Source organism: Catharus ustulatus, chromosome 1 (genome assembly GCF_009819885.2).
Source record: "Catharus ustulatus isolate bCatUst1 chromosome 1, bCatUst1.pri.v2, whole genome shotgun sequence".
Classification (NCBI taxonomy): domain Eukaryota; kingdom Metazoa; phylum Chordata; class Aves; order Passeriformes; family Turdidae; genus Catharus; species Catharus ustulatus.
In genome coordinates, this window is record NC_046221.1 from 162729822 (window position 1) to 162800765 (window position 70944).

General features: G+C 45.9%; 3 protein-coding genes across 3 annotated transcripts in view; 2 read left to right on the top strand and 1 right to left on the bottom strand.

Annotated features, from left to right (window-relative positions):
- The first annotated feature begins 28094 nt into the window (after window positions 1-28094).
- On the top strand, window positions 28095-32649 carry LOC117003992 (prostate stem cell antigen-like). Its single transcript, XM_033074402.1, has 3 exons — window positions 28095-28294; window positions 30933-31037; window positions 32207-32649. The coding sequence occupies exons 1-3, from the start codon at window positions 28243-28245 to the stop codon at window positions 32416-32418; spliced, it is 369 nt and encodes a 122-aa protein (XP_032930293.1). The 5' UTR covers window positions 28095-28242; the 3' UTR covers window positions 32419-32649.
- Window positions 32650-50876: 18227 nt separating this feature from the next.
- LOC116992813 (ly6/PLAUR domain-containing protein 2-like) lies at window positions 50877-54969 on the top strand. Its single transcript, XM_033052812.1, has 3 exons — window positions 50877-50928; window positions 53673-53792; window positions 54758-54969. The coding sequence occupies exons 1-3, from the start codon at window positions 50877-50879 to the stop codon at window positions 54967-54969; spliced, it is 384 nt and encodes a 127-aa protein (XP_032908703.1).
- Window positions 54970-69079: 14110 nt separating this feature from the next.
- Window positions 69080-70944, bottom strand: part of LOC117008817 (ly6/PLAUR domain-containing protein 2-like) — a 4376-nt gene continuing 2511 nt past the window's right edge. Inside the window, exons 2-3 of the mRNA XM_033082896.1 lie at window positions 69852-69971; window positions 69080-69291 (exon numbers count right to left, since the gene is read on the bottom strand). Coding sequence (XP_032938787.1) covers window positions 69080-69291; window positions 69852-69971 — 332 coding nt within the window. The remainder of the gene's footprint in view (window positions 69292-69851; window positions 69972-70944) is intronic.

The following is a 70944-nucleotide window of genomic DNA, read 5'->3' on the forward strand; positions in this document are numbered from 1 at the left end:
TTCAAGACTATGGCTGAAAGGAGTCATGGAATATCCTGAGTTGGAAGGGATCCACACAGGTCATCCAATCCAACTCCTGGCCTTGCACAGGACACCCCATGAATTCCACCATGTGCCTCAGAGGACCTTGAATCAAAATTATTCCAAAGTCTTGTGGTGTGATGGTTGGGATTTTCTAAGGAGGAATGGCTCTCCTGAGCCATCCAGGTAGCCAGTGGGAATTTCCTTCTTGTAATCCTGTTTTCCACATCAGAAATTTCAGTGATCCTGGTCCCCATGTGGATTTGATCCAAGTGAAAGTGTTGGCATTGTGTTCCTGTGAGTTGAGGTCCCTCTCATGGCACCCCATCCTGAAAAGGATGTTTTTTAGGCTCAAACCTATGCGAAAATTCCAACTCTGGTGCAGGAATGGTGTTTTTGAGTTCCCTTTTAAGCCCTAGTGGCCAGTCCTTAAGGTCTGCCCATGGAATGGGATGGTGGGTAGGGTTTGGTGCCATCCAACCCCATGCTGAGCATGGAATGCCATTGGATTCTTTCTCCTCCAGCACAGCTGAAGCCGTGGTCTTTGGGGAGGTGGGAGAAGTGGATGAGCACCAAACCCATCCAGCTGGGTCACTCAAATGGGCAATCCAAGGAAATCAACCACATGCCCTGATGCTTGTGCACAGCTTAGGCTGTGAAATTCTTTATTTATAGGAACTTAACGGATCCTGTAATGGCTTCAAGCAGATGAACACATTTCTTTAAAGCAACAGCAATGTTCTTCCTCCTCGAGGGAGAAAGTTTTAACTGAAAGAGGGAAGATTTAGAGCAGAAATAAGGAAGAAATTCTTCCCTTTGAGGGTGATGAGGCCCTGGCACAGATTGCCCAGAGAAGTTTTGGCTGTGCCCCATCCCTGGAAGTGTTCAAGGCCAGGATGGATGGGGCTTGGAACAACCTGGGATAGTGGAAGGTGTCCCTGCCCATGGTAAGAGGTGGAGTGAGATGATCTTTAAGGTCCCTTCCAACCCAAACCATTCTGTGATTCTCTGACATTCTTCAATAATGTGATGAGTCTGGCAACGGGAATCCACTGACTGACAGCTTTCCAAGCAAACCTGCAAGCAGCAGGCTCATGGAAAGGTAGCAGGGAAGCACGAGTGCCTTTCCTTCTCCTTCCCTCTGACCCAAGTTCTGAGCTGTGGGACCTAATTGCCATCTACTTTGCTGCCCATCCTTTTTTCCAGACCTCTTCCAGTGTGAATTGCTTCTTAGGCTCTTTAACATTACATTGACACATTTGAATTTATTCCTCTGTATCTCCTCGCACCCAGCACCATTTCAGTCTTTTCTGCCCCCAGTTCTCAATTACGAGCCACCCCATCTACTTTTCTTCCTTTGCTCCTTGGTTCAACCCTTAATGCTTCAGGCACCTTTAAAAAAGAAGTCATGAATATGTTAAGAACTGACTTTATAACTAAGATAATTAAAACCTCTATGGGTCCTATTTCTATTCCATCCTCTGTGCTATGCCTGACCTTCCACTTGCAGTTTTTTACCTGGTTTCCAGTCCACCTATTAAATAAATACAAACTTCCCTAAATCAATATTTTGAGCAAGTTTGCTGAGACACACAGGCTTTTTGACATTTTCTGGGTCTGTATTAACCCTTAATGCAGCAGAAAAATGCTCCTTTGAATAATTTGCTGGATAGCTTGATCTTTGTTGATAGGTGGATCTTGAGGTGGTTGTTTTTTTGGTTTTTTTTCTGCTGGTTTTTCAGCTGGTTCCAGAGGAAGCCCAGGGTAGGAATGAAGTGTCAGTCAGATTCCCCACCAGCTGGCCTGTGAATAATCAAAGTTTTAGCCATGCATAACTAACATTTTATAAGGATGTCCTGGATGAGCACAGGGACAAAAAATCCTCCAAGCCTCTCCCTTCCCACCCCTCTCATCAAGAAGTCAATAAATCCTTTTAGCCACCACAGCAGCAGCTCCCAAACCCTACAGAGGGATGCAAGGAGCTGACCTTGCCTCTGCTGGTGTCAGAATCAGTGCAAGAAGTTCCTCTCCCACACACAGCACTCGACTCTCCACTTCTTATCCCACTGGGAATGCAGGCACAGCACATGCCCCCACATCCACTGCAGGCAGTCAAACACAGGCAAGATGCTGTTACCTAGGCAATGGAGATCACAAGTCTCTGGGAAGGGAGTTGGAGAGAGGTGCAGGACAATGCAGGACTGGGGAAGGAGAAAATAAAGCCAACAAAACAGATCAAAGCTGAGATATGAGGCACGAAATGCTGTGATAGGGGCAGCAGCTGGTAGTGGGAGATTGAGTTTTGGAATTATTTTGTTTGGTTTTTTTTTGGTTTTTTTTTTGGTTTTTTTTTTTTTGTTTTGTTTTGTTTTGTTTTTTTATTTGAAACACAGTTTTAAGATGGACAGAAATGCTTTGACTCTGATTTCTTCCCAGCCTGAGAAATGCTGTGAACCTGTAAGTTTGGGATGTAGCTTTTATGGAAGGGCAGGGTGCTGGTCAGACCCTCTGTGATGTCATGGCTGGTCAAGATTTTGGAGCAAGGCTTGTTCCTTCATACAACTGGGCCTGAGGAAAATCCATAAGGAAGTGTTGCCTGAACCTGTTTTTATTTTTTTTTTCAGGTTTCCCCATAACAAAAATGGCTTTTCTCTTGCTGGACTTCACCCCAGACTGTCTTTTTAAGCCAGCCCCAAAGAGAACAACAATGACTTCACGGCACAACCCTCCCTAAAGAGAAATCCTTGTTAGAAGAGTTGATCCCAGGCATCAATACATGGATCACACAGGGATAACACAGGAGTGCAACTGCACTGCTAATGAGCTCATCTGGGAAGCCTCAAAGCCTTTCAGAGGCAACATCTGAACTGTTTTATGGTGTGTTTAAGAACAAATTGTTCCCTGTGAGGGTGGGGAGGCCCTGGCATGGGCTGTGGCTGTCCCATCCCTGGAAGTGTTAAAAGCCAGGTTGGAGCAACCTGGTCTAGTGGAAGGAGTTAGATGGTCTCGAAGGTCTCTTCCAAACCATTCCATGATTCTATGATCCTTGGGGTGGAATGCTTGTACTGAAACCCTTTCTCTACCGAGAAATAAGTTTTGGTTCATCACCAAAAAAGTTTGCAGAAATTTCTCCTGTCCCCTCTACCCAACAAGTCAAATAAAGTGAAAGTTTTGGGGTTTGTGCACTTGAAAATGCATGATTTGGTCTGATACAAAGGAAAACACTTTCCTGGGGGATGTTTGCTTGAAACAGGCAACAAAAAAAACAGGAAAAGAAACAATGAGAGTGATGACTGAGTTTGTTCAGTTCCTTGTTGTGGTTCCAAACTCTGCCTTGGAGTTGCAACAGACCCTGGATTTTCCTTCAGGTCTTTGAACTGGTGGCAGAGTGCCCAGCCCATGTTGGAGTTCTTTCTGATCTTATCACTGAAGTTTCTCCTTTTCTTCTGATCTATTTACAGCAAGTGGAGACAGAGACAGGATTTTGCAGGTGTGAGAAGTACCCAGCACATCATGAAGCCGATTCATCCCCATATTCCCACATTTCCATGCACAGCACAACAACACCAACAGACAGAAACTTCAGTGTGTCCTGCCTGGAACACTTTTCTTCTGCAGACATGGATTTGCTTTATCCAGAGAAAGAAGCTGAATCCACCCCATGGTTCACTGAGCAGTTGTTGGCCCTGAGGTTTTACTGTGGATTTTAAAAAGCAATTAAATGCAACTGCATTAAAATATTCAGCTGCCATCATGAGAGAAACAGGTAATGAATTTATTCCCGTGGCAACCTGGGGAGATTCTGTACCACAGGCAGCTGGAAGGACAAACTCAGGCAGCCTTTTTTTTCCTTCTTCAAATAGATGGGAAGGAAATAAAAACCTTCACAGCATCAAAAGGTGGCTTTTGCTCCTTGTTGGCCATGTCACTGCTAAGCTGAGCCCTCTGTACAAGGAGAATTGCCAGAAACCCCAGGAATGGCACAGGGTATTTTATCTGTGCTTGGAAAGCAGCAGAATTCCTTTCTTGACTTGAATGGGCTTTGAAAAAATAATGAGTGGACAGATGGATAAAGAGAGCACACGTGAATGGATGTTTCCATCTGCAGATTAATTATCTCTGGGTACAGTCCATTATTATCCTGCAACACTTTGTTTTCAGTGCATCCTTTAGGCAAAAATATTTTTGTGGACCTAATGGCTGCTTATTCCAGCATGAAAAAAGAGAAAAGCTGCTGTTCACTCCTTCACTCCCCTGGCATCTCCCCCCCACTCTGCTGGGTTGTGCCTGTGCTTGACCCAGGGCTCAAATGAAGTTCTCAAATCTCAAAAGCTCCTGGGGGACTAAACAAGCAGACAAAACCATTTTAATAAATCTCAGTCTTTGGCTGCCAGGCCTGAATGTTGCAAAGACAGAAGGAAAAAATCAGTGAAGGTAATGAAGTGAAAAGCATCCAGTGTTGAGACTGGTCACATTTTATATGTAGGAACACAAACTTTTCATTTCTAAACTAGAATTGGGGTGTGTAAGGAGAAAATCAGCATCCAGAAAAACTGCCTCTGAAAGGGGCAATTTGTTGGTGATGGGAATGGTTTTAAACTACAAGAAGGGGAGGTTTAGATGGGATGTTGGAAGAAATTCTTTATGTGGGGGGTAGCAAGGCACTGGCACAGAGAAGCTGTGGCTACCCCATCCCTGGCAGCGTCCAAGGTCAGGTTGGATGGGATTGGAACAACCTGGGACAGTGGAAGGTGTCCCTGCCCATGGCAGGGGGTGGATGAGATGATCTTTTAGGTCTCTTCCTACCCAAACCATTCCATGATTCTATAATTCCATGATCTCAGAAACAGCTGCTTCATTACCAGGACTTTTCTCATCCTCAACAAGATTTTTCTTCCCACTTATGTTTTATGAGATGTGGGCACGTTGCACCATCAGGCTGATTTGGGAGCTAAAATTCCAGGAATAGCCATGAAGAATGTTCAGCTGCATGAGCCTCTGGATAGACTCACAAAAACAAGATCATTTTCCATATTCAGTGAAACTTCAATTTCTAAATTAGGATCAGCTGAAAAAGCCCCAACCTGTCTTTTCTTGCTTTAATCAAAATGAGACTGAACTAAAAAATGATTAATCATTAATAACCTCAGTTTCTAACAAAACTACTTCAGTGACAACCTAAGTAAAGTGATAAAAGTTTTAGAATTTGCTCCAAAAAATGGGCTGTGATGACAACCCTCCAGTTTGTTTCTTCATCCACAGTTTCCAGACTTTTGAATGACTTCTTTTATTAAGATAAAGGAATCTGCTGCCTCCAAAACTAAAGTGGGAAGGACACAGAACACACCAAGGAGGGAAGTACTGAAATGATCCCAGGCAACAAATGGCTGGCAAGTGGGAAAAATTACTTCATCCTTCATTTGTGCACATTCCCTGCCTACAAAAATAACTTCAGGCTAAGCAAGCCACCTCTTGTCATGGAACCATGACTCAGCTCCCTGAGCATCTTCTAGATGCAGAAACTCTGCTCTGGGAAATGAACTTTGGAGATTCCTGGACCAGAATCTTTTAGGAGAGCTAAGGTATTGAGGGAAAAGCAGCAGTGGTGGATCTGTGATGTGGGATGGACATGAGGAGTTGTGTTGAACCCCTGGCACATTCCCAGGAGTGGAAAATGTACATATAAATATTCAAAATGTATAGAAAAATATACAAAATGTATAGATAATTGTGTATATATATGTAAAGGATTGTGTAAGGAGATGGAGAATGGAAGGAGGTGCACAAGGGGGAAAACTGGTAAAGTCTGATGAGATTTAAATTAAAACAATAAATACATTTCGTCCTCACTGTGTCTCCTTCAGCTGCTGCTTCAGGGATGGTGCTGATTTCCTGCATATTTTGGAGGCTCCACAGAGGTTTCTGAGACATCCAGAATATTGGAGAAAGATCCTCAGAAGTCCTTGAGGGTTGGATATGTCCAGATTTCCATTAACCAGGAGGAAAATTGAAAATTAAAACCTCAGCAGTCGCTTTTTAATCTCCAAAAGTGATAATTTGGGGTTGAAATCAGGGATATTAATGAAGGAATTTCATCTCCCTGAGGTACCCCTCAAAATGAAAAGACTTCTGTGTGGGACAAAAGGAAATTCAGGACAAGGGAGGAAAGAATATCTGATAGAGCTTGGAGGGTGGTGAGGCTGGAATTCCCAGAGAATTCCATGGCTGCCCCATCCCTGGAAGTGTCCAGGGCTTGGATGGGGCTTGGAGCAACTTGGGATAGGGGAAGGTGTCCCTGCCCATGGCAGGGGATGGAATTAGATGACCTTGAAGATCTCTTCCAACCCAAACCATTCTATAATTCCATGCTAGAAATCCCATAGGATAAAAAAAAATATAAAAAAAAGTAGCAATTAACAACATTCCCTGACATTTTTTAATTTACTGTTGCAGACAAAGCCAGTGTGGATCAGGTCATGGATTAACAGCAGCTCTGTTGCTCTGTTTATGAAGGAGAGGGGATATCACTGGCATGGAAGTGCTGATCCTGCCTCACAAACACCTCAAAATGAGATTTCTCAGCCTGCTTAGACCTGCTGATTTGCATATTCATTACCAATTTATTCACCTGCCAGCAGTGAGACATGAAATATTTAAAAGCATTAAAGGAGACAGTGGAATTCCTTCTTTGCTTTGCTGAACAGCCTGCAGAGGGTCCAATACAGGATCTGCTGTGACTGGAACACCTTTATTAGAGTGGATTTGCACAAATCATCCATGGGAAGGCCAAGAGCCCATCCCATTAAGCCAAGTCCCCAGTTCAGAGCATCCTAGAAAACTTTCAGAGGTTTGTCTAACACACCAGAAGAAACTGGGATCATCACATATTTGGGTATTTTTCATGGGGGTGTTGCTGCTCTTCCCTCAGTGAAGGTGCATGGAGCCAGATTTTGGAGAGACAAAAGGGAGGAGATTGTGCAAGGCCTTGGATTCAGGGAGGACAGATAAAGAAACCAAGTTGGAATTTGAATGAAGCCTGGGAATGTTAACAAGACATTGAAATATGATGCAGCGAGATGGGGACAGCACAGGAGAGTTTCACTTCAGAGGTGTCCATAATTATCACCATGCAGAAAGGGAAGAACAGAGTGAAAATAGGAATGGGACATGAGAGTTCCAGGCTGTATCTGCCACCAAACTGGCACAGTTGTGTCTCCTGGTCCAATGTCCAGCTGGCAGTCTCCAAATTGTCCATGGCGCTTTTTGGTTTGTCCATTGGCAAGGAAACTTTGTGCCCCTCCATGCAGCCAACAGACATGAAAATGCTACTAACAAAGTCTCCCAGGGCTGAAGAAATTATTGAAAACCACTTCAGGCACATGGTGGGATTCTCTGGGCTGTCCTGTGCAGGAGTTGGACTCAACAATCCTTGTGGGTCCCTTCCAGCTGAGGATATTTTGGGATTCTATGAACCCATCAGCAAACTCAGGGTAGGGGTGTCAGATTTTGGATGTGGACTTGTGTCTCCTTGTGGTAAGAAAGCAGGGATAAAATTAGAAATGGCTTGTTTTGGTTCATTAGCTGTGCCTGGGGATCTCTCTGGTGGGGATCAGCCTTCCCTACTGAGTGAAGGGAGGGGAAGAGACACAAGTAGAGCGTTTTTTCCCCCATATTCTGCCTTCAGCACATTCACCAAAGTGGCACCTGAGTGCCTTGCAAGTATTCATGAGTCTCCTCACGTCTCCTGGCTGTATTTACTGTGCATGACTTATTGAACACAATCCAGGCCATGGGAATGTAAGAGGAATTCAAAGACCCATTTGTACTGAGGCACAGTCACTTCTGTTCCACTCAGCCCTCCTGGGCACAGTTGGGGACAGGAGAATTACCCAGTTAAGTGCAATAAAATCAAAGCCATGTCAGCTATTACTCGCTATTAAAGCTTTATGCAATGTGCAGGAAGAAAGCAAGGCTCCTGTTCTTTCCTTTTCCACTTGTATGGAATTCTTTGACTGGTTCTAGTGAAAATCACAAGGAAATTAGGTCATAAGGAGGGAAAAGGTCTCTTATGCAAGGTGGAAGTTCCCACTTGCTCCTCAGTAAAAAGGGAGTTATTTTCCTTGAGGTTGGCACTTGGTGTGGGATGGTTCCAGCTGCATCACCAGCCTGAGCTGTAAACAGCAGAACAGGGGGACTTCCAGAAGCTGAAGAAATCCCATTCTCAGGGAATTCAGGATCTCATTGAGGGACAAGTGGCAGCACAAGGTCTCTACAATTTCCTGGAAGAAGGCTGTAGCCAGGTGGGGGCTGGTCTGTTCTTCCAGGTAACAAGCTATGGAACAAGAGGAAATTACCTCAAAATCACTGAAAGATTTATCAATCATTGGAACAGGGCAGAGGTGGAGTCATCATCCCTGGAACTGTTCAAAAAACCTTCGAATGTGGTGCTTGAAGACAGAGTTTAGTGGTGAATTTTGGAGTGTTGTGGATTCAATGTTCTTGGGGGTTTTTTATAATCACAACGATTCTGTCATCCTGGGTGAGGTCATGTGAACCTTTGAAACCTCCTCCCAGGCACAGATGGGATCTTCCAGATCCTCTCATTCTACTCTCCTGATATGGCCAAGGACATCTCCCACTATCCCAGGATGATCCAAGCCCTGTCCAGCCTGGCCTTGGACACTTCCAGGGATGGAGCAGCCACAGCTTCTCTGGGAAACCTGTGCCAGAGCTTCCCCACCCTCCCTGGGAAGAATTCCTTCCTAATGTCCAATCCAAACCTGCTGTCCACCATTCTGAAGCCTTGTCCTGTCACTCCAGTTCCTTGTTAATAGTCTGTCTTTTTTTGTCAGCCCCTTTAGCTCCTGGAAGGCCACAGTTAGGTCACCCCAAAGCTTCTCTTCTCCAGGCTGAACATTCCCTACTCTCCCAACATTTCCTCATGGCATTGCTCTTCCATTCCTCTGATCATCCTGGTGTCTCCTCTGGGTTCACTCCAGCAGCTCCAGGACCTTCCTGAGCTGGGATCCAGAGCTGGAGCAGCTCTACAGGTGGGGTCTCACCTGAGAGGGACAGAACAACCCCTTCACCTGCTGCCAACAGTGCTTGGGATGAGCCCAGGACACGTTTGGATTTCTGGGCTCCAAGTGCCCATGGCTGGGTCATGTCCAGCCTCTCACCCACCACCCCAAGGGTGCTCCATCTGCTCATCCCCAGCCTGGACTGATCCTGGGGTTTGCCCCAAATGAGGTGCAGCACCAGCACCTGCTCTTGTCACAACATTCCCACTTGTCATGGTCCCTCTGGTTCTGGTCCCTCTGGTCCTTCAGGTGTGTCACAGTCCCCTCAACTTTCTGTCATGTATAAATTTTCTGAGAGTGCCCTTGATCCCTCTCTGTCCTGTGCATCTCAACATTCATTTAAAACCCTAAAACTTCTTCTCAAGTACACTAAAAAATGAAATAAAAATTAACTTTCAACTGGATTAAAGTGTTATAAACAAAACATTTCCACTTTCTGCTTTTTTTTTTTAAATGCAGCTTTCTCTGAGCAGTTCAACTTTTCTCTGAGGAGGGAAGAGCTTTTCAAGGCCTTTTTACATAACTGAGAAGTCCATTGTTGTCCTACCTCGTGCTGAACTTTCCTCACAATGAAGTTAATTATAAATATATGAACTGTTATAAATAAATCTATAAGGCTCTGTATTTTTCTAAATCTGTGTATATGTTCCTTACATTATATCCTGGATAAAGCTGGGGTGGTGGCGTAATGCACATAATGGGATGAGTTAAATGTCAGCACAGAGTGGGCAAATCTGGTGTTATTCCAAACATTTTCGCAGGGGAGAACATTTCAAGAATTCACTGATGAATAAAGGCAAAAAGTTTCAAGCAATGTTTTCTCCTCTTTAGAAACTTCTGTTCCCAAGACTTTGATGTTGGAAAGGAAATTCACAGGTAACCTCCACTTCCCAAATCCACTTCTGCCAAGGAGTTGCCATTTTTTGGGGTGATTTTCCCATTCTTTTCTGGAGGTTTCCCAGTGGTATTCCATGTCTGTTCTTGCCAAGAAGAATTTCTGCTGGAATATTCCTGTTGAATAAGCCTTGTATTTTTTCAGTTCTGCGTCAAAAATTCCCAACAGAGTTTCAACGACCTCTAAAGAGAGAAAACCTACAGCAAATCAACTCAGGAATAACAATTTTAGCTCTTCAGTCTTCCCAATCTTTGAGGGTTTTTGCTCAAATTTCGGTATCTTAATTTGTCATACTTTTTGTTCCTTCTGCAGTTTTAAGTGGTGACTTTGTGCTTTTCAGCTCTTTCTAAGTCACAAAGACCTTTTTCAAGAAGAAGAGGAACTTTTTATTTGGCACAACCTGTGGGATTAAGGGAGGATAGAGCGTGGCCTGAGCTCAAACAACCCTTCCACCAGGAGACATCGCCTCCTCCTGCTGCTGGCAGCACAGAGATCAAACTGTGCCTGACACCCAGGAAAGAGCAGGAAGAAAGGTCAAGGAGGCTAATTTGTAATTAAAGGGATGCAATTAAAGGGATGAGTCATTCCACAAGTGAGCTGTGAGCCTCGGCTCATCTCTTATCTCTATCACACACTGGTGGCTGCTGGGAGTAGCCGGATGGGGATTGGGTTTGTTTGAATGTTAAACATCTGGCAGGGAATGCTGGAAAAACCCAGCCCCTTTAGAGACCTCACAGACAGTCCCTGCAAACCAATTTCCACCTCTACACCTTCCTCCTTCCCTGTATAACCCCTTCCTCATGTCACATTTCCTCTGGGAGTCACCAGAAAAAAAATTAAAAATAAAGGAGTTTTCCTGACAGGGATGCAGGTGGGAGAGCTGCACTGGAAGATTCTTTGTGCACAAAAGTTCTCATAAAGAGGAGAAAGACAAAAAGCAGCAGTGAGGACTTGGGAGGAGGAGCACAAACCTTGGGATGTCCAATATTCCTGATGGAATTGTGATGGTTTGGGTTGGAAGGGACCTTCAAAGTCACCTGCTTCCAAGCTCTCTGGACCTTCCACTATCCCAGGTTCCTCCAAGCCTTGTCCAACCTGGCCTTGGACACTCCCAAGGATGGGGCAGCCACAGCTTCTCTGGATAACCTCACCATCCTCACAGGGAAGAATTTTTTCCTGATATCCAATCTCAACCTACTCCCTTTGAGCTGACAGCCACTCCCTGCTCTCCAGTCACTCCATGCCCTCTCCAGCTTTCAAGGAGACCATTGGCTGATGATTCCAGCAAGGAAAATAACTCCTGGAAGTCAGGTGACATCTTCCCCTCAGTCTGTCACTCTCTTGAAGTCCATTCCAAAAGAGAAGTTTATTGGGTGTCCCATATCCCTTGGGCTGTGTTTTCCTAAGCCAGTCCTAGAGCTCAGGAAGAACAAAGGCAAATCCCCATGGATGAGCAAGTTCTCCAGAGTTAATACCATCCAACAAAAATTTTGGCTGGCTCATTTAATTAGAAAAAAAGAGATACATCCACTAATGGCAATACAAAGGCTATATATAAACATATAGAAATGTCTGTGAAAGGAAGCAGCTCTCATTCCTAATTAACTGCTGGCTCTCCTGGCTGGGCTCCAGCTTCCACTGACAGATGGTGATGAGCCACTCTCCTCTACCCTCCTGTTATTAATGAGCTATCCAGGAGAAAATTCTTCTCACGGAGGTGTGAGATCCAGAACTGCCTGGAGCCCATGGCCAGCCTTTCCTTGGTTTTCATTAAGTCAGGAATATCTCAACTCTGGCTCATTAGTGCCCACGTTGCTGAAGGTCTCTGGTGCAATTAAGTCTTCAACGGGCAGCAGATTTCTCTGTAACAGCTAAATCAGGGCTGACTCGTGATGGAAGATCACAAAAAGTGGGATAAAAGGATGGGTGCAAAGCCAAGTTCTCCAGGGAGAATCTCCACAGCTCCACCCTAACCTCCTTATTAGAGGAAAAGAAGAAAGTTTTTTCTCCTTCTGTTGGTTTTTTTGTCTAAAATACTGGTGCTGGCAAGGAAGTGCTCCCTCATTTCCAGGGGATGTTCTGCCTGAAATACCTTGCAGAAGAGGAAGGCAGACATTGCCCTGGGATAACAAGTTATTCCCAAAACAATCTTTTAGATAAGTTTGGAAGGGTTGGGGAGGCACATTTCACCCTAGAACTGGAACCAGCATGGCCCTGCCTTTTATTTCCTCCAGAGATATTGGAGGGAGCAGTAATCACCTCCAGAACAACATATCCTGGTGTTTGATGTTTTCCTGCCCACAGCATGGTTGGATCTGCCCTCCAGCCTTGGTGGATTCTGCACTCCCCTGCCCATGGTGCAGAGACTGGAATGGGATGATCCCTCAAGCCCTTTCCAACACAAACTATTCCACAATTCCATGTTCTCGTGCGCCCAGGAAGGAAGGTGCAGCAGGATTTGTTGTGAAGGAGATGTTGGTCACTGTCTTGGGTTATAATACAGGGTGTGATAAAAGATCTATTCTGTCACCATCTGTTGAGGGTGGGGGCAGTGATCCTTATCTCCATGGGAGATATTCTGCTAATGGGCCATCCATTGAAACCAGGCAGGGCATTGTTCTTTATCTTTTCACAACCCATCCTTCCTCCAGCCAGTCATTTTCTGCTAATGGCCATTGAGTCCCACTGTGGGACTGATAAAATTACTGCATCCCATTGGGAGTTGCTCCAGCCAGGGGGAAGAGCCCAACATTTCTTACCAAGATAAAAACAGAGATTTTGGGACACTAAGGGAGCCCCTTTCTCCACTGGACTCCAGAGGAAAACCGGATTTCTCCACATCACCACTGGACCTCTGGAGGGAAACTGCACCTTGTACAGGAGCACTGCTCCAACTGACCACATGTGTCACTGCAGGAGGATGCAGCCACCATGGAATGGGACTGCTGCCAACACCCTGCCTGACAGGGTGTCAGGTTGTACTCTGACTGTGTCAGGGTTTGGGTTTGTTTCTTTGTAGTACTGCATTTCTATTTTAATTTCCCTAGTAAAGAACTGTTATTCCTAATTCCCATATCTTTGCCTGAGAGCCCCTTGATTTCAAAAGTATAATAATTTAGAGGGAGGGAGTTTACATTCTCCATTTTCAAAAAGAAGCTCCTGCCTTTTTAGCAGACACCTGTCCTCCAAAGTAGGAAAGTCACACAAGGAGATGAGGGCAGAATCCTGGATGTGGCAGAGTGAATTTTGATTTGAACAACAAAGAGAAAAGCAAGCCTCAAGTTCAGATCTTCATCCTGAGCTCAGGAATGTCCAACCACACCACATCCCACTCCAGATCCAAAGCTCAATTAGGAACAACATCCCTGCTGAAATCCTGAAGTCCTTTCCTGTATCCCTGCCAGCACCTCTTTCTCTTCCCTTACTCCCACGATGGTGACAGTGCTGCAGTTATTGAGGGAAACCCCAGGATCCATGGATTTGCTTCCAGACCCTCAGTTTTACTCTCAGCTTTGTCACTGCCAGTGGGGTGACCTTTGGCAAATATTTGCTGCTCTGATCCTCGATGTCCCAAAGAATCTAAAGGGACTATTAACACTGAATTTGTTTTCCTTGTGCCTCTCTGTCCCACAGGGCAGTGACCTTATCATTTACCAGCCCTCCCAACACCTGCTCCCTCCTCAAGTGCAAGATGTCCTCCCCCTCAAATTATCTCTTTCCTCTCAAATTATCTCCCCAATTAACACCACGAAGATAACTCAAAGCAGTTTTACTTTCATCTCTCCTCATGTCCAAGCCTCCTGCTTCCATTTCACACCCAGTTTGGGAGAGCTCAGTGGTGTTTTCCAGCTGCATCTGCTGGCTCCATGAACAATATTCCTTCCCCTTGTGAGCTAAAATCCTGAAAATTTTTGGGATGAGTTATTGAGGAATTTAAATCAGACCAGCTATGGTTTCATTATCAGCTGATAATATTATGACCTGTAATTATGACCCTGAATAGCTGACCCATAATTAATATTCCTATCAGGACATTTTCCAGATGGATTGGTTCAGGAGCTGAGGTCACAAAGAGTGAGAGGATCCAAACCCACATAACTCCTCCCTTTAGAATTATTTATCCTTTTCTCACTATATTGTATATTCTGGCTCTGTTGAAGGTATTCCAGAATGGTTCCCACATTTATGTCTCCAGTGGCCATTTTCCTCTTTTTTTGCTCTCTCACTTTTTCTCCAGTGGGTTTGGGATGACTCCCATCATGTATTTCATTCAAATTCCAGGAGAATTCAAGGAGAATTGCACTTTTAATTTGCCTATCAAATGTGATCTTACTGTACAATGCCATCTAATTCGTGCCTTTTTATATTTGGGAATTCCAGAAGTATTTTATCTCGAGATGAAAGGATTTGTTCAGTTTTGATCAGACATGAGGCAGATATTGAGCAGGATGAGTTTCCCACCTGTCCATTCTTAGAGGTTAAACAATTAACATAAAAGAGCAAAGCACAAATAGTGGTGAAAAACCCACCTGGATAATTTCCAAATATTCCTGGTTTTACACTTTTTGACAGAAACATCACAGAAGGGTTTGGTTGGGAAGAACCTTAAAGATCATCCAGTTCCAACCCCCTGCCATGGGCAGGGACACCTCCCACTATCCCAGGGTGCTTCAAGCCCCATCCAAACCTGGCCTGGAATATTTCCAGGATGAGGCATCCACAATTTCTCTGAGGAATCTGTTCCAGGATCACAGCACCTTTTCAGGGAAGAATTCCTTCTAATACCAATCCAAACCTACTCTTTTAAGCCAATTTTGAACACTTCTATTGAGTTCCTTAATTTCCAGGAGCATTGGCAGGAGACAGCTCTGCTAAAATATTCATAGGAGAACTCTCTCCCACAAGGGAATTGCCTGGATTTACCCTGGGGACTCCCTAGGATGAGTTATGTTTATCCAGCCTATAAGAAGCAGCAGGCTGGGATTTTCCAACCAATTTTTTTTTAGCTACACTCAATGCCCAGTCTCTCTTCTCTCCAGGGAGGCTCGTGGATTTTTTTCTGTTTGATTCCATCAGGGCAAAATGAAATTATTCATTAAATCGTGGAATTGTTAAAGTTGGAAAAGACTTTGAGATCATCAAATCCAAACATCAGCTCAGCACGATGTCACCATCAACCATGTCCTCAGTGCTATATCCAGGTTTTTTGAGCATTCCCAGGGATGGTGATGGGATGAATTCCACAGTGTTTGTGATAATTTGCTTTCCAGCTCTCCTCCCCTCTTGGACACCACCATTTCCAGTGTGACCCTGCATCACAAATATTGCCCCAGACTGGCAATAATTGGAATGAAAAGGGAGGGAGAAGAGGTTAAATCCATCCAAAAGGAAAGGGAGAAGGTGATTTAGCAAAAATCATAGAATCAAAAATCATTAAGGTTGGAAAAGACCTCTGAGATCATTGGTCACCTCAGTGTCCCAGCTCCTGCCTTTTGTGTTTCCTGGGATCTCCTCCCTGGTGAGATCCCTGCTGCTCCTGCTGACTTCAGGGGCTGGATGAAAATAAAATCAGGTCTTGTCACCTGGAAAGTGCTTTCCAAATATTGTTCTGCCCTGTTGGAGGGCGAGAAAGCTCCCACCCCGTGGGAGCAATCACTGTGCACGCTCACAAAAACCTGTGCTGAGAACAGCAATCCCCAAGGAGATTCCAAGGGAAAACAGGATCTGTGGGAGAGCAATCAGCTCCTGCAAAGTGCTTTTCCTGCAGGACTCAGGCAATTCCTACCAATTCCTGTGTGAAATCAGTGCAGGGGAGCAGGGCAGTGTCCTGGCACAGCATCCATGGGGTAGGCAGCACCTGCAGGACTTTCCCACTCTTTCCCATCATCACCTGCTCAGCATCCCAAATCCCTATGGTCTCTCAACCAGAAACAAAAGCAAGGTGATTTTCCAGCTCCACCAGCTCCTCTGCATGAACCAGGGGTGAGGAATAGCTCAGGGGTTCTGCCATCTGAGAAGATACATATTTGTCCTAAAGTCAGTGATTTTACATCTCTCAGGGCAGGCACAGGGGATTTGTGCGCTGCATTTATTGTCTGTTAATTTTGTGAGCCCTAAAATTGAGATGAGAAATAAAATCATGATTATTTTATATAAATGCATCCATATATGAGGCAAAATGACACCATCATGGACCAGATGACTCCAGTAATCCTTTCCAACCTCACCCATCCATGATTCTGTGATTCTGTGATTTCATGATCCTGTGATCACTCCCCTTTAATTAATACCTCCTTTAATTGACACCTTCTGCCCAAAAAGCACAGCACTGCCTCCATCTCCAAAGCAAAACATTTTGGCTTGCACCAATGATTTAAGGGGGACATTCCCAGCTGCAGCTTTAAAAGCTTGGGGACCACAAGAAAAGCAACACAAATTATCTGGGACAAGTTCTGGACCCAAATTCCCAACAGAGCCTGAACTGTTTCTACTCCATTTCCTTCCAACAGCAGGCATTCCCTTAAGCAAAATCCCCAAAGAGTCCTGGGAAGAAAAGGGACCTGGGAACTCAGGATAAGGTGGGAGAAATTCAAACTTTTTTCCCTCTTTGAGCCACACTCTAATTCTGACCCAAAGGGGATCTACTCTTGAAGCATTTAAAAGCAGTGGGAATCAGAATTCCAGTCATTCCCATGCACTTCAGGAGGAAGCCTCCAGTCCTGCTCTTCAGACCTTTTCACCTGTGGGAGTTGAGAAGATAAATATTTTATAGGTTTTGGGCTGATCTTTTTACTCAGGGATTTAAGAATTATTTGCCACAAAAATGCAAGCAAAATTTTCAGTGAAACTAATCCTCTCTGGCCTTCTCCAGGTGGAAAAAAGACAATTAAAAAAATCCTGGTTGGAGAGACATCCACAATCATTAGTTACAAAAAATACCATTCAGACTTTATTGTGTTTTGTAACTTTCTTCTAAATACTTCAGCAAATTTGCTGCTTTCCACACATGGAAAAATGTCCATCTGAACAGCTCAATGTGAACTTTCCAGCTAACTAAACCTGGCTTGAGAAAAATGCTGGTGACGAGTGAAAAATGCCACATGCTTTGCCAGAAGTAATAATTAAATCCATGGATGCAACCAAGATGAGAAGGTAAAGGGAAAAAAAAAAACAAAAAAAACCAAAAATACTTTGAAACTTTGGTGGCTGGGGGAAAATAGAGGCAGAATTTCATAAAGGCTGAACCTTCAAATATTCCCTTGGTCTGATCCTTCCATGATGTCACATTAATGAGTTGTTTCTTCAGACAAAAGGTCCAAACTAGAAGAAAAACCAGTGGAGGAGCTGTTCCACTTTGTTCTGGAAAAGAAAAAAGACCCCCAAAACTTTGGGTTTTCTTAAATTTATCAAGGCTACCAACAACTCCATTCAGAAGATGGTTGAAATAAAGATCAGGCATCTTTCATTTAAACATGAGCATCCAGGAGAGATAAAGAAAAATTTTCCACAGTTCTGAGCATCTCCTCACGGGGCACCACTATTTTTTTTTTTTTTTTTTTGTTAGTGTTGGGATTAAATGGGATTAAAGTGAGAGGTATTTTTTTTTGTTCAGGCTTAGACGTTTATTAGCTTTTATTTATATATAGTTTAACAAATCATGAGTTTTACAGCACTTTAATTTAACAAGTCAGAAATGGAGATTTTTTTTTCTTTATCAGGCCTTTTAAGAGTGAATTTTTTAATTAAGAAAAGCCACTTAAATTATTTCTACATTAAATTTAATAACTAATTACTTATGGTTCGTAATGTGGATTTTTTTATCTAATTACAAAATAGTATTTAGATCCATGAAGAAGAAGGTGAAGAAGAGGGAAACTTTCATTTTTAATTTTTTATTTTGCTTTATATATATATCATTATATTTAAAACTTTAAATTTTAAGTTTTCTACCATGTGATATTACACACTTTTATTCAAATTACACATTCGTGATCTTAGGTTTATTATTCAATTTTGGAAGGCTTTTTTATGGGTTCAGGTTAAAAGAGTGGTTTTGGGGGGTCAGTGCCTGGCAGCACAGAAAATCTAAAATTCTCAGTTTCCAGGGTTGCACCCAAAGAAGTCTCTGATTCCTTCATGGGAAAAAAACAAAACAAACAAATCAAAATAATTTCCACTAGGGATAAAATATAACAAATAAAGGAATATATAAACCAGGAGTTAAGATTTATAATCCTGGAGAAGGAGGTTTAAAGAATCATATTATTTTAAAAAAATAAATCTATGAATACAAGTCCCTTTCTTAATTCCTTGCTGAAAATAACAGTGAATTTACCTCTTGTTTCAATTTTTTCCACACAAAGAGGGAAAGCTTCCTGAGTCTTTATGATGAATTGAATTCAGTTAGAGCAGGCAAGGTATTTACAGGTTGTGCTTAATAGAAAGGTTTATCAAAGGCAGGGTAATTACCAGACAGTTTGAGGGTCTGAAAACAGAGTGTTATTAAAAAAAAGAAAAAAAAGATGTAGACAAAAAAGTAGAGGAGGAAATAAAACAATTCGCAGGGAAATATGTAAAAGCAAGAGGATTTCAAACTGAACTGGTGCCTCAGCTCACTTTACACAGAGCAAAAAGCAAATTATGACAGGGCAGAGTGGACAAGGAAAACAAGAAATAACTGCAATAAAAGGTCAGAATGTGTGGAGGATGCCCCTGTCCATTGTTCAAGGGGGTTATTTCATCAGGGATGCCAGGTGCAGGTGAGATCATGTATCTTGGGTTACAATACAGAGTGTGATAAAAGGTATCTATCTATCACCATCTGTTGAGGGTGGGGGCAGTGATCTTTATCTCTGTGGAGATATTCTGCTAATGGGCCATCCATTGAAACCAGGCAGGGCATTGTTCTTTATCTTTTCACAACCCATCCTTCCTCCATGAGTCATTTTCTGCTCATGGCCATTGAGTCCCACTGTGGCACTGATAAAATTACTGCATCCCATTGGAAGTTGCTCCAGCCGGGGGAAGAGCCCAACATTTCTTACCAAGATAAAAACAGAGGTTTTGGGAAACACTAAGGGAGCCCCTTTCTCCACTGGACTCCAGAGGAAAACCGGATTTCTCCACATCCCCACTGGAGCTCCGGAGGGAAACTGCACCTTGTACAGGAGCACTGCTCCAGCTGAGCCACATCTGTCACTGCAGGAGGATGCAGCCACCATGGAATGGGGACTGCTGCCAACACCCTGCCTGACAGGGTGTCAGGTTGTACTCTGACTGTGTCAGGGTTTGGAGTTTGTTTCTTTGTAGTGCTGTATTTCTATTTTAATTTCCCTAGTAAAGAACTGTTATTCCTAATTCCCATATCTTTGCCTGAAAGCCCCTTGATTTCAAAATTATAATAATTTGGAGGGAGGGGGGTTTACATTCTCCATTTCAAAGAGAGGCTCCTGCCTTTCTCAGCAGACACCTGCTCTCCAAACCAAGACATCATGGAATAATGAAATGGTTTTTTGTTGGAAGGGCCCTTAAAAACCCAATCTCATTTTAAAAAATGTTGCTCTGACCCTGCTATGGGCAGGGAACTTCCCGCTGGACCAGGTTGCTCCAAGCCCCACCCAGCCTGTCCTTGAGCACTTCCAGGGGTGGAAATCTGTCAGCCTGGGAGCCAAGAAAGCAGCCAGGATTTTTCTCAGGCTGCTTGAGCCTTGCTCTCAGGCTTCTCAAGGACAGAATCCCAAAACAAAGATTTTAACACCTGCAGTGTACGTGACTCAAGTCACAGAGTTTTTCTAAAGGGTGTCTTCTGCTCTGCCCAATGAACTGTCTGTAAATTGTTTTCCACAATGTACACTATTTAAATCCATGATTTCCTTTAACAAATGCTCTTTCTTGCTTCTGTAAGAAAGTCGCCACATTACTGTGACCATCACTGCTCGGAACCACATACAGTAACAGAAATTGGATAAAATCCTTTCCCAAAATCCTTTACTTTCCCCATGAAACCACTAAGGAGCAGTGTCAGAAGGGGCTCACGACCCAGGGGGACACTTTGATCCAACTGGGAATGGCTGTTCTCCCCTTCCCAAGCAGCAGGAGCCCCACAACTTCCCCAGGTTCTCTCCAAAGTCTAATCAGTCTGACTGCTAAAAATAACTGCTGCTTATCCAGGCTCAAATCATTCCAGCAATTAATAGAAAATTAATTCAAGGCAGGCAGCGATGCCCCTGAGAGCAAACGACCTTGCTTTGTGCAGGGAAGACAAATTAGCCAAGGTCCATCCAATGTGAGCCATCAAAATGGGAGGAACAGGACGTTCCCAGTCTCCTGACTGTTTTTATCCACACAGGATTTGTGGATCACAAGGGAGGAAGAGCTCCCATTATCATTCTTATTATTCCCTGACCAGCATATTATCATTCTTGATTTTTTTTGGCATCCTTGATATTTATTTTGATTTTTTTTTCTATTTCCTTTCTTTTTTTCTTCATCTCTGATGCTGCTCCTACAGTTCCTTAAGTCTTAACCTGGTCTATGGAAATACAGTAAATGCAGCTCCCTGTCCATCCCTCTGTCCATCCACCAGTCTGGATATGACTGGGCACCATCCTGCCCAGATTCAAGCAAATCAAATGAGGAGAAAGCTCTCAAAGCTCTAGAAATAATCTCACATTTTGTGAGAAAAGGAACCTTAAAATGAAGGGTCTCAAAAGCTCCTCAAAACACTCCTCGAAGCAGCAGCCAGGTGGACAACAGGAAAATCCATCCCTGATGATGCCTTGCTCAGCAAAAGAGGAAGGAGTCCAGGAAGGAGAACAAAGGCAGGGACAAAAACAAGAACTGGGAGCATTGAGGGGACAAGCAATGGGAAATTCAGCTGCATTCACCCAAAAATTTCAGGTTGGGGAACATATTCTCTCCCTTTACTCTGCTCAGGTGAGACCCCACCTGGAATTCTGCATCCAGCTCTGGGGTCCAGCTGCAGAAGGATGTGGAGATGCTGGGGCAGGCCAGAGGAGGCTGCAGAGATGTTCCAAGGGCTGGAGCCTCTCTGCTCTGGAGCCAGGCTGGGAGAGCTGGGAATGTCCAGCCTGGAGAAGGAAAGGAGCCAGGGAGACCTCAGAGCCCTTTCAGTGCCTAAAGGGGCTCCAGGAGAGCTGGAGAGGGACTGGGGACAAAGGATGGAGTGACAGGACACAGGGAATGGCTTCCCATTGCCAGAGGGTGGGGTTAGATGGGATTTTAGGAAGGAATTCTTCCCTGTGAGGTTGGGGATGCCTGGAATGGAATTCCCAGAGAAGTTGTGGCTGTCCCTGAATCCTGGAAGTGTCAAATGCCAGGTGGACAGGGCTTGAAGCAACTTCTTCTACTGGAAGGTGTCCCTGCCCATGGAGAAGGGCTGGAATTAGATTATTTTTATGTCCCTTCCAACCCAGACCATTCTGGCATTCAGTGAAAATTGCACCCTTTTGGCTGTGCCCAGGCTGCAGGGACTGTAAATCCATCTCCTCCATTTCTTTTCCTACCAGATCTGTTTAATCCCAGACACATTCCTGGCCATCCTTTGGCATCCCACATTTAGCTAGAGGCTGACGGGCAGCTGTTAATTCCATGCTCAGTGCTGGCTGTGCTATCGATTCCAAAACCTCTGGGCTCAGGATCTGTGGCACCTTGGAAAAGGTCACAGCCCAGCAGGATTTGCAATTTGTAAAGGTCAGACAGGGGAAGGGATCCTTGACTCCTGCCTGGGGAGCTGAGAGGGATAATTTCATTCCAGCGACAGAATCAAAAGTAGAATTGCTGGGAGCAGCTTTGAGTCACACAATAGGATTTGGTTTTTTCCCTTTATGTTTCCATTTATTGTTAAGAATCTGAAAACACAAACATCTAAAAGGTGGTGCCTATTCAGAAGGGGGTAAAGCTCCTGTAAACCATTAAAGATTTAGCCAAAAAATTGAGCTGAGAATCCAATTTGATTAATCAAATTCAGGTTTGGCTTTAGGGACACGTTGGACAATGCCCAAGCTCGTCTGACCTGGCTTCCCCTGGGCACATTGTGGAATCTTGGAATGGTTTGGGTTGGAAGGGATCTCCAAAATCATTCCATTCCAACCCCTTTCCATGGGCAGGGACACCTTCCATGATCCCAGGTTGCTCCAAGACTCATCCAGCCTGGCTTGGACACTTCCAGGGATGGAGCATCCACAATACGTCTCTGGGATTTCATTCCCCACACTCACAGGGAAGAATTCTTCCCAACATCCCATCTAAATCTGCCCTTTGAACCATTCCCCCTTGCACTTTCAAATTAGCAAATTCCTAACGACTTCAAGCAACTGAGGGTTGATTTTTCCAATCGATTTTCCAGCTAAACAGTTAAACCAGGAGGAAATGACAGATATTAATCAGAATTCCCATTATCTCTCCTGGTTTGTGCAACTCATCTTCTGCTGTCCTAAGCATCAGAGCATTTGATAAAGCAGTCAGGGGGGGAAAAAATCAACTTTTTTTAATGAAATAGTTTTTGTAAGAAATTGCCAATTCATCAAAATCAAATTGCTTCACGCCACTGCATCTCTCCGGCCCAATTAGTTTGTAATTACTTAACACAAAGCGGAGCACTTCTAAGCAGGGACAAAGACAAGTGTTACCAGAATTCCTGCCTCTGTAAATAGAGGAGCATCTGCTCCAGGGAAAGGAAACCTGACTTTCAAAGGACTGACCCTGCATTAATTGTGTGTCCGAGTGGAGACTCCCTGGTTTAGATGGATCTCACTCTCCATAGCTGGGTTTGATCCCAAAATCCATCCTGGACTTCAAATAACTATTATTCTTGCAGAGCACTTCTTTTCCACAGAATCCTATCTTCCAACACTTTGTCAGCAACTTCAGAACCTGACAAGAACGATCCCTCAAGAAAATATTTTCCCAATGCATAAATCCATGAGATGAGCTCCCTCTGTGCAGAAAATTTTTCCCAAAACCTTGCTGATGTTGGAAAGCACCACCACTTCTGGGGACTGACCACAAACTAAGGGTAGGATGGACAAAAAAGGGATTTTATGACCTTTGCATGAAGGGGAGACAACTCAGAAGACTTCAAGGATGCATGAAAATGGAGGAAAAATTAGAAGGACCAAAACTCTCCTGAGGTGGGGATTGAGTCTTCTCCTAAAAACAGGATAAGAGGAAACAAGCCTCAAGTTATCAGGGAAGGTTTAGATTGGATATTAGGGAAAATTTCTTCACCTGGAGGTTTGGAACAGGTTTGGACTCCAAGATCTCAGAGGTCTTCTCCAACCTGAAGGACTCCGTGATTCTCTGGGAAGGAGAGACCAAGAGGCCATGGATTGAGTGTGGCCACATGAGGGGTCATGTCTGGCCCCAGGACGACCCTTTTCTACCCTCCAGACTCAAATTCAGGGTTGGACGGGACTTGGGGCAACCTGGTTTGGTGGAATGTGTCCCTGCCCATGGCAGATATTGGAACTGGATGACCTTGAAAGTCCCATCCACCTAAAATTTTTCTGTGATTCTGTGTTTCCTCCTGCAGAGCTGGACTGCAAATCTCAGGTTCCTCCCCATCCATATTCTGTGGTTTCTTGTGGGGCCAGGAAAAATTAATTTTCCTGGAAGGAAAAGTTCATAAACTGGGAAGCACCAAGTGGTTGATGGTCCTGGTTTGAGATCTGTTGTGTCATCCCAGGAAATTCACATTTCCTGCCTGTGTTTCCAATATTTTCCCGCATTTCTACACAGGAAGGTGCAACGCCTGGTAAGGGAAAAGTCAGAAAGTTTTTTATGAGGGCAGAACAAGCACAGAACCTCTTTGTGGTCCCAGCCCCACCCTTCACCCCAGCTCCAAAGCGTGGGTGGCACAGGAAAATGCTCTCCATTCTCCCTGCAAACAGCTCCAGGATGCGCCAGGCACCGAGCTGGCAGCGATCCCACACTCCGAGTCTTTCGCGAGCAGAAGAGCTCAGCAATTAGCAAAATAAAAAAAATGTTTAAAAAAAATATATATATATATAAAAGAGAGAGTCAAATGCATTTTTGATGCTCTGAAGTTGCTGAAATTTTTAAACAAACGATCTTGGGCTGCTCCCACATGCCAGGAGAGGTTTGGGCTCCAGCCATGTGGCAACAGCACCATCGTATGGGAATCTCCAATCCCTGCAGCCCCTGGAATTTTCTCCATCGTCTCCTTGCTCCACAGACAAGATCAGCACCGTGGTGGGATTTATTTGCAGGCCTGCATTGATTTCATGGTTGTCAGCAGGAATGTGTGGGATGTGAAGGTGAACTTTATCTCCAGGGCTGGTCAGGCTGGCTTCAGAAATCAGAAATCCTGAACTGGAATCGCTGGATGTTTCACGCTGTGCCCAGACCCTTGGAGAAATACTCAAGGTCAAACAGACTCCTTGCTCATTAAACTTTTGAATTGCACCCTGGTTGTACCTGTGTGCCCCACAGATCCCAAAAACTTTGCTTGGGATGCAGGAATTCCAAACCCTGTATGGTGTTGGAGGGAAAAAGGCACAAAGGAAGGAAGGCTGGAGCCTAAAGGTCCCTGAGAATCCCAGAGGACAGAGACCCAAACACCTTCCTGCATCCTCCCAACGTCCTGCTCCTAATGCAGCTCCAGTCTCATTGCTGGGCTCTGGAATTCCAGCAGGAATCCCAGCCTTGCATCCAGTCTCTGAAGCTCCTTTGAACAGCAAACCTGGATATAAATCCTTGGAGGGGAGGTGGACCACGACATGGAACAGTGTTAAATATCCACAGATGTGGGAGCTGGAGCCTCTCTCTGCTGCCAGCCAAGGGCACCTCTGGAACAACTGGGATCATTTTTCCTGCTGCTGGATCAGCATCATCCATGTCCATCCCCAGAGAGAGAAAAGTGGAAAACATCTGGGAGCTGGGGAAGAAATACTTGGGGCTGAGATAGGGGATATTCTGTGTGTTTTCCATAGAATCATGGAATGGTTTGGGTGGGAAGTGACCTTCAAGGTCATCTTCTCCAGCCCCCTGCCATATACAGGGACATCTTCCACCAGACCAGGTTGATTCTGTTGTCCTGTTGTGGCCTTGGACAGCTCCAGGGATGGAGCAGCCGCAGCTTCTGTGTGCCAGAGCCTCACCACCATCAAAGGAAGAATTCCTTCCCAATATCCAATCCATCCATCCATCATCATCCATTCATCCATCATCCATCCATCCATCCATCCATCCATCCATCCATCTATCCATCCATCCATCCATCATCCATTCATCCATCATCCATCATCCATCCATCCATCATCCATCCATCCATCCACCCATCCTCCATCCATCCATCCATCCATCCATCCATCCATCCATCCATCCATCCATCCATCCATCCATCTCTGAGAGCATCTCTACATCTCCTCCTTTTGAAATCTTTCTCTCCCCTTACCAATCCATCTGTTATCCTGCCTATCCAGCCTCATTTGGGATCCACTCTCCCTCCTTGTAGAAAAGTCTGTAAAGGGATTTGCCTCACTCCACCTCGTGACTCAATCTCATTCATTCCCCACCCCATTCTGATTTGGGACAGCTGAAATATTCCTCAGGCTGTGCTCCCAACAGCAGTTGTTAGAAATTACCCATTTGGATGCCTAAAAATCCCTAAGATCCCTTCTCCAGCATCCCACAGCCTGAGTAGATTTGCAGACAGCACTTCAGGCAACATCAGCTCTCTGTTAACACCACCCAGGAGTGGAATAGCCAATACAATTCCCTCTGGAGCCCATTTTAAACCACACACAAGGGATTTCAGAACATCCTGGAAAGGAGCTGCAGGCACGACCATGCTGAGAAAACAACTCAAAAACAACTCAGTGCTCACAGCATCTGTGGCTGCCTCATCCCTGGAAGTGTCCAAGGCCAGGCTGGGTGGGGCTTGGACCCCCATGGCAGGGGTATGGAACGAGATCATCTTGAAGATCTTTCCAACCTAAATAATTCCATGATTCTGTGACTCTAAGATCTCTCATCCTACAAGCTTTCCCTACAGGAAATTGGAGAAACTTCCTTTTGATGCCTCTCTGTCCAGATTTTCCAGGAATCCTTGCACCTTTTTTTTCCTCAAATTTCCAGTTCATGGCTGCTCCTCAATGTGATCTATTGTCTGTACCATGATCCATCACAATTTTCCCAGTCTGATACCAGGCAGAAGCAAATAATCCAGAGCCAGGATAGAGCAAAAAATCAAACAGAGAGCTCCAGATCTGCCTCCATCAGGAATCTGCAGTGACAGCAAAAATAGTGTTAAAAAATTTTAAAATTCCAAGAGATTTGCAGGCATTGTGAGATTTCCAGAGGGAATTGATGCTCTTTTCACACAGGCAGATGATTTGGTAATTTTATAACCTCAGGAAAAGAAAACAACACCTCGTACACCCAGCCCTATGGATAATTGTGTGTTAATGCACGTGGAATTGTAACGGGGTATGCTTGCCATCTTCAGGAGCTGGGCAGGAATTGCACTTCAGTGTCCCAAAAAACAGTGAGAATCAACAATTTATGTAAGAATACAGGAATTCCTGGGATCTCACACAGCCCCAGGCAAGCAGGACTGGGGGATGGAGAAGGTCTCAGCTGTCAGATTCTCTCAGAGCACCACAAGTTTTGAGTTTTTCTGTCTGATGTTAGAAAAAGAATAAAAATAATGGTAGTGGGAAAGAAGAAAGGGTTTTTCTTCCTTATCAATGCTTTTTTAATGAAATATTTAATTCCAGGCCTTGGTGGATTTGATAGGGAGTGGTTTTTTTCCCCCTTGGCCCTGTTCTTCCTTACCACAAAAAGCCAAGCCCTACAGGGACAGTCCCAAGGGATTAAAAAAAAAAACAAACAAAATAAAAGCAAAGCTTAAATACCTCTGAATGAGGAACTCCAGAGTCTGAAAAAATATATTGTTTCCTTTAACCCATAAAATATAAATTATATGATCTGTAAAAACATTATGAGGCAGGAGCCAATAGACACAGAAAGAAGGTGTTAGGATGGTTTTTAGGTATTTTTTCACAGAAGAGTGAAAATCAAAGTGGTTAAGGATCCCCATGGAGGAATTAGGATTTGTCAAATCATCTTCTGCAACAGATTCTCCTCTGGCATAAGTCAGGGCAGGAGTTTTAGTCTCTCCCCTTCATCCCACTGATAAATGATCCACCTGCACATCTTCCTTTCAATCTGGAAAAGTTCCTGGGAGCTAAACTGCATGGGAATAAATCCCCGAAGGAAAGAAACCCATAGCACTAATCCAAACATCCCAGAAGGGGAAAAAAAAAAAAAAATTAAAAGTTGAATTTAACAAAAACGCCCTGTTTTCTTTTGCCCTGGCATTTCCTGAGAAGTGGTCACAGGGTGTGAGGAATGGGAGAGGTCTCTGCTCAACCCACGAGAGCAAACATTCGCACTTGAGGCTGGAATGTGGCTGAACTCACCCTGGCCCAGAGGAGAAGTGGCATTTTTTGGGCAAGCCTGGCTTGTGACATTGCATCTGCTGTGAGTCAAGTGTCCAGGCTTGTACCCAGACAAGAGCACACAAAAGAGAACCAAGCCCCAGCTGAAACATCTCAAACACCAAATAAATCCAGCGGAAAGTCCCTTGGGTTTTAAACATCAAAAATAAGAGCTGGACGTTGCTTTTTAACAGTAAATAAATGCAAATGAGGGCGAATGAACTCCTCAATACCTGGAAAAGGCCAATGCACTTTTAATTTGCTCACATACCTCCCTGCCTCATACCTTGTTATCACGAGTATCACTCACACAGGCAGATAAATACCCGGAGCTGTTGATGCAGAGAACATTTTGTCCTCGATTTAAACACAATGGCTCCACTCAGGGTGGCACTGGGGGTGGAGAGCCTCGCTCACAGGGTGCCACCAAACCTCAGTGGCCCTGAAGAAATGCATAAGGCCAGCCTTGTTGGGAAGAATCCGGGGCTTTTTCCACTCCTGTGAGCACTTTGCCCAAGGGTAGGAGGGAAGGAGGGGGTGGCAGCGATGGAGAGGAGCCCAGAGAGTGGCAGAGAAAGAGGAGAGGCACCAAACACAAATAACCCAACACACAAAGCAGCAACCCCTCCCTTGGTGCTGCCAGCAGCTCCCTCAGGTGCCTTCTCAGGGATGACCTTGTGGGCACGCCCGGCATCCCAGGATATATAACCTGGCCCAGGAGGGAACCAGCCCAGAGAGGCAGCCCCAGAGAGGTCATTCCAAGATGAAAGCTCTCCCTGTGCTCCTGCTGGGAGCACTCCTGTGCCTGGACTCAGGTAAGACCCCACCAGGCACCCACCCTGTGAAAAATCGTTTTATTGTTTTGTTAAATTTAAAAAGGTTCAATTAAAAGATAATAGGAGACATATATAAAGGGTTAAAATGGCTGGGTGCTTGGCGAGTTGCCAAGAGCACAGAATATTTTTAAATACCTTTTATAATATATTAATTTATTGTGCATTTATACTTTTTTATGTATAGTTTAATTAGTTTAACTTTTTTTGATAATTATTTAGCATGGTTATTTTTTGAGTTTGCTTTTTTAGAGTATGTGCGTTTTTTGGCTTGTGGTTTTAAATTTTTTTAAATTATTTTTTAATTTGGGTGGTGGTTTTGGCTTTTTGTAGCTGGTGAGCGTTGATAATTGTTGTGTTAGCTGTAGAGTTTTTATTATACATTTACGGGCTGTTATTTTAACTAAGCAGGTTGTTTAAGGTTGTTTTAAAAAAAATATGTTTGACTTTTGTTATTAGAAAAAATCTTGCATTTATACAAAAAAGCTATTTTAACGTTATACATATAACATTTATCCCAATAATTGCTAAAAGCCAACAATGTCATGCACTTATAACAACCCCTCATCCCTCCCTCTGGATTTTCAAGGAAGGAGGGTTGTTGATGGGGCTTGGCAAGGAGGGAAGGGATGTTGGCAGGTTGTCATTTCCCTTCAGATGGGTGTTGAGTGGGAAAAATTCACAGGGTCACCCTGGGGGTGGTGGGATCTGAGTGCTGGGGAGAGCAGCTCCCAGGAAAGGTGAATCCTGAATTAATCAAAATCCAAGTTTTTTTAAGCCAGACCATACAGTTAAGGGGGGAAGGGGAGGGGCTGAGTGGGGTGGGAGGATTATTTTTCTTCTTCCCAGGCTATCAAAATTGCAACATTTCTGCAAAGTTTCCCTCCAACTTTTTTTCTGACTCTTCCTTTCAAAAGCGGACCCTGATGCTGCCCAGATTTATAGAATTTCAGCAGCACAGTAAAAATGACAATGCCATGAGGCATTATTTTATAGACTGAATGGGTGGGGTTTACACAATGTCAGGTTTTTATAGCCCCACTGAGAAAAAAAAATGGGTTTAAAGCAGTTTTTCCCTATTACCAGAGAAGAGAAGAATCAAATTTGAGCAGTTTCTCAATCAGCAGAGGATGCTTAAGTAATAACTGTGAAGGGTCTTGCACAGCCCTCAGACCTTTCTCCCTGCCAGCTTCCATCAGAACAGTCAAAATTTGACTTTTATTGCTTCAAAAGTCAGATCAATGTGAGAACAGGGTGCAGCACTCAGACAAATTGAGGGTTGGCTCCTCACCTCTGTGACTGCACCAGTCATGTACACCAGAGAGGCTTGGACAGAGGGAGACCAAGTGCCTCAGATTAATTCCTTCAACCCCTAATTTCTAAACAGGGCTTTTCAGTGTCCTAAAAGAGCATTTCAGGCATCAGGATATTGAGTTGGGGGATTTGTGATGCAAGTTTGGTGGTCATGGGGCTCAAGGAAAACAATAATTTTATGCATACACATATATATATACTTATATAAACTGACACTTGCAAGGCTCCAGTGACACCCTGAGGCACAAGTAGGTGACAGGAACAGATAATTACACCACAATCTCACTCCTCTAGGGACAATTTTTCACCAGGGCTGGACGCTTGGGAGCTGCCAGGTTTTTCCTGCCTTTGCTGGATGCACAGAGCAGCCCCAGCACTGATTTCCATCCCCAAGGAGTGGCATTTCCATGTGGGGTGGGAACAGGAGACAACCTGGTGGTCAGAGAGGGGTGAAATTTGCGTTTTGATTTCTAGAAAGGGCAAGTCAAAAGTTAAGAACTGAGACAAGGGGCTGGGAGGGACTTGGAAAATTCCTGCTCCATCCTCACTCAAGGCCAGGTCAAAGGGGCTTGGAGAAACCTGGTCTGGAGGGAAGTGTCCCTGATGAAATGGTCCTTCCAACCCAAACCATTCCATGATCCTCTTCAAGCCCAGCTATCCATCTGCTCTCTTTTTGCTCCCTCATCCAAAATCTCTTCAGCACCTGCCTAATCCGTCTCCCTCCTCAACCAGGTATATTATTATCCATAAAAAAAAATTGAAAAAAATAAAAATTTTCCCACAGCAGAGGAAATATCTTGCTTTGAGGATCCCCAGGATTGGTCCTGTTTCCCAGTGCAAGCACTTGGTTGAATTCTCTGGAGAGTTTTGGATAGACTGAAGATACATGAAAGGTGTAGAATTGTAGAATTGTTCTCCACCTGCAGGGCTGGGTCTGGTTCCGGGATCCAGAATTTCAGAGCCTAAAGAGGCTCCAGGAGAGCTGGAGATAAAGTTTTAGGAGGTCCTGTTGGGATAGGATGAAGGATAATTTTTTAAAACTAAAATATATAGGTTAACTATAATTAAGGCATTTTTTATAATGAGATGGTAAAAATATTGATTGGGTTGCCCAGGGAAGCTGTGGTTTACTCATCCCTGGAAGAATCCAAGGGCAGGTTGGGTTGGGTTTGGAGCAACCTGGTCAACTGGAAGTTGTCCCATTCCACAGCAGAGGGGTGGAACTTCATTATTTTAAATTCCCTTCCAACCCAACCTATTCCATTATTCCCTAATTTCTCTCCTAACCTCTCCTGGTCTCCTGCAGGTTCATCTTTGCAATGCTACAGCTGCTCATCCCAGCTCAGCAACTCCAAGTGCATGACGAAGAAGGACTGTGGCGAGAAGGATACGTGCAGGACAGAAGTGATCCGTAAGGAAAAGCAGGGGTGGGGAATGTCCTGGTTGGGATGTTGGAGCCAAACATCTTTCCAGCCCCAGGGGTCCCATCCAGGCTCACCCAGACTGGATACACCAGGTGGTTTGGGCCAGCAAACCTCACCGTGAAAATGTCCTTACCTGCACAAAATTAAGGTTTTTTTTCTTTTTCATAGCAACAAAAATAATTTGCTTGCAAGGGCAATGGTTAATTTTTTGCAATATTTGAAAACATGAATTAAAATAGGAGGGGCAGAGCCTGGTCCAAGCTGGTTGTGAATTTAGGGGATGCTGATTGGAGGTGAAATCAAAGAAAATGACAAAATTCCATCTCTGTGTCAGTGGGGAAATGTGAAAAAACAATTTTTTTATCCTCTTGTTCTAGATTTGGTTTGGCCTGTCCAGATCTGTGCTGACAGCTGAGTTGTTCTTAGCCCTGGGGCCCAAAACCCATCAGTGCCACATTTAAACTCCTCTCTGTCAAGCTGTAGATGTGATACCTCCAGTAGGAATTATCCCAGTTGGGAATGTGAAAATCCATGACGTTCACATGCAGGAGAGCCACGATGTTGTAGAACTCTTTGTTATTTATTGCACGTGGCAAAGATTTGGTGCCCAGAATGGATTTTAGGTCTCCTGGAGGAGAATGGATCAAATCCTGGAGGTCAAAATCTGCTTTTTGATCAAAATCTGACAAAAATCAAAAAACCAGAAGTTGCCAAAAACAGCCCAAAAAATGGGCTGTGCCTCTCAGAAACAAATCAAACTGACTGTACCATCTGAAATGGGAACAGCCGTGTTTCCATAATTTCCCAGATATTGAAAGGCTCTGTGCTGCAAAGATGTTTGGGATTGGGCTTCACATGAGCGAGGGCAGGGTTAGATGGGATATTAAGAGGAAATTCCTTGCTTTAAAGGTGGTGAGGCCCAAAAAAGCTGCGGCTGTCCCATGCCTGGAATTGTCCAAGGCCAGATTGGATGTGGCTTGGAGCAGCCTGGGATAGTGGAAGGTGTCCCTGTCCATAAGATGATTTTGAATGTCTCTTCCAACCCAAACCATTCTGTGATTCTGATTTTTGAACGAGCTCAGACAGGAACAGCATCCCGTTATTCAGTCTTGCCTTGCACTGAATCCTTGCAATAACACTCCTGCTTTCCTCCCAGGGATCGTGGGGCTCTTCAGCATCATCAGCAAGGGATGTGACTCCTCGTGTGAGGCAACCTACCAGGACTTCAACGTGGGCAACAGGAACATCTCCTGCTGCAGCAGCGACCTCTGCAACATCAACGCCGCGGGCAGCGTCAGGTCCAGCTACGGGCTGGCCGGAGGGGTAGCGGCCGGAGTGCTCTGGACCGTCCTCAACAGCAAATTTTGAGGAGCAAAGATGCCTCCCATGACCACAGAAATCCTTGGAGCACCCCTCTAATAAATAACAGGAATAGTAACCAGGAGCAGTGGGGTGTGTTGGGCACCCAGCAGCCTGGGAGCTGATGGCAGCTCTTTGCCGTATGATGGCTTCTGCTTTAATCTTATTGCAAAGCTCGAGTGCTACCAGATAAGGAAATGTGTGCTGATGTTAACTGCAGAACACCTAAAATAAAGTTATTGCTCCACCAACTGCGAGTGTGTGACGTGTTCTATCACTCAGTCAGCTATTTCTGCACACAGCAGAGATGCTGGTGGGTGTTTTATGTCCGGACAACATCCAGCCCAGGTCACTGCTGAACCCTTTTGTGACCAGGTAACCTCCCCACAGGATGAGGGAAAGGCTGCAGATGTATCTCCATGGAGTTCACCTTTGCTGCTGCTTCCCATGACGTTCTCCCGGAAAAATTGGCAGCCCAGGGCTTGGGAATGTGAACTCTTAGCTGGGTGAAAAACTGGCTGGATGCCAGGCACAGAGTGGTGGGGAATGGTGCCACATCCAGTTGGGATCCATACTGGGGCCAGTCCAATAAATTTATTGATGATCTGGATGAGGAGATCAAAACCACCCTTGGGAAGTTCACAGATGACACCAAATGGGGCAGGATGGTGATCTGCTGGAGGGCAGGAAGGCTCTGCAGAGGGATCTGGACTGGCTGGATCAGTGTTCCAAGGCCAGTGGTTTGAGATTCAACAGCACCAGTGAAGTGTCTAAATGCAAGGTAGGCTCTATAACTTGAACATCTCTCATATACAGTTATAGCCCCTCTCTACAGCTATAGATCCAAAGTTATGTCCTGCCTTCTCCTGCTGTTTTGTTTTATGGATATAATCTTGGGTGTTCCCACTTTGCATTGGGAGATCCTTTGGCAAAAAAGCATCGTACAAACAGGCCTGAGAGAAACTCCCAGGTGGGTTTTCCAAGCTACACCCACATGAAGAGATCTGGTAAAAATGCAGGAAGAAAACATAGAGAGTGAATTTGGGAGAGCCCTAGGTGGGAGAACAGGATTTAAGGAGTTGTGAAGTCAGGGCAGCAGTGGGTGAGGATTTAAAGGGAAGGGAGGTTGGACAAGAGCCCCAAATTCCTCTCTTCCACCTGAAAACTGTTGGAGTTGCCAAGGATGTGAAGATCCACAGGTGGGGATGAGTCCCCTGGAGGATCCACAGCCATGGGACAAGAGTCAAAATCCCATTTGGGGTGAAGTCAAAGAGAGGTCAGGAGATAATTACAGCATCTTGCTGTTGTGAAAGAGAAAAGTATGCAAATCCTCGGGATGCAAGGCTAATTGTAAGGAAGCTGCTAATTGGAGGAAGATGGGAAGGGGTTTCCCCAGAGGAAATCAAGAATGAGCCAGCTTGTTTATAGGAATCCAATCTGGTTATCAGTAAGGAAGGATATGGGACAAGTGGAGTGATTTATTCTGGCTTTTCCAAACCTCCTGAGTCACACCTCTGAAAAGGGGTCAGGCTGTTTTCTGCCTGGGTGACCATTCTCCATTCCAGGGAATCCCCTCCTTGCACTGCAAGGATGTCCCTGACACCTTAATGCCCTGTGCCCACTTTCTGAAACAATTCCTGGGCATGTCCACATCCAGAGGCCATTCCCAACAAGCAATTTGGCTACAATGGTCTTTTCTGGAGACTGGGAATTAAGTGGCCAAGGCATGGAGGCACCGGAGCCATTGGAGCCCTCAGGGATGTTGGGTGAAACAGCCTCCTCCAGCTTCTGGAGAGGTCAAACACATTCAAAAAATCATGGAATGGTTTGGGTTGGAAGGGACTGTGAAGATATTCTCATTCCACTGCCCTACCATGGGCAGAGACACCTTCCACTAGACCAGGTCGCTCAGATCCCCATCCAACCTGGCCTTGGACATTTCCAGGGATGGGAATCTGGTGAATTTGTCCCCAAAAATAAGATAAGGAAGCATAAATAGGGGCTGTCCAGCTCTAGTTTAACACGTTGGTCCCATGGCAATGCTGTCCACTCCCTCAAGAGTGTAATGAGGAGTTTCTTCCCAGAGCCAAGATCTGCCTTTCCCAAGCTCTGGTGGATGAGACCCAATGTCTAAACACCCAGAGGCTCAAGGGATGGTTTCTTCTCCCAATTTCTGCTCTGAAGGAGTCCAGGATTGACCACTGAGTGATTCTCATCTGGATTTACCTCGAGATAAATCCTCTCTGTGGATGCATCTGGAAGTTCTTGGGCAGGATGGCATGGAGCACCTCTCCTGTAAGGACAGGCAGAGAGAGTTGGGGTTGCTCAGCCTGAAGAAGGGAAGGCTCTGGGGAGAGCTTTCAGTGCCTAAAGGGGCTCCAGGACAGCTGGGGAGGAACTTTGGACAAGGGATGGAGGGACAGGACACAGGGAATGGCTTTAAATTGCCAGAGGGCAGGGATGGATGGGATATTGGGAAGGAATTCTTCCCTGGGAAGGTGGTGAGTCTCTGACAAAGGTTTTCCCAGAGAAGCTGTGGCTGTCCCATCCCTGGAAACGTTCAAGGCCAGGTTGGATGTGGTTTGGAGCAACCTGGTCTTGAGGAAGGTGTCTCTGTCCATGGTGGGGATGGGGTTCCAGCCCAAGATATTCTGGGATTCCATGATTTGGTGATGAGATTGGTTTAGAGAAGGGACTGGGACTGGGAACTGATGGCACCTGGCACAGCCCTTGGAATAACCCCAAACCTCACTCTCCATCCAGGTCACCGACAGAGCAGCCTCAAAAACAACCCTCTGAATTTTGGGAAGGGCAAGGAGGTGGCGAACTGGGGCAAATAAATGACTCAGGCGTGGATCAGAACCTGGGCTGGGCCAGGGCAGGACCAGGAAGAGGATGGGATGTTTTCCCAAGGGCTGGGACTGCACCTTGGCAGAAAGGTTGGTTCTCCCTCCTGCTTCAAACCCCCCACAAATCTCAACAGGACCCTGGGTCAGGTCCCTCGGCTCTGCCCTGCACCCTCTGTCACCAACATACTCTGTTGGTTCAGAAATCTGTGATAATTCACATTTTGGGTGCTGATAAAACATCCTGAGAGCTGCTGCAGGACACACAAGCACAATATTCATCTGGAAAACAAGGCTGGATGTATTTTGCCCAAGGAAGCTGCTTCTTGAACAGTTTTATCAATTCTTCTGTCCTCTCCACACTCCTCAAAAGGCCTAAAATTGAGGACAGGGTCTTTAAAATAAACTCAAGTGTCCCAGAGCAGGTTGGATGGGGCTTGGAACAACCTGGTCTAGTGGAAGTTGTCCTTGACCACAAGGTGATCTTGAAGATTTCTTCCAAATCAACCCATTCCATGATTCCAAGCCTTCATGATTCTCTTTAGTCCTAGTAAAATTAATCATTATTCATCCCTGTGGATGAGGATTAGGCCATCCAGTATTTCCTACAGCACATTAGAATTTACATCCAGTGCATTTACCAGTCAGAAAACCAAGTTCCTCTGAAATCAGCTGATTGAAAACTGGATTTAAACCGCTGGAGAAACCCCTGGCAGAGAGGCCAGATGAGCTGGGCTCAGGGACCAGCAGCTCCTTGCTGTGCCCAACATTTCCTTTATGGCCTGGGGCAAGTTCCACAGCATATCCATTCCTCTGCCTTGTACAGATGTTATCAGGCCCAGCACATGGAGAGATGCTCAGATAGTGACTTTAACAGGCCAGGGGAGAGACTGAGGCTAAAAATGATCTCAGAGTCAGGTGGGGAAGGCTCCCAGCCCACGCTGCCCAGGCACACTCCTGCCCTGAGTCATGCACGTGCTGCTGTGCAGTGAAGGTGGTTTTGGGGACAAACAGAACAGAGGGAGCACAGTTAGCTCTGCTCCACTCCTTGATGCCAAACTGATGCCTTTTCCAGGCTACCTGAAAACAGAGAGCAGACAAAATTAAGAGAATGTAACCCAGCTATATTTATTGAAGGGCCTTCAGGTGCGTTTCAGGCAGATGAAGCCCACCCGGGGGCTACACCCAAAAAATGGAACCTGGGTTACAACTTTTTATACTTTATAAGTTTGGTCCATTGCATATTGGGGGTTAATCTTCCAATTACAGCTTCAGGTAATGAAGTCATTTACCCCAAGTTTAGTCCCCCCACAACTCAGTTTTGTTTACATTTCTCACTTTCTGAGAAAGTGAGGTGTCCCTGATTCCCAGGCCTGGAGAGGAATTGTTTTGTCTGAGCAAAATGGGAAGAAATAGCTAATACTTTACATGAACTTCAGAGTTACACACTAAAGAATTCCAGGATTACAAATACATGAAAAATATAAAAGTTAAACTCCTAAGGCATCATTACCACTAAAACCAATCCAAATTCCTGCCCTTTGCAGAACTGCCTCTCATGCAGGACAAGCCAAGTTCACCCCATGAAATCTTGACTAATCCCATTCCCATCCTTCCCCTTGACAGCTCCATGTGCCAGAGATCCCTTGATCCCTCATTTCTGACCTTATCCTGAGCTCTCTTAATGCCTTTCCAAACTCTTCTTCAGGACTCTTTGCAAAAACAGGTACAGCTCTGACTCATCTGATGATGCTCTTGATGCTCAGATTCTCCTGCAACCCCAACCCTCCTCCCTCCATGGCTCCTCTGATTTCTCATCCATATTTTATGGAGACATCACCTTAAAATCCATCAACTCAATAAGAAATGCCTTTCCCAGAATTTTTTATACCAGGCAAGTTCACCCCTGACACTGGAACAACCTCTGTGCCTGGAATACTGAAATTTAAAGGCACCTGCTCACTCCTGCCAGTGGTTCTCCACATAAATCACTCAAAGGCACCATGACCCAGCCCTGGAACCTTTCCCAGTCCTGCTGGTGGCCCTCCCTGGCTGGGGTGATTATCACCACCTCTCCTGAAGCAGAGGTGACAGGCATGGGGCTGAGTCAGAAAGGGCAAAACCATTTTGCTCCTTCCTTTCTGCTTATTTTCATTCAGATACAATCTGGCCTGGAGGGAATCTGTGGAATGAGGACTTGACCCAGAGCAGGGGAGTGAAAGTGGAGGGATGGACTTGATCTGTTCAGGGGTCACCACACACTGAGTCATTTGCAGGGACAAACCTGGGTGGTGCCAAACCCAGGTGCCAAATGAGTTGTGATGTCTGCTTTTGGATTTACATTTGACAGCAGCCTTTGAGCTCACAAAAATAACAGATTCATCTGCTCTCACAGACAAATTCAAGAAAAAATGATGTAATCTCTGTCTGTAACTCCAGTATTTATTTAATTAAGAGGAGGTGATCATTCATCCTGCTTAAAATACTATTTTTGGATACCTTTTCAACTGTCATAATTAAAAAGAGAGGAAGGTGTGGCCAAGATTTCAAATCATTAATTGGGGTGTGATAATTTGAACACACCTGACCTATTGTGTTCCTCTGCATGAAAAATGAAGAAAATTTAGAAAAATAAAGGCAGACCTGCCATCAGAATTTGGCTATTGAAATAAAATGTGAATATTTAAAAGAAAACAATTAGGAAAACAACCCTTTCCACTCTTGCAGGGAGGAGTAGGGAATGGTAATTCCTTGTCGTGCATGAGGTGCTCCTGTGCAGTCATTGCCTTTGGACTGGTTCCAGTTGCCTTGTGGTAAAATGACGGAGCATTTAACAACATTCTCACACCCATGGACTATCAAAGACAGTTGTTTCCCTGCCCTTCATAATCCCAGCCAATTAATTTATCTCCTTTGATGTTTCTGCAGCAAATGTTCTGTTATCAGGTGCTCAAGTGCAGCAGCTCTGCCCTGCTTCTCCTCATCCTTTTGATGGGGAAAAGAAATATTTGCCTTTGCCATGGAGATCTGTTGATTCACGGAATCCGTGGGAAGCAGGGATTCCTTGCCAGCATGTCCCTGTCAGAAATTCTTCCAGGTTTTTCCTCAGTGTCACCTGTATCCATAGGAATCGAGAATTCCCTGACACTTGGATTAACAGAAAAAATTTAAATGTATTCACTTCCTGGCTATCCCCCAAATTTATTGTCCCCTTTTGATGCTTTTTTTAAGCATAATTGTACAAGTTCTGAGCCCATTTTGGGATAAATCAAGGCCAAGACATCTGAAACACATTGTGTTCCCTGGAAGGATCCTGCTTGACAAGCACCAGAGGCGGGATACACCCAGAAATGCAGGGTGAATAAAGGGTGAGAAAAATATTTCCTTTAAAATCATGGAACCCAAAATACAAACAACTCACTACTTTTCTGGCTTTTTAGGACTACCCAGGCCCAGAAGTCACAGCTCCAGGACACCTCCAGGACACCTCTGGGCACTGGAGGTTCCTCATCCCTGCTGTCACCAGCATGAGTTGAGGTCAAGGATCTCCCAAACAATCCCTGGAGGTGGCAGAGGAGTTAAAACAACCCAAAGACCATTCCCAGGAGGCAATTTGGGTACAATCAGTGGGTTTTGGCAGGAAAAAGAATCACAGACCTTTTTTTTTCAGTCAGCTTCAATGCCAGAGACTCATCCTCAGCATCTCTGTCCCCGTCCATGGCAGGGGGCTGGATGAGAGGATCTTTGGCAACTCTTCCAAAATAAACTATTCCCATGATTTCACGGTCTTTAATTTTTTAGATGCTCTGCAATATCAGTTTTAATCAACAAATAATATTTATTACAGTTGAGATGTGCAGCAAAAGGCTGAAGGTGTTTGAAGAGACAGAAGGGTTTTGTGTAAAAATGTGACTACTTTGAACTGTGGGATTGCTGGGGCAGGAGAAATCTGAGTGGGCTGATGAAGGAAACTCCTCTTCCAAAATTATTTAAGAGTTCTCTGACTGAACCATTCCCTCCCAACCTGAATCTGTCCAAACCCTTTTCAAAGTGTCTTCAACCTTAACCCAGTTCAAGGTCTACAAAAATAGTCTTTGCTGTTGCTGGTCCATGGAAAATCCTCACATCTGTGCCTGCACATCAGTATTCTTCATGCTCAGCAGGAATTCTTAATATCCAGGCTGGAAATGTTTGTTTTCCTCCAAAGTTTTGTGTCTGTTCTAGAGAAATGTCTTGTTCCCAAAGACCTTTATGTAAAGTGGAAAAGATGCAAAGAATGGAAATGGAGTCTGGGATAGGTGTTTGTTCCCCAGCTGTGAAAGAGAACAAAATTAATTATTAGTGAGATGAAATTTAACAAGTATAAATGACAGATTCTGCACCTGAGATGGAGCAACGCCAGGCACAAGATAAACTGGGAGAGGAGGGACTGGAAACCAGGAATGTGACAGGATTCCCACAGGAGTCACCCGCGTGTCCAGGAGGACAAACCACATCCTGGGCTGTGTGCAGGGAGATTATCCCACTGTGTCCAGCACTGCTATGGCCTCCCCTAAAACATTCTGTGCAATTCTGGGCCCCACAAATTAGGAATGATGGGAATGTCCTGGAATGTGTCCACGTGAGGACAACAAAGCTGGAAAAGGGCTGGAAGGAATGCTCTGGGATTGCACAGTTTGGAGAAGATGAGGCTGAAAGGAGGCAAAGAGGAGAGGGACATGATGAGCTCTTCTCCCTGGGATCCAGGGACAGGACAGGTGGGAAAGGGTCAATAGACTGGACATCAGGAATTATTTTTTTACCAAGAGGGTGGTCAAACACTGGAACAGCTTCTCAGAGAGGTGATCAATGCCTCAGATCTGTTAGAATTTTCAGAATGTACTTGAAATTCTGGTCAGCCCTGAACTGCTCAGGGACTTGGGCTGGATGGGCATTGTAGGACCCTTCCAACCGAAAATTCTAGTCTAGTCCAGTCTAATTTATCTAATCTAATCTTAAATAATCTAATCCAACCTGTTTAGGACAGCTGGCTCTTTCCCTGCACAGATTTCACCACGCTGTCTGTGAAGAGCCCCAAAACGCCAAGGGTGGAGCCCAAGCAGACCAGGAAGCAAAGCCACAACACCGTGTGGCTACGCCAAGGTAAATGCCCTGCCACCACCACCCTGGTGATTCACCACGAAATAAAAACCAGGGGACACCTTTGCATCACAGAAATGACAGGGAAAATTTTTAGTTGGCTCCAGGACTAAGATCTCAACGTGAACAAGCCCAAATTCTCTGGCTAAAGTAGAAACCACAGCTGCCTCTTTCCAAGAGGAGCTCAAGAGGAGAAAGATCCTCTCTGGTCCATCAGGATCAGAGTTATGGAATGGTTTGGGTTGGAAGGGAATTTAAAGATCATCCAGTTCCAATCCCTGCCATGGGCAGGGACATCTTCCACTATCCCAGGCTGCTCCAAGTCCTGTCCACTGGCCTTAGACACTTCCAGGGATCCTGGAGCAGCCACAGCTTCTCTGGGAATTCCGTTCCAGGGCCTCACCACCCTCACAGCCAACCGTTTCTTCCCAATATCCCACTTAACCCTTCCCTCTGGCAGTGGGAAGCCATTCTGTGTGTCCTGTCACTCCATCCCCTGTCCAAAATCCCTCTCCAGCTCTTTTGGAGCTCCTTCAGGTTCTGGGAAGGGCTCTGAGGTCACCACAGAGCTTCTCTTGCACAGACCGTACAGTCCCAACCCTCTGAGCCTTTCCATATATTTAACAGGCTATCAAGGCAAACAGATCCCACACATCACAACCAAGTGAACATTCCACTTATATCACCCTTATTTTCCTTGTCACCTTCCTCCAACCCCGTCCAGGCAGAGCTGCCATGACACTTGGGAATGCTTTCAGCAGAAACAAGGTGTGAATTTTAGTCTCACCTTGCTCACATGTGGAATAACTTTCAAACCTGCTCAGTTCCCCCCCAGACCAGTGGAAATGTTACCTGGGCACTTCCACCATCATCCACTTCTACCACTCCAAATCTCAGAGTTATCCAGGGCATTGGCGCTGCCAAAACAGTGGAAAAGTTGGATTCAACTGTACCCAGAGCTGAGCACTGTCCATAAACTCTTATTTTTAGCTATGGGGGTATTTGCAAACCTGGCACTCCAAATGAGGCACTACCCAACGTCCTTGGATGTCAGGACAGCTATCCAGGATGGATAGATGGGCAGTGGAGGCTGACAAGACTAAAGGTTTTCCTGGAATGTTACTGCTGGGAAGGTCCTAAAGCCTTTCCACTCCAGTGTCTGGCAAAAACACGGTTTATATTCAGTCCAAACCAGCCTTTACTTCTGTGTCTCCATCCCAATTTTCTAGACATGAACATGGATCACTTCTCCAGCCTTGAGAGTTCCCAGGCTGGCACTAAACCTGGAACATTTATATGGAGAAGTGGATGAGTATTTTTCCCTAGTGCCACCATTTTTCCTATTCAGGCAATTCTTCCCTGCTGCTCAGTGTGTCCACATTTGGGAATCCTTCCTCCTTCTGCTAAGAAATCCCATCTCTTTTAGAATCATGGAAAGTTTTGGGGTTTAAGGGACATTCAAGACCATTTACTTCCAATCCCATGCTGTGGTCAGGGACACCTTCCACTATCCCAGGTTGCTCCAAGCCCTGTCCAACCTGTCCTGGAGCACTTCCAAGGATGGGAGAGCCACAGCTTCTCTTAATCCAATGTTTCACCTCGCTCACAGGGAAGAATTTCTTCCCAAATTTTAGTTTAAAACCATTCCCCTCTGTCCTATCACCACCTGCCTGTGTGAAAAGCTGCTCTCCCTCTTTACTAAGCCTTCCCTTTTAGCTTCATATTCCCATATTCTCATCTCCTTAGGATGGGAATTCAGGACTCTCAGTCACAGGTGGGGAAATGCACCAGTGCTGAGAGCTGGTGCCTTGCACAACATCCCTGCACAGCCCCATCCACAACACCTTCTCCTGACAGAGATTCCGCCCGGGATCATCCGAGAATTCCCGCGTCTTTCATCTCCCAATCATTCCCAGGTGACGTCCTCATTTACCGTAAAACTGACTTGTTATGGTGGATGATCCTCCTTAATCCGTGACTTGCATCCAAACCACCTGGTTGTTCACCCTATCCTGATCCCTCCTGGAATTGCTGAGGCTCCCCGAATTTGTGGCACCAGAACATTCCGTCCTATTTGGCATCTTCCAAGGTCTTAACAGAAAATATTAAGCAAGAGCACTCCAAAAGTGAGGAATGGCTCTGATGAGTTTCCCCAGGCTCATATCCCACTCCCAACACTTTAAATATTTCCACCTCCTCCACTGCCAAGCCTTAAAAAATATTGTCACCCATTTTTTAATTTCCATCTGTGCCATTTTAATAAATATTCCCACATTATTCTGTGTTATTACTTTGCTAAACTCATGAAAATCTGATTTTATTAACACAAAACCAGCAAATACAACATTAGATTTTAGGTATTTTCCTGAGTTTTTTATTATTTTCTTTCCTGTAAACTGTGTTTTTACTCCTGGTACTCTGTTGAAGTCAGGCAGTGGCTGTTACCCCTCCTCTTTTTAATTTGGGTGCTAAATTCTGACCTCATGACTCTGCCTTGACAAATTTTTAAACAATATTTGGGAGTGGACCTGGACCTGCTATTCTGTATCTCAGTTCTTCAAGAGTTCTGGGATGCAAAATATCCTGTTCTGCTTTGTCCCAGTTTGAATATATTGAATTTTTTATTCCACCTCAGTTGTGGTCATTTCTTTTTCTGGACACCTTTTTCTATGCTGTCTTTGACCCCAAAATCAAAAACATTTTAATTATGGAGTAAACAAATGGTTAATTTAATATTCAGTTTTCATCTATCACTACTTTATTTTGTCTCTCAATTTAAAGAGTAAATAATTTTACATAATATCTAAATAACTTTAAATAATGCATTTTAAATAATTGAATAAATGACATTCAACGTCTTTCATGAGAGCAAAGTAATTTTTGACTATTGAAAATTTTTACTTTATTATTATTAATTTCTTAGCCTCCCTCATGTTGTTTTGTCTGCTGCTCCATTTTTCATCCATTGGTTTAGGCTTCCCTCTCATTCCTGAAATAATCTTTGAAATTATTCACCCATGTCAGACCACAGTTACTCTCTCTAGAAATTTTTTCTCCACTTTTCCTCTTTTTTACAGAAAAAAAAACCAAAAGAGGTTTCTGAATTTTTGATTCAGAACCACAGACTTCACATTCACTTTCAGTGAACCACAGACTTCACATTTTGCATCCATATCCTTGAACCTCCAGTTAATTTCTTTTTTCTTTTATATCAACAAATATTTCTGGATATCAATGCATTTATCTATATACCAACCACATATCACCATTTTTATGCTTATCTAAAACTGCATCATCCCAAAACTCACTTGGATGAGGGGACAACAAAATTCCAAGTGTGATACACTCCTGATCCCAGAAATCAGGGTGTGCCACCTCAAAAACATCTCAGCAGGAAGGGATGGGCAAGGAAAGAAGGACCCAGCTGGTCTGTGGTGTAGGAGGCTGAAAGGAGCTGAAGTCAGATTAAATCAAAATTAATTGGCAAAGCCACACTGCCCTGGAATTCTGTAGGATACAGAGAGGTGGGACAACAAATGGAGAGGGCGTTGGATGGGGTGATTGAAAAGTTGGACTCATGGGTGGATGAGGAAGGAGCTTGGTCCTGCTGGCAGGGATTGGCAAAATTCAAGTGAAGTCCAGAGTTGGAAGGGACCTACAAGGATCACTGAGTTCAGCTCCCTGCACAGGACATTCCAAGAATCCCAGTGTGCCTGAGAGCTGTTCTGCCAGGGAAAGGCAGCCCTGAGACCCCCTGAGCTGTGTCCTGAGCTGTGTCCCCACAGAAGGTGAGGGAGGGATTCTGCTCCCCTGCTCCACTCTGGTGAAACCCTGCCTGGAATTCTTCATCCAGCTCTGGAGTCCAACAGCAGAGGGATGTGGAGATGCTGGAGCAAGTCCAGAAGAGGTCATGGAGATGATCCAGGACTGGAGCCAGGCTGGGAGAGCTGGGGGTGCTCACCTGGAGAAGAAAAGGATTCAGGGAGAGCTCAGAGCCCCTTCCAGTGCCTAAAGGGGCTCCAGAAGAGCTGGAGAGGGACTGGGGACAAGGGATGGAGTGACAAGACACTGGGAATATCTTCCCACTGCCAGAGGGCAGGGATAGATGGGATATTGGGAAAGAATTCTTCCTTGTGAGGGTGGTAGGGCCCCGGAATAGAATTTCCAGAAAAGCTGTGGCTGCCCCAGGATCCCTGGAAGTATCCAAGGCCAGGTTGGATGGGGTCTGGAACAATCTGGGATAGTGGAAGGTGTCCCTGCCCATGGCAGGGGTTGGAACAGGTTTTTAAGGTCCCTTCCAACACAAGCCACTCCACGGTTCCATGACAAAAAACAAAACACACATTTCCTAAGAAGAGGCCTCCAGGTGACCTCATCTCCACCCTTGCAGGGTTCCTCATAAAGCCAGTGAAGGGAAGCAGGTAATCCCCAGTGCCATCCACTTTTTGATGAAGCTTTTGTCAGATTAAATTTGGATTTGTCCGCCTGACTAGAAAAAGAAACAGCTCCAGTGAGTCACCCAAGAGCCACCTCTGGTACAGAAGAAAAGCTGTGCTCAGGCCAGGTGACTCCCACTCTGGATTTTTTTGTCCTGCTTCAGTCTGTCCGTGACTCTGCAAATTTTCAAAGATTATTTCTGCTGCGTTTTCTGCTAATTGGTGCTCCCACAACTCCATGCCTTGGCCATACAGACCCCGATGATTGGAGCTGGCTTCCTTGTCACGCTATTCCCATTATGGTGCTGGATCCCCATGGCAACACCCAGCACAGGCTAATTTTATTACTTAGCAGGGGTTACTTATTGAGATTGACTCATCCAGATCTGTGTCTGGTGACAGACTTTGTGACAACCTGTCAGTCAAATGATGCTGATGATGCTGAAGGTTGACAAAGTGGTGTCAGGCACTTCTCAGTCACAGACTCGGTGACAGTCCCTGGCTTTGACAAGTGACAAGTTCATAGCAGGGGCTCTGTTTCCTTTCTCTGCACAAACAGAGTTGATAAAGAGGGAAAATCTTCCTGATAAAGGGAAGGAAGTGGCTCTGTAACTGGCCAGTTTCTGCATGCTGCCCTTGTACTGTTGATAAGAGATCAACACTGCCATCAGCTGATTAAAGTGTGGAGAAAGATACTGGGGATTCCAAGCCAACAGCAGCCCCAGGAATATTCCAGCATCCTTCAGCCTTGCCCTTTTTAGTGTTCAAGCATCAGAAAAGGGAAGGGGTGGAATCACCATGCCTGGTTCAAAAAAATACATGGATCTGACAACTGAGGATGTGGTTTAATGGTGAACACGGTGGTGGCCAGATTTGGTGATCTCAGAGGTCTTTTCCAACCTTTAACAACCCCATTATTCCAAATCATCCAGATTTCAGGTGGAAAACCCCATGGACACAGGCTCCCTATATGACAGAGTGTGGATTTATGGGTCATGTGGGTTTTCACCGAGGGTTGGCAGCAGCTGTCACTGGGATGTCACTGGGATTACATAAATAATCCAAATTGTTTTAGTGTTTAAAATCCAGCAACTGTCACTGGGATGGAGAAGGGAATCACACCGGAACAATGGACACAATGAGGTTTGCATTGCTGTGACAATGCTGGTGTTTAGAAGGGATCAGGATCCATTCTCTGATCCTGATCACAGCTGTCACAGATCATGTCTGAATTTCTCATCCTTCCAACCAGAGCAGCCTTTCTGGGAACATCCTTGGCCCTCAGAGTGTGCCTGGGCATTCCCTGGAACAAATCCAGTGGGTTCAGGACACAACACACTCAGGGACTTTACACCAGCTCGACATCTCTCAAGTCCATGGTAGGACTGACACAGCTTAAAGGATGCCAGAAATGCCTGAATTGTGGATATTAATGCCTCCAGGATCCAAGCCAGAATCACATCTTGGACATTTTTTGCTGTTTTCAGAAAATGCTTCAGGCACTTACATTCCCAGGATGGACCAAACACGAGTGATGCCTGAAGGAACTGTCCTCAGTCCTCTAGCTGGAAGAAGAGGAACCTGATCTAGTGGAAGGTGTCCTTACCCATGGCTGGGAGGTTGGATGGGATGAGATTTTAGGGTCCCTTCCAACCCAAACCATTCCATGATTCAGTGATTCCAACTTCCACATGACTCTATCCCTGGACTCCCCTTTTTTCTCTCAGGGCCCTGAACACAACTCACCTTCTTGTAAAAATCTGCACATCTTTTTTCTAAAAAATCCAGCAAGTTTGGAATGTTTCCTCCCATCCTTAGCAGCACCTGCTCTTTAGCCTTGGGATTAGTGATCTTAAGGCTGAATTTGGGAGATGTGAGTACAGTTCCTTTTTCTGCTTGGAGGGGTTCAACTTCTCACCTCACATCTTCAGATGGGGATGGAAAGCACCAAAATGAAGCTCAGACAACAAAAAAAAAAGGGGGTAGGAGCTCTTTAGAGACTGAATCAGAGCTGTGAATCTGGATTTTTTTGGACAATCCCCATGGAGGAGAAACATTTAATATCAAAGAGCCCCTGGAAGACAGACCCAAAGAGCTCCTTGGAGAAGGGTGCTCACACTTTCCCCCTTTCCAGCCCAACGAAACCTGAATTCCTTCCTGCCCAGTGCCAGAGTTTCATCAGGAGGGTGGAGACCAGCTCCACCCCAACAAGCCCAAAGTCTTGTTGTTGACACACACACCCATGAGAGGTGGAACATCCATCAGATCATCAAACATCGCTGCAGCCACGGGCAGAGAGGTTCCCTGCGACTGAGTCATGCCTGAAGATGGTGGAGCATCCAAAAAGTCCCCTGGAAAAAATTCTACCCCTCTGGAATCACGGGAGCTGAGCTCAGTGTAATGATCAGCAGGATTTGTGTTGTCCTGAAAACCAGTTTTCACCTGAAGCTTGGGAAACTGATACCAGGAACATGGATCACTCCATCCTGCAAATCAGCTCTCTGGAAAGGCGTTGATGTCATGTTTATTCCTGGGATTGCAGAGGAGAAAGCTCTTATTGTGAGCAGTCAGTAGCTGAAGAGGAGCTCCAGGAGAGCTGGAGAGGGATTTTGGACAAGGGCATGGAGTGTCAGGACAAGGGAGAATAGCTTCAAACTGAAAATAGTGGGTTTTGTGGGATACTCGGAAGAAATTCTTTCCTGGGAGGGTGGTGAGGCCCTGGAATAAAAATCCCAGAGAAGTTGGGGCTGTCCCATCCCTGGAAATGTCCAAGGCCAGGTTGGATGGGGCTTGGAGCAGCCTGGGATGGTGGAAGGTGTCCCTGCCCATGGCAGGGTGTTGAAACTGGGTAATCTTGAAGGTCAATTCCAACCCAAAACTTTCTGGGATTCTATGGAGTGGCTCAGGAAAACGTGGGCTGGATGAGGTAGGAGGGAAGGTGGTGAAACAGAGGGAATTCAGAGAAGGACCATCAGAAGGATTAAAGCCCGGGAGAAAAAACTTTCCAGAGAAGGAGTCAGAGATGCCAGAGAAGTCTATCCAAGAGATATCTCAGACAAAATACATTTCTGTGGAGAAGAGGAAAATTGCAACAGTGAGAAATTAAATTTAGTAGAGAGATGCAACAAGAACCAGTGGCTGTAGGGACTCCATAAACCAGAGTAGAAATATTTTACACAGGACTAATTTCACATGTGGCTGATAATCAACAATTGGAACAGCTGAGCAAAGCTTGGTGCTCACTCCCTGCCACAGAACATCTCATAAAAATGTGGAGTTTTGTCATTCAAACAAGAATTGACTGTGAGGTGTTGTATTTCATTATTTTATGTATATAATGTACTATCAGGTATTCGTAGCAGTAAGGGAAGTTAGAGCAGGTGAAGCACTTCACTTTCTTACCCATAAACACTGAATTTCTGTCATCTGCCTTTCCTGGTGTTTGTGATAAGCAGAGAGAGATTTTATCTCCCTGTATCACCTCATAAATTAGGATAATCTCCCAGGGCCAGGCTGGGAGAGGGTTTGGATCAATCCCACTGAGAATTCCTGAAGGCTTTTGGCACACAAACCTTTCTCCCTAGCACACCACGCCTCGTTGATATTCTCAGCTCTGCAGACCTGAAGTGACATTTCAACCAAAGTCCCTTCTGGCTTGTCAGTGCTCAAAATCCTTCCCAGGGCTTATTCCATCCCTGACAGAGACAGGAGGGAATTTTTAGGGCTCCTGAGTCCTACAAGCTGTCTAAGCCTTACCTAACTGCTCTGTCAAACCACAGCTTCCACATATTTATCAGGTTTAAAGCAGGTCAGGTTTCTTGCCTGCCTTCACTTACAGAAATAATTCCAATTTTTTAATGTTTTAGATCCAGCCCCATTTCCAATCTCATTTAACTCAGGCTTGCCTTAACTCTGCCAAGCTGAAAGGAGCCAGTGTTTTCCAGTGTCATCTTCTGGTGTGAATCCTGTTGTCCCATTCTCCTCATTATTGCTTTTTTTTTTTTTTTCCCATTAGGATCCCATTTTGTTCTTGACAGCAACAGTGGAATTCCACTTGGGAAGCCAGGAGGGTGTTGCCACTTCCAAAATCAGCTCCCTCCCTCCCCAACACACACCTGGACAGCACCTGTGGATGTTTGTGTTGGGTTTTGGGTTTGTTTCCAGGGCTCCTGGTTATCTTTAGATCAAGGAATACCTTAAAGGTAACAGGGCTTAAAGGTCTTTCCTTGCCTCCACAATGGTACTGGAACACTCCCAAGTTCTCATTCCCTGAAGTCTGGCACTGCTGCTCCTCGTTCTTTCTAGATCTCCGACCTTCCCAAGCCTTTAGGACAGTGGTTCAGCATTTAAATCCCTATTCCCTCAACCACACAGATTTATCCCAAAAATTTATTGGTATGGAATGGCTTTCAGGATGTCTCCATGGACATTTCCACTCCACAATCCACCAAGCAGCTTTACTGTGCCAAACCCCACCGTGCTTTCCCACTGAGGCACAACCACCTGGAATGCTGAAAGCACTGGATCTTTTCCAGTTTCACGGCTGTTAATTAGGATATTGCTCAAATGTGCCTTGAGCTGCCCAGTTCCAAGCAAGGATCTGGATGTAGCCAGCTCTGGTGGCTTTCACTGAGTGGATTTTTTTCCTGTGTGCCCAGAAAGTTATGTTTTATCCAGTTCTTTTTTAGTACCTGAACTCATAGAGCACAGGAATATAAAATAAAGCATAATTTTCACTCTCACAGAGAAGCATTAGGGTGTGGGTTTTTCCTCTCCCTTTCCCACAGCTCTGTCAGTTCGTGTCATCCATGGCTGTGGAAATTTTCATTAGCAACGCTTCTCAGGTTACTGGGAGCCATCCTCCAACTGGGAAGAAGGAGAGGCTGCCGGGAACAGCAGCAATATTCCCACGTGTGTTGTTGTAACAAGCCTGTGACAGGCAGAGCAGCTCATTAAAGCACCTTCAGTCACCTCATCTCCATCCCTAAAATCTCCAAGTGCTCCAGTGATTCACAAACTTCGCCTCTTTGGCTTATTCAGCTGTTTTATGGGAAATTGCACAACGCTGGGTTTTCCAATTTGGATCACAACAAACCCAACGAAAAGTCTATCAGCTTTTCCTGTGAAATATGAAATAGCAGCAGCTCAATCCAAAGGGAGAAGTAAATAATTTCTCCCCTGCTCCAAGCATTTGAAGCTGTCTCCCCAAATACTGGATAGGATGCAAAATAAATTATGATGTTTGAAAGGGTTTGCCTTGATGTGGATGAAGTGAAATTTGCTATCAGGAAGGTGCTGGGGTGGGAAAATCGATTAATTGCTTGATGATGGGCTTATTTCCCAGCTTCAGGATAAAATTTGGTAAATAATTGACAGCTTTCTAAAGGAAGGCTGAGTGTCCTGCTCTGCCAGCATGACCCAGGACCTGAGACCACATGTTTTATCCCAATTCCAGACTTGGAAGCACCATATCCTGCTGGTCTCCAAGTGATTCCCATGCCCAGCAGCTCAGTTGATAATCAAGGGATGCAGAAACCAGGCTTGATTTTGAACTAGGATTGGGAAAACAGACATCTTTGGGCAACCCCAGTCCTGCCAGCCCGTGGAATCATTTCTCCAAAGCACGTGGAAGCGCAGCCTGCTGCCACTTGCCTCTTGTTGTGTGACACAAGCCAGCTCTGGGCTCGTGGAGCCAGACTGGAAGGAGCAAACAAACCTTGTCACATTCCCCATCCAAACCCTGGCATGGGGCCACACCTTGCAGTGCCAGCCGTGTTTTTCCCTTTTCCATGGGACCAGCCCCAGGACATAAAGCTGGGGAAGAGCTGAGCTATGGCAGGAGTCTGCTCGTTGGGGTGATGTCACCTCGTCAGGGAACTCGTTCCTCTGCAAATCCCAATCCAGACTGGAGCTGGGCTTTCCCCTGATCACCCCGAGGGAATCCGCCCACAGCATCAACAACAGCTGGTGGAGGGTGGGAAAACATATAAAGCTCCCTGGGAGCAGCTCTCTGGATCTGTCCTGGCTGCCTGGAGCTGCTCTCAGCATGAAGAAGCTCTTGGTGGGATTCCTGCTGGGCCTGGCATTCGTGGAGTTGGGTAAGAGCTTCTCATTCCTCCTCATTCCCAACACTCCTGGGAAATTCCTGGGAGGGGAAAATGGTGCTTTTTGTATTGAAGAAGGTCAAAGGAGAGGGTGAAATGGGAGAGGGGAGGTGGCAATTCCTGGGGGGAAGAGCTGTGATGCCTGACCAGGAGCAAGGCACGTCCTTTGGATACCTGTCACCCACATCCAGGGATGGAGGGGACATCCACAAGGCACAGGGCAGGACCAGCCTGGCCAACAGCTTGAAGCACCTGAGCTGCCACCCTGTCCCTTCAGGAATGGGGTGGGATAAGTTCATCCCAAACTCCTGACATCCCCAAAACCTCCCAGCTGGCTGCTGGAAGTGCTGAAAGCCAGAAGGAGAAACTTCAATATAGACAAGGCTGGGGATATGGGAAATAACTCCAAGGACATTGGAATGCTTTAATTAATTCCCAGCTCCAGGGTTTTCCCTTATTTCAGGAGATAGGTGGAAATGGGGAATTGTGATGGGTCTGGCTCTTGGGCAAGCTGGCAGCAGGGTTTGGCCAGCGCTGTGTCCTTCCTCCATGAAGATGTGACCAAGTGCGGCTACATCCCTGCCTGGAACAGGCATTCCAGGCTTGACACCACCCCAGAGGGGTTTAACCTGCAGCCAGAAATCCTCAAGGCTTTTTCCATGGCACCCTGGAAGATCTCAAAGGAAAGGCAGCCTGGGCAGGGATCAAACATCTCCATCTGCAGCCCTGTCTTGGATTTATGGAATTGCTGAGAAATCACCCAAGGTCTCAAAGAAATTTATGGAAACAGAGTTATCAACCCCATTTGCTTTAGAGTTGAAGTCAGGCAGAAACAAATTTTTTGGGATGCTCCAGAGGGAAGCAGCTGGTTTAGGCACCCCTGTTGGGGCTGAGGGATGTGTCTGTGACCGTTCATATTCCCAAGGTTTGATGGTGAGGAATAGGACAGTGGGGAACAGGGAATTATTGGCTCAGATCCGGATGCAGAGCTGTCCCTGTCCAGTCCTCCTCTCACAGTCCTCATGGATTTGGGCTTTCCTCTTCCATACAACCTTCCCACAAATCCCATGTCCTCTAGATGCCCCACCCAAAGAGGAGGGGGTTGAGGTTTTCTTTCCTTAAACCTGCTTTTAACTGGGATTAATTCCCCCAAGGCACTTCCCAGCTCATCCATGAAAATGTTGAGGTTTGTAAATGGAAACCACCTCACCCCAAGGGTTGCAGGGCAGTTTCTCAAGTGCTTGAAGCCAGAACTGCTCCATCCATCCTACACGTCCAGAGACATCCAAATGATTGTTGATATTGTTTTACCTCTGTTAAAATATAAAACAACCTCTCGTGGATCATTGGGAAGGGATTTAATGAGGTGCTGAGCTGGGATAAACAGGGATGGCTCCACTACCCCTGTTTACAGGGAGTACGGCCACAACAACATTGAAATATTCCCATGAAAAAAAAAAAGTCCTTTTTACATCTGCAAAGAGACAAAGAGAGGTTTTGCACTGTGAAGCCTCCACCCCACAGCTGAATTTTCCAAAGGAGCTGCTGCGAGGAGTAGATGCCTTAAAAAATCCTTCTGAATTCAAGTGTTCAAACAAATGCCTTCGAAAATATTTATCCTTATCACAAAGCCCCAGAGGTTCCTCTGACAGCAGAACGGGAACAGAAAATAAACAGCGTCGGTGTGAATTTTTACCAATAGGTGGCACTGGGCGCTTTCAGGTTGTTTTCCAGCAGGTGGAAGGATGGAAAATCTCAAACCAGGCTGTTTTTTGTCATCAAACCACCCCAGCAGGGCTTTGGAAAATCCTCCCTCTCAGTATCTGCTGGCTGTGGATGCTCAGCACTCACACTGAGGTTTGTGAGAGCTGCTGTGGCCAAGAGTGGCATGTTTAGAGATGTCCCTCCCCAGCAAGGGTTTGTACATCACCACTTTAAAAGGCAGCAGTGACCCCTGAGGAGAGAGGTTTTGAGGCCACGCTCAGCCCTCAGGATCTCTGCAATTTACATCCTGCTCCCAGTTACTGATTCCTGCAGAATTTCCCTTAAACGAGCAGGAAGGAGCTGTGCTGTGAGGGAATTGCTGCTGTCCCAGCTGGGGAATGCTGCTCTCAGTGGAATAGGAAATCATGGAATCAATCATGGAATATCCTGAGTTGGAAGGGACCCACAAGGATTATCAAAGTGCAGCTCCTGGCTCTGTACAGGACATCCCAACAATCCCCCCCTGTGCCTGGGAGCATTGTCCAAACACTTTCTGAGCTCCTGGTGCTGTGACCATTCCCTGGGGATCCTGTTCCAGTGCCTGACCACTCCCTGGGGGAAGAATCTTTCCCTGATATCCAACAACCTAAACCTCCCCTGACACAGTTCCAGGCCATTCCCTTGGATTCTGTCACTGCTCCAGAGGGAAGAGATCAGTGCTGCCCTTCCTGAGGAAGCTGTGGATCCCAAAAAGTCTCCCCTCAGCCTCCTCTTCTCCTGGCTGAATTCTTACAGAGGATTCTCAGACCCACCAAAGCTCCTCAAGGAACAGGTCCCTCTAAATCCCTCTTTTTTTGGGCTGCTGAAACCTCCAAAGTAATTTGGTCTTTTCCCCTCCTGGCATATCCAAGCTTTGCCATTGCCTCCAGGCATTCTTAATTTTGGACACTGCTGCGTTTTGGTCAGAAAGCTGCAGATTTGGGTCAGTCTTCTGTGCTGTGTCACCTCGGACACCTCTTCTGTCCCCTCTGCAGCCCAGTCCCTGCGATGCTACACGTGCAAGGAGCCCACAGAGGTTTCCAGGTGCAGGACAGCCGTCGTGTGTCCCCCGAGAGCCACCGTGTGCACCACGACGCTGCACTCCATGGACACGGGTGAGCCCCACCACTCCCTCACCTGGGGACAAATCTGAGAATTCCGGGATGGGTTGGGCTGGGAGAGAGCTTGAAAAGCACTGAACTCCAAATCCTCACAATCCAGTAGAGCAGGCTGCTCCAAACCCCGTCTTGGACATTTCCAGGGATGGAGCAGCCACAGCTTCTCTGGGAATTTCATTCCAGGGCATCCCCACCCTCACAGGGAAGAATTCCTTTCTAAAATCCCATCTAACCCCACCCTCTGGCAGTGGGAAGCCATTCCCTGTGTCCTGTCCCTCCATCCTTCATCCCAAGTCCCTCTCCAGCTCTCCTGGAGCCCCTTTAGGCACTGGAAAGGGCTCTGAGGTGTCCCTGGATCCTTCTCTTCTCCAGTCTGGACATTCCCAGCTCTCCCAGCCTGGTTCCAGCCCTTGGAGCATCTCCATGATCTCCTCTGGATCTGTTCTGACCATTCCCTGTCTTTGTCACATCCCAGAGCTGGAGGCAGCTCTCACTAGAACAGAGGGGGAGAATCCCCTCCCTCAATCTGCTGGCCACACTTCCCTCTCCCCATCCCACTGCCAGCCTGGATTATCCTTTAATATCTCCATAAAAATCCAGGTGAAAATATCCCACTCTAAAGAGGGAAAGAGAGAAATCCTCCAGATCTGGAGGCTCACAGCGAAGTACCAGGACTCACTGCCCTTGTTCCCTCTGTGTTCCTACCCCAGAATCTTTAAATTTACAGACAGTGCAAACATCTACAGGGAATTGTGACCTCTGTCCGTGCTGGAATGATTTTGGAAGGGGCAGGAGGGTGAGAGAGAGTCAGCAGTGAGAACTGGCAGACGTGTTCCCACAAAAAATGGGCGGGATTAGAGGCCATGGATTAGGGATGTCAAACACCTCCTCTGCCAGTGTTTCTCAATCCCATTTCCCTTCACAACTTTTTTCCCCTCTTTCACCTCCTCCTCCTCTCCCAGGTTATCCCTTTTTTGGCAACATCACCGTGACCAGGGACTGTGAGGAGGAATGCCTCTCCTACGATGGGATAGGAGCATCCAAGCCCAAATCCTGCTGCTACACCGACCTGTGCACGGATGACACCAACAACAGCAGCGAGGTGAGGAGCAGCTCTGCAGCGCTGGCTCTGCTGGCCCTGGTGGCTGGCACGCTCCTCCAGGGCTCCCTGTGAGGTCACAAGTGTCCCAGCTCCAGCTGAAAGCCCACCACTCTCCCTGCCAAGCTGCCTCATGAACATTTAGATGCTTCAGGAATGTCTTTCTTTGCTGAGGTTTGGCTTCACCCAATTTTCAATGCTGGATTCAAGCCAGGACTTTGGGCACCTGGACTCAAACCCCTCGAATCTCTCCAGTTTCCAGCTGTTTAAGCAGATGTTCCTCACCTTCAGCTGCTTCTGGTCCTCAGGGAACGGGTTGGGTTGGAGGGAACCTTCAAGATCATCCAGTTCCAACTCTGTGCCATGGATAGACCTTCCACTATCCAAGGTTGTTCCAAGCTCCATCCAACCCGGCCTGGAACAACTCCAGGGATGGGATCCACAGCTTCAGCTTCCCTGTGCCATGCCCAGATGGATCTGGGCCAGTTCCTTCCTGACCATCAGGATCTGGGTGGCAACTGCAGAGAGCTGGTGCTGCATTCCAAGGAGGAGCTAAGGAATGAGTTCTGAAGTGCTCAACAGCCATGTGGGAATGGGATGGATTTCTGGAGAGCTCAGAACACCCCCTGGACTGACTGAGCAGGGTAGGTCAGACCTGCATCCCAAATTTCCAACTTTGGCCAGACAAACAGGTTCTCCCCTCAGCCTGAGCTCAGGTTGCAGCTGGAGCTCCCAGATTTCCTTTTCCAGATGTTTTAAAGACTATTCCAAGCAAAATCTTCTCTTATTCTGCCCTCCCTTCACCCCTTCAGAGCAGAAACTGCAGGATAGAAAAAAATAATAGTTATTCCAGACCTTCAGGTCTGGGAAAAATCAGTTAAAAATTCTGGGATCCCAGCTGGCATTTGCTTGGAGCAGATGTGGGATTGATTCTGCTGTAAAACCAGCTGGAGTGGAAGCAGATATGAAAGAGCCAGGTGTGCCTAGCTCACAGAGATCCAGGACATTTGCCATTCCCTCTGTTCCTACTGCCAGGCATCATCCAGATGCTGGGGAAGCAAGGGTGGAGGGGAGCATGGACACACCCCATGCACCACCCTTGAGTGTTCACAGCAAAGTCTATTTTTCCTACATTTTTCCCCCTTTTTCCACAAGAAACCAAATCAGGGGGCTCTTTTCCCTCCTTGCACAGAGGGAATACTTTCTCAAGTCTGTCTCAGCACCATTCAGAAGAAAACTCTGGCAATTCAGCATTCCTTGGCAGAAATCCCTGTGTGCTCAGGAGGATGATGAGCCCTTTGTCCTGGAGGTGAAACTCTCAGAGCTCCACTGAAATACTGACAGCTTCCCTGAAATCCCCCTGGCAATGCTGAGATCTACAGGGAGCAAACACCGTGGAGAGGATAATAACTGGAATTTACTCAAATCCCAAAATTCCACCCACCCTCGCAGACACTGAGCACCATCCCACTCGTCTGTTCTGTTTTTCCCTGCTTTAAAACCAGTTGGATGTGTCAGGCCAGAAGCAAAGCTCCATCCCTGACGTCCTCAGATCACATTCCATTTTTTTTTTTTTTTTTTTTTTTTAAGTCCTGGTTTCCAGCTCTGTCTCCAGCAACCTTTCCACATTTCTGCAGGATCCTGGGCTCTGCTTTCCACATGTGGATGGGGCAGGGTCTGGATACAGAGGGACTGGAAGGATGAGGGTTCCCTTCTGGGTGAGAGTTTAAGAAATAAAGTTGGATTCTCTGGTTTTCAGCCTGCAGCATCTTTCTTTTTCGATATTCCTGTGGGGAAGGAGTGTGGGGCAGCACAGGGTGGGGGTTCCTGACTTGTTTTTTCAGCTCCCAAACTGCCCTGTGCCACACAGCAAGGAAGCACAAAAATCCTCCTTGGAAGAGCCAGATTTAAGGCTATCCCTACTGGAAAAAGAGAGGGAGAAGGGTAAAATATATTCCAGTGGGACAGGAGGATCTTTAGGGATGTGCACTGGGATAACTGGGGGGGTTTCAGGGAGCAAAAAGAAGTGCCTGAGGTCAGCAGGAGGCCATCAGGAGGCTGGCAGTGACCCTGCAGAGATGCTCCATGTGGGGACTGTCCCCTTGTGCCACCAGTGCTGACCAGGAGCATCCTGACCCTCCCAGCCTCCAACGTGACCCACGAGTTTCTACTGGAGCCCAAACAGGCTCAAAAGCAGATTTTCATCTTCAAAGCACCTCTAATACATTCCTTGATTAGGAGAGGTGACAATCCCTTCACACACAGGGGCACAAAATGGCTTTTTTTATATTACGAGTTCACGCTGCGGCAGCCACAAGGCTGAACAGGTATCACTTAAAAAATGGAATTTGCTGTTTCTTTGGTTGTTGCTGTTATTTATCCCTCCCTTTGCTCCTCAGAGTGTGTGCCACTGCCCCAGGAAACGCAGGAGATTCAAAGGGCTGGCCGGATTTTTGCGTCACTGGGTCGAGTGGACACGGGGAGGGAGAAGTTTAAATATAGGCAGGAGAAAATAGAACAGAGGAAAATGTGTCTCCAAAGGGCCAGAAAAAGACCTGCAACCTCTCAGCCCTGTTAGGTGAGGCTTCACAGCAACAGAATTCAGTGCTGATGTTGTTCTGCTGAAGGATTTTTCTTGTCCATCTGAGGGCTTGTTCTTCTCAGCAATTGCCTTTTCCATGGCCTGGCAGCCCTTCTGCAAATGTGGGGCAGAACTAGAGATAAACAGAATCATGGAATGGTTTGGGTGGCGAGAGGAATGTTGGATTTGTCTTTGCAAACAAGCTTTGGGTGTGCTGGTAGATAAGAGCAGCACTGAGAGACAGAAGAAACAATGGGATGGATTCCACTGATTGATGAATGGGAAAAGATATTTGCCTTTACAAACAAACTGTAGGTTTGCTGATAAATGAAACTGGATATTGAAAGATGAAAGAAACAATGGGGGAAAAACTATGAATTCTATAAGAATTAAAAATTAAAAGGGAGGGTTATACATTAGAGGGGAATCTCAGGTATCAGGCGTTCTGGGAAGTCTGTGCCTCTCAAGTACCTCAGCCAATGTGGAAAGAGAGGGAAATGTGATTGGGAAATTAGGATAAAAAGGAGGCTGCGTCCTCCAAAAATTTGAGAGACCCCAAGGGAATGCCCCATGGCCTCTGCCTTTATTAGAAATAAAGTATAAGGACTCCTCTGTCTCGTTTTTGGACATAAACCTCTGGTGTTTGTGGCTTGATTTTCCTGAGAGTGGGGAGGGAGCTCAAGATCATCAAATTCCACCCCTGCCATGGGCAGGGACACCTCCCACTATCCCAGGTTCATCCAAGCCCCATCCAAGCTGGCCTTGGACACTTCCAGGGATGGGGCAGCCACAGCTTTGCTGGGAAACTGTGCCAGGGCCTCCCCACCCTCACAGGGAGGAAATTTTTCCTGATCTGCATCTCCTGCTTCCAGTTACAAACCTGAGGTGCTTTTTTCCACCCAGAAATTAGAGAGTAAAGAACAAGAGAGGCTCATTGTGTGGATATTCAAGCTGGGATACCCTGTTGTGTCCCAGCTCCAGCCAAAAATCAGGGCTATGTATGAGCCTTGAGTGGCCTTTACTGGTGAGCTCCACGATTCCAGGAGGTGGAGTGGGCATTCCAAAACATAATTCCTCCTCTGGAAAGACACAGCACTCAATTTGGATTTAAACTGAAGGAGGACCCAGGCTCAATCCTGGTTTGCCCTGAGCAGAATTCCCAGAGAAGCATAGCTGGAACAGCAGGATTAGTATTTAAGGAGTGGGTTTTTTCCAGCAGGGATCATTTCCAGCTGCTTTCCACAGCAGGACACTGGGCAGGCCATCAGTGGTGGTTGTTATCCCAGCATGTCCTGATTGCAGAGGTGGGGAGCATCAGGATCTGTTTGGCTGCTTCGTTTTTTAAAAATTTTGTGTATTTTATCATTTTTGGGAGTGAGAGAGAGGAAGAAAGCAGCACACAGCCCTCTTGGAACACACATTAAATGTGAGAGATGAGACAAGGGCAGAAATTATCAAAATATTCCAAGAGCAGGAAAAAGGAGGGGATATTTTTTGCAGTCGGGACATTGCATGTAAAACAGAGCTCTGATGTCATCAAATGCAGAGAGGACTTGTAGTTCTGGCTAAAAATACTTATCTAGAATATAAATATACATTAGAGTGTAGCTGCAAGGCTTCTGGAGAGCTCTGCCACAGCCTTGTATTTACAGAGAGGGATTTAAATGTTTAATTCTGCACCCTCAAAGGAAAGTCACTCCATCTGAAGGAGTTATTAATTATGGAATGAGCCTGGCAGCGCTGAAGTACAGCACCAGTGATATCATTTTCAATATCACTCCCAAATTATTTCTCATCTCTAACCTATCATGTGCACTTTTTTTCCTGTCTTAAAATAGAGCTATTTTTCCATATTAGGGTTTGGAGGGCTTGGAGCATCTGCCTCTGACACGGCAGCACATCCTCTCTTGGATATCTTCATTTTTCTCCTGCTTGACTCTCACATCCCTAATTCCAGAGGAACACAGAAGCCTCTTTCCCTCTTTATTCTGTACAGCCCCAGGCCTGAAAACAAAGCCTAAAAATGAGGTGAAAAGAACCTTTAAGTGTCAGCAGCAGATGTGTTGAGGGGGAAGGAAGTTGAGCACAGAGTCGTGGTTGGGATCTTAATTTAGAAAAGTCATTTTGGGTCACTTGGATACGAGAGAGATGCTCAGAGTGTTGTAAAAGGGCTGGGGCAGATGGTCTGGGTGGGCTCCACCTCCAGCACAGACCTGGGGCTGCACTCTGCACATTCCCATCAGGTTGGAAAACACAAAGGATGTGTTTGGATCCTTCTGTGCCCTGGTCTGCATCCTGGTCCCTTTTTATCCCTCAATCCCACTGGACAGATGGGAATTGTCACACGTTGGTGGCTCCAGGCTTGGTCCAGCCCCACATTTTTTAGGACTGAGCTTTAAGTTTCTGAATATCCTCAGTAAATGTGGGTGAGGATGTTGTGCCTTGGGGGAAAAAAATTTTGCACCAGCTCATGTTTGGACAAATTGCTGAAATCCATGAGATCCAACATGTTACAAGGAACTGAAAGCCAAAACATGTGAAACACATGGATCAGAGTCCCAGAAACCTACTCCAGAATCTGAACAAAAATCCCACAGGCTGCCTTTGGCCAGCAGCTCTCTTAATGGAATCATGGAATGGTTTGGTTTGGATGGGTCTATAAAAATCATCAAATTCCAAACCCTTGCCATGGGACACCTTCCACTGTCCCAGGTTGCTCCAAGCCCTGTCCAACCTTGCCTGGAGCACTTCCAGGGATGGGACAGCCCCAGCTTCTCTGGGAAACCTGTGCTGGGGCCTCCCCACCTTCACAGCCAAGAATTTCTCCCCAATATCCCATTTATCCCTGCCCTCTGCAGGGGGAAGCCATTCCCCCTTGTCCTGGCACTCTAGGCCTGTGTAATAAAAGGAGTTAAGATGTTTTCCATGTCTTCAGGCCTTTCCTGCCTATTCCAAGGACAGTTTGATGTGTCACCCCTGTCCTGAGGCACAGTTAAAATCTTGTTTTAATGCACAGCCTTGCCCTGGACTCAGCACCCAGGAGCAGTGGAGTTATTCCTTGTTGGGACTGGGACATCCATCCCTTCTTATCCTTGCAAAAGAAATGGCTTTCACTCAATAATCAGGGAGTAGATATAAAAGATTTCCTGGAAAAGCAAGCTGAGCAAAGTCAAGGCGCTCCAGTGTCCGTGCGTTTGCTCCTGGATTCAGGATCATGGAATCACAGAATATCCTGAGCTGGAAGGGACCCACAAGGATCATCGATTCCAGCTCCTGGCCTTGCACAGGACACCTCCAAAAATCCCACCAGAGGAGCAGAGTGAGGAGCTTGGGATGACTGGGAGCAGCTCTGCTCCTTCTTTGAGCCCTGCTGCTCCCTGGACAAGGCAAAAACACGGCTGGAGCTGAAGGCTTTGCCTCCGTGAAATCCCGAGGGCGGGTGGAAATCTGCCAGTCGAAACTGCCCTGGGCAGTGGCAGGATTCCAGAGGGTGGCTGGGAGCCAGCAGGGATGGGAGATGCTTGCAGAGGGACGTGCCACTGCTCCCAGTGAGGAACACCAATCCAAAATGGGATTCCTGGGAGCAGGCTCACCGTGAGCTGATTATCAACGTGCTTTGATGTCGTCCTTCCTCACAGACCTTCTGAATCCTTAAAAAAGTGTTTTTCAGTCCCAGTGCAAGCTTTAACAACCCTTTTCCACCCAAACATCTGTTCCCTGAAATCCACAGGGCCTCCAGAAATTCCTTCCATGCAGCAAATCGAAAGCAGCAGCTCTGTGTCGTTACCTGCTCACGTGCAAAACCACAACCAGATGAGCCATGTCCTTACAAAGCCGGGCTGAAAACAAGCCAGACGTTGTTCCTAATCTCTCCTGGCTGCTGCCAATCTCCAGGGAGAGGAGCCACGGGGGAAGAGGTGTTTTTAGCATCAAGACAGCTGTCACTATGTTGGGGGATGCCACCCAAATCTGAAAGAGAAACAAAACACGTGGGAGATGGTGGCAGACTTTGACACACTCACAGCAGAGCAGGAAAGTCATTCTGGAGAGGAGGGGAGAGTGAATAGCAAAATATCTGACTTTTCCCCACAAAATGAGGGGTTTTAAGCAAAATGCCATCATCCACCATCCATAAGCAGCTTAAGAACTTTGGGGAATGCAACTAGGAAGGGATTTTTGCCTTCTGGTGCCTTTGGATCACAAAAGAGGTTTCTGAAATCTTATTTCTGCTGTTCCACCTGTGTGCAAAGATGTCATGGCCTGGTGGGATTCTTCAAGCACAGAGAGCCAGTCTTGGTAATCTTAAGGGGATTTTACTGCCCAAGGAGCACACACCTAGGGTTTCCTGAGCTCCTAAAAGCCACCTCCCACCCTTATTTCTATTCTACTCCTATTCTATTCTATTCTATTCTATTCTATTCTATTCTATTCTATTCTATTCTATTCTATTCTATTCTATTCTATTCTATTCTATTCCATTCTATTTCCTATTTCTTCTTTGAAGAAAAAAACTCATCTGAATTCTGTGCATTTCTGTGACTCATATTCCAGACTTTCATTGCTGTGATGGTCAAAAACCGCATGGAGAATAAATTACTGCTCTTCTCCCTGCTCTTGGATGATATTTCCATGGGCTGTTCTGATCTGCTAGTAGAAGATCAGCACTCCAAGCACAATAATTACCATTATTTGTGACTGTCACCTTGAGAAATCCAAGCTCTGTGCAAGATGTCACCAGTTAGGAGAACATCACAAAAAGGGGTCCTTGAAGGATTTGTTGTTTTCTGTCTCCTGGGTTGGATAAAGGAGCTGAGAAGTTTTATTCAGACAACATCTGAGCTACAATATTACCTCTGAATAAAGGTAATTCATGAATCCTTACTCCATAGAAAAACACAGCTGAGAGTCCCACTGGTGTTCCTCATTTTTGGAATAAAATGTAATTCCTGGCAGGACGCTGCTTTGAAAAGCTGTGAGGTCACCTGGGAAAGAAATATCAGGTGTGTGGAGTCAAGCACTCATTTTGTGCTCAGGGGACAATCATTTGGTCACACAAGTGCATCTAAAACCCATAGAAATTCTGTGTCATGTAAGAAATGTCAGCAAAGCAAAAATGGATCTTCGTGCATGGAATTCCCTTTTTATCTGGAAATGTCTCTGTGGGAGAGGAGAGGAGAGGAGAGGAGAGGAGAGGAGAGGAGAGGAGAGGAGAGGAGAGGAGAGGAGAGGAGAGGAGAGGAGAGGAGAGGAGAGGAGAGGAGAGGAGAGGAGAGGAGAGGAGAGGAGAGGAGAGGAGAGGAGAGGAGAGGAGAGGAGAGGAGAGGAGAGGAGAGGAGAGGAGAGGAGAGGAGAGGAGAGGAGAGGAGAGGAGAGGAGAGGAGAGGAGAGGAGAGGAGAGGAGAGGAGAGGAGAGGAGAGGAGAGGAGAGGAGAGGAGAGGAGAGGAGAGGAGAGGAGAGGAGAAACAGAATCCATCCTGATCCTGTCCCAAACCCAGAACTATGGTGCCAACAGTGTTTGGATTAGGAGTCCTGGAGGGTGGCTGGGTTTTTTAGGAAGGCCAGGACAGCAGGAGGATGATGGATGGATGGATGATGAATGGATGAAGGATGGATGGATGGATGGATGGATGGATGGATGGATGGATGGATGGATGGATGATGGATGGATGAAGGATGGATGGATGGATGGATGGATGGATGGATGGATGGATGGATGGATGGATGATGGATGGGTGAAGGACGGATGATGGATGGATGATGGATGAATGGATTCTGAATGGATGAAGGATGGATGGATGGATTTGTGGATGGATTTGTGGATGGATGGATGGATGGATGGATGGATGGATGGATGGATGGATGGATGGATGGATTTGTGGATGGGTGGATGGATGGATGATGGATGAATGGATGCTGAATGGATGAAGGATGGATGGATGGATTTGTGGATGGATGGATGGATGGAGCTGTGTTCTTGTTCCTCCCTGATTGCTCAATAACCTCGTTTATTTTGGCAGCCTCTTGCCAGCCCTGGAGGCCAAGGAAGAGTTAATGAGTTTTATGGAATCCTGTAATCATCCAAACTCCGGAACAACATGTGATAACATTATTGGTTCAATAAGGATTAAGTGCACCTGAGCTTAATGAGGCTGTTAGGAGTTTGTGGGAGCTGACTACAAACCCCCAGATGTTTGCAGCTGGATTGGCTCCAAGACCTTCATGCTTTGTTTTTGGGGACAAGGAGTCACAAAGTCACCTCTTCCCTGCACTGTGGTAGAAATAATCCCAGGAAATGTCCCTGCCATGTCCTGGGTTCACCCAATCCCAAGGGAATGAGTATCCCATGGGAATGAGCAGGTTCCTCTCTGCAGCCCAGACAGGTCCAATCCAGAGTGGGATCATTTTTTTCCTGAACACAGGAGGAGAAATGAGGCTGAACAATTCCTGTTCCTCATTTTATAGCATTGCTTCTCTCTTGGAAACTCAAAGTTCTGAGCCTGGGCTGTATCCTGCCATCCTACAGGTCTGGAAAGATGCATGGAATTAGTCACCACTGGAGTAAACAGCTTTTTAAGGAAAGCAGGCCCAGGACAAACCTGAGCTGTTTAATTGCAGCACTGTTATTTCCAATGTTTTTTAAATTCCTCACGAGGCTTTATCCCGCTCTATTTTTGTGATCCAGATGTAGGCTTTCCTTATAAATAGCTGCATATTCTAATTCTGACTGATAACTGGGACAAGGATGCACTGGGCATCCAGACCTTGGTTTTGGAGGGTGGAAAATGCAACATTTCCAGCCAAAGTTTCTGTGAGATCCTTCTCTCAGGAAAACTTTGCACCTGGAAAGTGTCCCGAATTCCTTGGATACAATCAAATGGGAGCACTGGGAAGGATTCTTTGCCAAGATAACAAATTATTTGAATAGGGCTTTGAAAATCTGCAACAACTTTTCCTCTGAGGAGCTCAGATCCTGAATTTAGACAGAAAAACTTCAGTATTACAGCTGGCTGACAAATATTTATCTCATTTTAGAGTCAAGAAACCATATCATAAACTGTTGTGTGTGACACTGAACCAAAGTCCTTTGCAGAAGTTCATACAACAAAAAAATCTGAGTGGTTTGTGAAGAGATTTAAATTATTAATTACCCCAAAAATTCAGATGGTAAACATGTCCTGGCAAACATAAAACAATTCTGTTTGAAAGAAAGAGTCAATTTAGATTGGAATTTAGGAAGGAATTCCTCCCTGTGAAGGAGTTGAGCAGCTGTGGCTGCCCCATCCCTTGGAATGTCCATGGCCAGGTTGGGTGGTGCTTGGAGCAACCTGGGACAGTGGGAGGTGTCCCTGCCCATGGCAGGAGGTTGGAACTGGATGATCTTGAAGTCCTTCCCAACTCAAACCATCCTATTATCCCACAAAATATTGTTTATCCATTAATAAGTGAGAACTATGAAGGATGGCTCAGTTCCCACCCCACCTTCATCTTACTGTAGCCTAAGAAAAGTCCATAAAACTCCACAATTCACCAAAAATGGGCTTTGGAACAGCACTTCCATCCACATGTTGGGAAAAGCAGCTGAATCATCCCCCAGATGAGCCCAGACTCCAGAGCTGCCTTCCAACCTCATGTATAATTCCAGATCTGGATCCATACTGGGAAGCAACTCCTTTTGTTTCTGCTTTACCCCCAAAACACCTTTCACTATACCTCAGCTGCTGTCACATCCTGATGGATAACTTTCCAAACATCAGCAAGAGCTCCCATTCTCCCTTGGATCCCTGTGCTGGGTCCAAGTCCTTCCCAGTTTGTTTGCAAAGGGGATGGTGGGGTTGCCATAGGGAGCAGGGATTTGCAAATCCATAACTACTGTGACCTTAAAATGTGACACAGCCCTGCCCTTGAGGGCCTGAGTCACATTGACACAGCCTTGAAGTCAAAGATAATCTCCTTATATAACCACGGGGATCCTCCTCAGAGTGAAGGAAGCCATCCAGATTTGTTCTTAACATCGGTTTTGAAAAGAACTTTCTGCTCATTCTGGGTACAGCCATACAGATTTAGGTTTTTTTCCAGGAAAGTAAGGTGGCACTGCATGGACAGGCTGGGAGAGCTGGGGCTGTTCACCTTGACAAGAGGAAACTGCAGGGAGACCTTAGAGCTCCTTCTGGTGCCAAAATGGGGTTCAAGAGATTTTGGATAAGGGATGGAGGAACAGGACACAGGGAATGGCTTCCCACTGCCAGAGGGCAGAATTAGATGGGATTTGGGGAGGAATTCTTCCCTGTGTGGGTGGCACAGGTTTCCCAGCAAAGCTGTGGCTGCCCCTGGATCCCTGGAAGTGTCCAAGGCCAGGTTGGATGGGGCTTGGAACAACCTGGGATAGTGGAAGGTGTCCCTGCCCATGGAATTAGAGGGGTGAACTTGCAGACAGAACAACTCAAGCACTGTTGAAACTCAGAGTTCACATTTGCAGGAGCAGCAGCAAAGGGCTTTTTTTATGCAGGGACATAAAAGAAAACCTCGGTGCTTCCTCCTCAGGATGTCACTGAAAGGTTCTGCAATCCCAACAGGAAATCACAACTGCCTTGGCCTCTTGGGACACTTCCTCCAAGGTAGAATTAGCAAACACACGGGACTGATTTTATCCTGGAAGCAGGACACAGATCCCTGTTTTTCAGAGGCAGCAGTGAAACATTCTGGCAGAGCTGTTTACTGATTCCCAGATTCCTGAGCTGTATCCTGCAGCCACCAAGCTGGATTTTACCCAGAGAGCTTCCGAGAGGGAATTCACCTGCTTTTGCCTCTGGGGATAGGGAAAAAACAAAATATATTCAGATAAATATTGTAGGGAGCTTATCTCAGTGTACAGCGAGGTTGTGTTTATCCAGAGCCCTGTCTGAACCCTACTGCTCACAAGGGAATCTGTTTAGACAGATCCAGGCCCTTGGGAAGGTTTCTCAGGCTGGGAGTGAAGCAACAAACCAGAGCCAGGCTGTTCTGCAAAAATTCACACCTGAGCTGAGCTAGGAGGAAAACACAGATCACTTTATTAATTCCCATTAGCAAAAAATTAGGTGGCAACTCATCCTAGACCCATAAAAGCATCAGGAAGGTGTGAGGTGGATTTCTGTTCCCAAGCCAGTGCCCACTGACCAAGCAAAGCCCTGCCTGATTTCCTCAGACAGCTTTTGGACAAGTTATCCATCTCTCCCTGAAGCTCTCCTTGCCTTTTGTCAGAAACATGAACCCTTGTCCTCTCCCAGTGTTTCAAAACAAATCTAGAAAAGACTGAGCCAAACTCTTCCAAAGATTCACTGTGACAGGACAAGAGGCAAACACAAATGGTTGGGAGAGCTTGGGAGAAAATAAAAAAAAAAAAAAAAAAAAAAAGGAGCAAAAGACTCATTCCTAAACAAATGCAGGGAAACCTTCAGGGAGAGCTCTGAACAGCCCCCAGGAATGAGGAGGATTAGAAAAAACAGATGGAGATCAACTGGATGAGGAGGGAATTAAATTTCAGCAAAAATGAACTGAAAAAAAATCCTTCTCTGGCTATTGGGGGGAAATAAATAATCACAGACATTTCCAGAAGCAGGAAGGTGAGGACAGCTTCACACCTGGTGAAACAGAGCTAACATATTAATTAATAAATTAATTTTTATATCAGAAAAGACACAAACCACAGGGAGGCTCAGGTTGATGTTTAACTATGAAACATCACCCCGTGTTTGGAGAGCTCTGCTTCACCCCAGTGGGGAGTGACTCCAAAGTCTCACCCACACAGATTTTCTGCCTTTCAGCCCAGATCTCCCCCACAGCCATGATCTCTGCGGGGAGCAGCTGGAATGTGGCAAACACGCTGCCAAACTGGCCAGAGATCCAAGGGGTGAGGCATCCGTGGCCAGGGAAGGGAGGGCAGGATCAGCTCCAGTTCTGCTGCAATCAGCCGTGTCTGATGATTTTTGGAGGGTGTGGACCTCAAAAATAATCTCAGTGGTTCAAGAGAGTCATAAATGTGCAGGGCTGAAGGACACAGCGAGAAATTTCACTGCTTGTCCCAAATTAAGTCATGGGACAAGTGTTGGGACTTCATGATTTTCTCCCAGGGCACCTCTTGGGTCAACACACTTGGCTCCAAGATCTGTGACTTTGGCAGAGCTGGAGAAATCCCCACCAAGGAGCTTTCAGAGTTTCATGGAGTGGTTTGGGTTGGAAAGGACCTTCAAGATTATTTCATTCCAACCTCAGGGTCCCATGGGCAGAGACACCTTCCACTGTCCCAGATTGCTCCAATCCCATCCAACCTGGCCTTGGACACTTCCAGGGTTGGGGCAGCCACAGCTTCTCTGGGAATTCCATCCCAGCCCCTCACCACCCTCCCAGGGAAGAATTTCTTCCCAGTGCACGCTCTGTGTAGGATGCCTGGAAATGATGGTGCTTGCGTTCCAGTGGGATCACGGTTTACAGGGAGCTCAGGTTGGAAAGGCAACCTCAGAACGTTCCTAATCCAAGCTCCTGAGCCAAGCTCCCAGTTTTGAGGTCAACCCAGGTTCCTCAGGACTTCACCCATCTAGGCCATGAAAACTTCCCAAGGATGGGATTTGCACCACCTCTCTTTTCCATGAGCCACATGGAAGAGTTTATATCACACTTGGATTGATTATCCCAAATATCAGGAGCAGGGGGGTAATTGGAGGAGGATATTTCTGCTGGACCTTGGAAAGGGGATTATAGGAAAATGCAGAACCAGAGTGGGAGGGATCAACATTTGGAGCCCAGAGCAACACAGAAGGAATTGCAGATCATGTGCTGGAGGATGAAAGCAAGGGGGAAAGTCATTCCACCAATCTCCAAATTCAGGGAAATTCAGCATTCTCAGTAAAGATAGATTTGTACAAGGGGAGGTGATGGAAGAAATACTGATAGAAAGTCACTTCCAGTGAGGGATAGTAGAAATATCTCATCCATCTGCTTTGAGACTGACGCCAAAACCCAACTCTGTTAAACAATACTGAAAGATGGAGTTTGGAAATTAAAAAAGGAAAAGTAAATGTGATTACAACCGTTTTAACACAAGATTATTTTTATTCTCCTCAAAAGGGTACAGAGAACATGAGATTTTAACCTCCCTGGAACAGATCATTGGCATGGGAAGTTCAGTCTCCTGCCTCATGTTTTGGACACAGAAATGTCTCCTTAATTTTTTGGGTACAGAGGAGATCTAGGAAGAACAGCAGAAAATGATGAGGTGGAGAGAACCTGCTCTAAGGAAGCAGCGAAGGCTCTTTTCCAAGTTTTTTTGCCTTAAATATACTTCACACATTTGAATTCTTTACTTCAAACCCAACCAGACCAGCACAGCAAAGAAACTCCACAGTAAATTTTGTGGGAGTTGGTGAAAAACCAATTAAACGTTTGAGTTGTGCCTTCCTGAGTTTTGCTTCTCTGTTAGTTGTGGGAAAAGTGGGGATATTAAAAAATAAAAAAATAAATGTTGGGAGCTGTTGAGTGTTGTTCATGAGGCATCCACATGGAAAGCTGGTGTGGGGAGGGTTATTTTCTTCATGGAATTTTCAGAATAAGTGACTCCCACCTCCCCCTCAGAGTCTAGTCCAGAAAAAGGCACAGAGGGAACTTGCCAGGATCCCAACTGGCACGAAGCTGATGCTCAGACTTGCTGCTCCATTGAAGTTGCACAGGTCAGAGTAGCAGCAGGTGACAGGACGCGTCATCCCGATGTCATCCACGTTGGAGGGCTCACATCTGGAGGCACACATCTTGGTGACAGTGGAGACCCCCGAGGGGGGATAAACTACGGCAAAGGAAAAAAGCAGGAACTGTTAGGAGTGGGAAAAACACAGCAGAGCATCACCATTCTCTTTTGTCTCCTGATGACCAGGAGTTGGTGTCATAAAATTAGAGAATGGTTTGGGCTGGAAAGGAATTTAGAGATCATCAAATTCCAGCCTCTCTGCCATGGGACACCTTCCACTATCCCAGATTGTTCCAAGCTCCATCCAACCTGGCCATGGACACTTCCAGGGATGGTGCAGCCCCACTTTTCCATTCTCTGGAAAACCTCTGCTAGGGTCTCCCCACCCTCACAGGGAGGAATTTCTTCCTAATATCCAATTTAAGCTCACCCTCTTTTGGTTTAAAGCCATTCCCTGTTTTCCTATCACCACATGACATCGCTAAAAGTTAAAATCTTAATTCTGAGCATTCACTGAATATTCCCTCACACAAACAGCAGGAGAGCTGGAGCTCCCACCAGAGCTCTTTTCTACATGTGAGTGGAAAGAAGAACCACTCCAGCACTGCCAAACACTTGATTCCTGTTAAAAGCATGGATAAAGAAGGAATTGTCCTTACCATCCTCCAGGGAATACATCGTAGTCTTGCACATGGTCTCCTCCTTTGTGCAGTTCTCAACTGTCTGGCACTTGTCAACTGAGGTCAAATCCCTGCACGTGTAACACTGCAAGGAGTGTCCTGTGAGGAGGGAAAACAGGAGGGTGGCCTCAGGGTGGATTCCTGTGCCCCTCCAGGTATCTCTTGGGGGGGAATTTCCAAAATAACCACGCTGAGAATGGGAATGGAATAATGGAATGTGTTTGGACTGGTGGGAATGAGACACACAAAGGTCTGTGTTTCTGCTTTGGACACAAAGGTGGCCACAGCACAGCCTCAGGTTGGGTTCAGACGCCTTGTGATGAGTCAAACAAGACAGAGCCACACACACAGGAGACCTTGTGACACAGGAATGAGCTTGGGCTCATTTATTTCTCTGTTTTCTGCATCTACGTCTCTCCTTGACTTCAGTAGTGTCAGAAAGAGATCCCAGACTCCCAAACTCCCAAACTCCCAGAATGGGGGAGGTTGGAAGGGCCCTCTGGAGCTCCACCAGCCCAATCCCTGCCCTCAGGCAGGCCCACCTAAAGCCTCTTGTCCAGGGCTGTCTCCAGGTGGGGTTTTAATATCTCCAAGGACGGAGATTCAGCAAATTCCCTGGGAAACCTCTGCCAGTGCTCAGCCAACCTCACACTTATAAAGTGTTTCCTGATGTTTCCTGGGTTTCAGTTTGTGTCCTTTGCCTGGTCCTGGCACTGGGAATCACTGAAAGGAGCCTGGCTCTGTTCTCTTTGCTCTCTCCCTTCAGGAGCTTACAGGCATTTATAAGATCCCCAGTTTGAACCTTCACTTTTACAGCCTGGGAAGTCCCAGATTTTCCTCAGAAGAGAGATGTCCACCCAGCCCACACCTCAACCGCTTGTCCATGAGGATCTGGGAACCTCCTAAAGAGGTTTCAGACCCTCCATCCCTAGAAGTGTTCCAGGCCAGGTTAGACAGAGCTTGGAGCACCCTGGGATAGTGGAAGGTGTCCCTGCCCATGGATGGTCTGTAGTTCCCTTCCAACCCAAACCATTCCCTGACTCCATGATCTTATAGGAGACAGCATCAAAGT

Excerpts from the sequence above, each read along its gene's own strand:
- LOC116992813 (XM_033052812.1), top strand. The coding sequence starts at position 50,877 with ATGAAGAAGCTCTTGGTGGGATTCCTGCTGGGCCTGGCATTCGTGGAG. Across the intron at positions 50,929-53,672 it reads CCTGGCATTCGTGGAGTTGG|CCCAGTCCCTGCGATGCTAC; the intron begins GTAAGAGCTTCT and ends TCCCCTCTGCAG. Across the intron at positions 53,793-54,757 it reads GCTGCACTCCATGGACACGG|GTTATCCCTTTTTTGGCAAC; the intron begins GTGAGCCCCACC and ends CTCCTCTCCCAG.
- LOC117003992 (XM_033074402.1), top strand. The coding sequence starts at position 28,243 with ATGAAAGCTCTCCCTGTGCTCCTGCTGGGAGCACTCCTGTGCCTGGAC. Across the intron at positions 28,295-30,932 it reads ACTCCTGTGCCTGGACTCAG|GTTCATCTTTGCAATGCTAC; the intron begins GTAAGACCCCAC and ends GGTCTCCTGCAG. Across the intron at positions 31,038-32,206 it reads GTGCAGGACAGAAGTGATCC|GGATCGTGGGGCTCTTCAGC; the intron begins GTAAGGAAAAGC and ends CTTTCCTCCCAG.